At 34.2% G+C, this 68,143-nt stretch overlaps 1 protein-coding gene and 1 long non-coding RNA gene across 2 annotated transcripts; both read right to left on the reverse strand.

Moving 5' to 3' along the window:
• Positions 1-4,825: 4,825 nt before the first annotated feature.
• LOC128554874 (uncharacterized) lies at positions 4,826-12,088 on the reverse strand. Its single transcript, XR_008369719.1, has 3 exons — positions 11,999-12,088; positions 10,102-10,146; positions 4,826-5,183 (listed from the first exon to the last, which is right to left on the reverse strand). It is a non-coding gene; the product is annotated as an uncharacterized LOC128554874 (long non-coding RNA).
• Positions 12,089-20,623: 8,535 nt separating this feature from the next.
• LOC128554873 (uncharacterized) lies at positions 20,624-25,427 on the reverse strand. The gene is made up of 3 exons (XM_053536190.1): positions 24,730-25,427; positions 21,675-22,633; positions 20,624-20,918 (listed from the first exon to the last, which is right to left on the reverse strand). Exons 1-2 carry the CDS (start codon positions 25,268-25,270, stop codon positions 22,152-22,154), a joined length of 1,023 nt encoding a protein of 340 aa, XP_053392165.1. The 5' UTR covers positions 25,271-25,427; the 3' UTR covers positions 20,624-20,918; positions 21,675-22,151.
• Between the last annotated feature and the right edge of the window lie 42,716 nt (positions 25,428-68,143).

Below are 68,143 nucleotides of genomic sequence, written 5' to 3' on the forward strand. Positions count from 1 at the left end.
ACTCAGAGATAAGATTGCATTGTTGAATATTATGATATTAGGAGCCTCTTCCATGACCAAATGATTAAGATGGCTAACTTCCAATCATTTGCCCCTCGCCAATGTGGGCTCATAACCTCAGTTGAAGTGTATAATTCTTTCACCTGATGAAGCTATTCATCCCGCTTTCTTACCTTGAGCTGATAATTGACCCTGCCCCCCACCCCCCCCACCCAAGGGCGGATTTTCAACACCATTATTTTCCTAAACCGTATGGTAGTTGGCATTGACAGGCAAAAGTTTGCAAGTTCCTGTTGGGGCTTTTACGAGTTACGAAGATTTAAAATACGTTACTATGCAGATTTTCACTTAAATCACCATTTATGCTAATATAATATTATAAACATGTCAATTGTTCAATTAATCACAATAACATAATAAATAAGACATTTACACATGTTTATGGATTTACAATTGAAATTATCATTTGTACTTATCATTTTAGGGGAACAAATGTGATGTATCATCTTACGTTATTCTGTTTGAAAGTACTAGAACATTCAAAAATATATCAACATATATGATGTTTTTAAGTTATAAAATAATGGTAATGACCAATACACAGCTCAATAATTAGTAGAATTATAATACAACTACCCCCAGAGTTAGCTGATTCAAAATGTCACGAATAATACGTTACCTTTCCAAAAAACATCGTATGACTATTTTTGTTATTTTTTAATTTATATTTTTGATATAATTTACACATATGGTTAGAATTTTTATACATTGGACTAAATTCACATTTACAGACATAAACATTATAAAATAAATTTATACAGACTTTATAATTTATTAGACAATTGCCAATATTATTTATCTAAGTATATTCAAAATAAAGCTCTCTGCATGTACCAGTATGACTGCATATGATAATTATCACAATACAAATAAATAACAGCACCGCAATGCGGAGCAATATACGCCTGAAGGTATGACCTTTGACCCCTAAGTGTGACCTAGACCTTGAAGTAAAAATGCTATACACTATACCAGGGTCGACACTCATACTAGGGGCGGAAAAGCCTTGAATTGTGGTTGATGATGATAAATTCAACTGCATTTAATAGACTCTGGTCGAGAAGAGAAGCTCCTTGTCAACGATTTGTTCTCCAACATGATTATCCTGGCCATGTAATGTTGATCCTCCTCGCTGATAGGCTGTTCCTCCTATGACCTCTGACAGTGACTTCGGTAACCTTTGACTGTATTCCAACTACACTCCCTCTGTTCTATAAAATGGGTCACAAGGGTGGCAAGTATAACTGAATCACACAGTGGACAGACTAGATTCCCCCATGGGAGGTTAATTACTATATAGAAGCGGTTATCCAATACATCTCTTATAATAACAAGAAATAAGGTCATGGAATACCCTTACTGACCTAAGTTCATAAAGCAAGGACCATAATGCTGACACTACTGCATACCAGGGGATACACATACTGGCATCAGTTCATTAACTCATGGGTTTCCCGGAGAAGCATCCCAAATTAAGGTGGAAGGTCGCTGACTTCAAATCAATTGCCCCTAATCGATGTGGGTTCGAGACTCAGTCCGGGCGTTCAATTATTCATGTGCGGAAGCCATCCAGCTTGCTTACGAAAGGTCGGGGGTTCTACCCAGGTTGCCGCTCGTGATGAAATAATGCATGGAAGGGTACCTGGGGTCTTCCTCCACCAACAAAGCTGGAAAGTCGCCATATGACCTATAATTGTGTCGGTGCGCCGTTAAACCCAACAAAATAAATAAATAAATTTCTAAAACACAGCCAAGATACCTTGCTAAACATACACATCTGGGTTTTCCGGAAAGCTCGGGGGACACCAAACAGATGGACAAGATAAACCTGGGGTGCCCAGGAAGCTGGTGAAACTCCAAACAAACGGACGCAGTTTCTGCATCTATTGCCGGACTGCAGGGGTTTGCCTCTGCTGACCCATATCTGAAAGAGAATCCAAAGCAGGTGATCCGTGACCCGAGGTCCCTTTCCCCAGGTTTCTAGCCCAAGGATCTCTGTTGCTTAAACAGGACTGGTCCCGCGACAGGTCCCGAAACTCCAATTCCCATCTGGAAGGGGCTCGTGCTTCAACCCAAGTACAAAGAAGTCAAAGAATTTTGTGGTTAAATATAGGTTGTCTGCACAGCCATATCTACCGTCAGTTCTAGGGACTGCAGTCTCACACTGGAGATAAATCTATCTTGTCGCCACTTAACCAAATACACAATTCCAATTACTGAAATATTGTTAGCAAGCGACACCAAACCACAACCAGACCGAAAAGTGAGACTCTGGCACAACGTGCCTCTCCTGGTCTGTCCATCACAACAGGAGACCTGAACACATCCCAAAGACCCTGCACAAAAATCCTTCCCACTCGATGTTTCCATAATTGTGAAAAGCCATGACAGGAGCAAAGTCCATATTGTACTTGTTGTCATAACCCAACCCTGTTCCCCCATACTGTGCACAGAAAGGTTCTAATCTCTGAATGAAGGGATGAGTAAAACTGAGACACATATCCCCAAACAAGGACACTTCAGTTTGCGACGCAGGACAGGAATCGCTCGACATATATTTGTTCCACAGTTGCTGCCATGGAGAAGGACTTGAGGTACATTCACTTAGTTTAAATGCGGGATAATGGAACCCTGGTAGAGGTGGTGGTACTGAAAAAAATGACACAGTTTCTAGTGGCGGCAATCACCAGGCCTTGTGAGCCCTCATGGCTAGACAATCAAGGATAAATTCACTGTTGGTTCTCCAACATGATTTAAAGGCAATGCCCCAGTCTGATTGAAGAGCAATACCCTAGCGAGCCATTGATGTTTAATGGGGTTGCTAGTTTGAAGACCAGAAACCTTTGGAAGGAAGTGGCCTCCAAACGTCACAAGTGTCGTCTTTTAGTTATAATATTCCCCGATAGTATTACTTTAACTCCGACCTTAGGTTCCCTAGAAACGAGTTGAGTATCGAATGACTGAATATCAAACTGGGCTTAAGTCTAGCATAAACTTGTCAAGGACTTTAGTGGAAGACAATGGTCATGACCATCACCCGTAAAGTTTGAAGTCCGATATTTGCAATCAAAAGAGATACTTTTGTAGGAACCCGCCTTAAGATTGGACATCTAATGTACCATTTTGCACCTTATTTTTACCTACTAGAGTTACATCAATTTCACTTACAGGATATCTAATTATGAGGCAGTTCCTATAATTGTCTTTTTGAACAAACATTAATATTATACAGCCCTGTATTAAAGAAAGTCCCTGTATTCCGGTCATGACCATTATTCGATATCAGCTCCATAAATGCTATATCTAAAGGGTATATCTACTTGAGGATACAGTCGAGATTGAAAACACGTTGGATGGAGTCTTTGATGATGAATGAATCTACTGCACATTCATAACAATCACATTTACAACAAATAGCAGTCAACAAAATATACAATATGTGTGCATAAACATGAACTTCTAAATATAGTAATATGTCTGTTTCAAATTTAACATTATAGTGCACTTAGTTTCCGGAAATGTCTGTATTTACTGCAAGTATGTAACTACAATGTGCTAAAATAACTGACATATAAATATTTAAGTGTTTAAAAGAAGTTTGTGTGCGTAGTGTTCTCATGAAGATGTAATCATGGGCCATGAAAATTAGGTTCTAGTTTCATAGTTTGATTGTTAAATGTGTGTGTTTAAAACTGAATGCAAAATATTTTACAAAGATAAAGTATTTGTTAACATAACAGAATACATGTAAATGTAATTTAAAAGTTTGTATGTTAGGTAACGTAAATTGTAACGTAGATAGTTTTATTAAATACATTTGTTTAAAGTTAAAATACAAAGCTACTAGTATGTTAAAACATGTTTTGATTTGTAAATTTGCTTTTAAAATGATAAAGTAGATTTAAAGTAACAAAACACAAGTATTTGTGTTCGGAAATGTAATTTGTGAGTTAGTTTATATAAATGCATGTGTTTTAAGTTAAACCTACAGTTTGAAATGCAAAACTATACTGTTAAAAACAGAATTGAATTGTTATTTTCAAATGATAAAGTATGTTTTAAAGAAACTGAAGACACGAACTATAATTTGTATGTTTTGTAACGTAAAATGTAACGTAGAATTAAATTTAACATATCTTACAAGTTAGAGGCTTGTTGATAAATGTATAAATAGTTGTATACTAATTAACTAAAATGTGTTAATATAAAATTGATATTGACATTTAAAAAAAATCATTTATCATGAATTGTGTATGATTGAAAAATAACACATTTTGGAAGAATGACGTTACATTTTAAGAATCGTTAAAACTCGACTTTCTCTTAACTTATATTGGCAATCTATATATCATTGTTTTTGTTGAACATTTTAATGGTTACTTCATTTTTGGAGTATCTGGTCATCTAAATTTGCAGTAAAAACTATATGCCAAAAAATGTTTTCTTTTTAGGATAACGTATCTTTTTCAAATATATTTTTTCTTTAACATTACATTTTAGACATTGGAATTTAATCAAATTGCAGCTTCTAATATACACCTTGAAATAACATATGCAAACTTGAAATGATTTACTAACATAATGGTACAATTTGTCTTTAAAAATTAATAAAACATTATAGGTTTTGAGGGTAACGTATTTTAAAGCATGGTTGCGGAGAAACGCCCCGCTAGCCAGCGGCGAACTGTTTCTGCCACACATTAGGGTTTCAAAAAAATATAGTCCACACAATTTCCCTTGTTGGGGTGGGGGAAGCAAACCCCCTTTTGGCTCATGGTCTAGTAAATGTGGTTATTCCGGCCAGGTACCCATCTGAAATAATGTCTGGAAGGTCACTTGGGGTCTTTCTGCATTATGAAAAGCTGGAAAGTCGACTTATAATTGTATCGGCGTGACGTTGAACCCCATAAAAATAAAATAAATATCCGGGAGAAAATGTTATGGATCTTACGGAGTAATTGCATAAAACAGGTATGATTAGATATTTATGTTATGTCCACTTATTGAATTAAAGTATTTGAACATTGAAAAGAGTACTTCTCCATCCGGGCACGCTGTTATATTGAAGCAGGCTTCGTTGTTTTTCAAATCCGTACAGGAGTAACACAGTAGAGCATCGTTCCCTGTATATGCAAATCAAAACAATATGTAAATAGATTCACTCTACAAATGATATATATAAGATATATGACAGGCTCGCTCCGATCATGTCTCATGCTCATCAGATGTTATGCAATGTTCAACCCCACTTGCTTTTGTTTACGTCTGTTGATGAGTATTTATTAGATAAGGGATGTTTAGGTCGGATCTAGACATACTTGACAAAAACACTAAAGTATCAGTAAAGATACCCGTTTTTCGTGAAAATAAAAATCTCCAGTTTTCCATTTTTTGAGCATAATTCTAAATGAAAATTCTTAAGTGGCTACAGCATTTAAAAATCTATTCTGGCTGAAATCCTGTTTAGGCAATATAACGTTTGCTCTTTGTCCCTTTTGTGCCCAACCAAAAATTGTATCAGATTAGAAACACAAATATCGCATGTAGGACAATTTGTTATGCGTGTTGCATATTTACTTTAATTTATACAGTAGAAGTCTCCCATTTTTCTTTTATAGAAAACTCTCTTTGAAGTTTCCAATGCAAATGTGCTATTGCTTTTAGCATGTAATGTTCATGAAAAGCAATCTTCTTAGTGGCGGAAAGTGAGATTTAAATAATTTTTTTGATTGTCAATAACTTTGAATTTTTGAATGAATTTTCAAATTATGTGGTACAATCATTCGATGTGTCGCCTGCTAGATTCAACGATTGTCAGCTCGGAGGTTAGTGTCAAAATAAGTTGTCAACATTTAAATATTAATTTTCTCCTTATATGCAATTTTATTTTTCATGGATTGAAGCTCACATAACTCATCATAACAAGATGATATGTGTAATGTATGGCTCAAAGATCAATGCCATATATAGAAGCTCCTGATAAACTATATTTATGAAACCGACTTACTACGTCATTAAAAGCGTACTATTCAAATCGCGGTCATGTTAATGTATAATAAACTCTTTTTATGTCTCCGGTGACGAGAAACTCGACACCTATAGTTTCCATCCAATTCATATAATACTTGGTATACACCATCAAATCGCATACTTTTTGCCCTTTTTGGACTTCGAAGTATTACTTTGTTAGAACATTCTGTTCCCGGTTCATTGTGGATATGGCTGGACATGCGCAGTTTGTCGGGACTTTTCTGTCCAGTTATTGTTTAGGAGTTATTGCCCCTTTTAAGATTTTGAAGCAGCAGGAAGGTGTGAATTCAAGTCCTACAGTTTCCATCCAATTAAAATGAAACTTGGCATACATTGTACACTACCAACACGAATTGGACATGCGCATTTTCCGGACTTTCATGGTCGATTATTTGGTCTCAAGTACATTGTTGTTTAAGTACTCAACCCCTACTGTTTCTTTTCAATTCATAAACAACTTTTTAAGCTTCATAAACATCAAGTACACATGCTATGTTTGTGTTCAATTGTTTAAGTTATGTCGCTTTTAGCTCATCTGAACATTGCTCAGGTGAGTTATTGTGATCGCTCGATGTCCGTCGTCTGTCTGTCTGCCAACATTTAGCTTGTGTATTCTTTTGTTTGTTTGTTTTGGGTGTAACGCCGTTTTTCGACAGTATTTCAGTCATGTAACGGCGGGCAGTTAACCTAACTAGTGTTCCTGGATTCTGTACCAGTACAAACCTATTCTCCGCAAGTAACTGAGCTTGTGTATGCGATAGAGGCTGTATTTTTCAACTGATCTTCATGAAATTTTGTCAGAATGATAACCTTGATGAAATCTAGGCAAAGTTTGAGAATGTATTATCTGCGTGTCAAAAACTAGTTCACTAGGTCCAATCAAAGAAAAACATTGTGTATGCGATAGAGGCTGTATTTTTCAATTGATCTTCACAAATTTTGTTCAGAATGATAATCTTGATGAAGTCTAGGCCAAGTTTGAAAATGTGTCATCTTGGGTCAAAAACTAGGTCATTATGTCAAATCAAAGAAACACCTTGTGCATGCGATATAGGCTGTATTTTTCAACTGATCTTCATGAAATTTTGTCAGAATGATTACTTTGATAAAATGTAGAAGAAATTTAAAAATGTGTTATCTGGTGTCAAAAACTAGGTCACTAGGTCAAATCAAAGAAAATCCTTGTGCATGCGATAGAGACTGAATCTTTCAATTGATCTTCATGAATTCTAGGTCAGCTTTGAACATGGGTCATCTGGGGTAAAAAACTAGGCCACTAAGTCAAATAAAATAAAAACATTGGGTATGTAATAGGGGCTGCATTTTACACCGGATCTTGATGAAATTTAATCAGAATGTTTGTCTGGATGAAATCTATGGTCAAAAACTAGGTAACTAATTCAAATCAAAGAAAAAACTTATGTATGCGATAGAGACTGTATTTTTCAATTGATCTTCATGACATTTGGTCAGAATGATAGCCTTGATAACATTAAGGTCAAGTTTAAATATGGGTCATCTGGGGTCAAAAACTAGTTTGCTAGGATAAACCAAAGAAAAACGTTTTGTATGCGATAGAGGCTGTATTTTTCAATTCAGGTTTAGAAATTTGGTCAGAATGATTGCCTTGATCGAATCTAGTTCAAGTTTGAATGTAGATTATCTGGGCTCAAATACTAGGTAACTAGGTCAAATTGAAGAAAATACCTGTTTACACTTAAGAGACCACATTGGTCCAATCTTAATGGTAATTGGTCAGACGATATGTTTCCATGAAACCACTAGGTCAGACATGTTTATACTGTTATCGTGTGTTTCTCAGATGAGCGACCTAGGGCTATCTTGCCCTCTTGTTTACTTTATATCATTACTGAATCTGGCAATTTCAGGAGACTTGTGTCATACATTGTCAACACCATTATTGTTCCTTTCGTAGCACGATTATGCATAACTAAGTACTGGTAATAGATACTGTAATTTGTGTAGACATGCATGAATTTGTAACAGTGCAAAATAAAACGGTCAATTATAAGTTACTTAACGTTGATGTCCCTTATTATTTAAACAACCACTTACAGAAGAATTGTGCGTGTGCCTGCCTGTGTTCGTGCGTATGCGTGCGCGCGCGCGTGTGTGTGCGTTCAGGTTTAACGTCTTTTTCAACAATTTTTCAGTCATAGTAGTGACAGAATCTACTTGTAGCAGTGGGCACAATGCCCAATTTTATAGTGCTGCCTCAATAGAATATCACGCCGTAGATACGTGATATCACATTCAGTCACATTACACTGACAGCGGGTAGACCAGTCCTAGCATTATTCTTTTTATGCTGAGCGCCAAGCAAGGAAGCTACTAGTACCATTTTTACGTCTTTTGTATGGCAGCCACGGATTGAAACCATGACCTTCCGCACTCGAAGCGGGTGCTCTATGATGAAGAAACCAGGGGCGGTGTGCGGTAATTTTAAAATCAGTAAAAAGTGAACAGACTTTTTGGTATCAAAGAGTAATGTTTACGAAATAAGATACAAATATATGCTCTCCTCGGCGGTTTATAATGGTTACATGATAAATAGTATTACAGGCTACTGTCTTTTGACAACAATGTTATCAGGCTTGATGTATACTACGTTTCATTTCAACTGAGTGGAAATTGTAGGAGGAGTGGAGTACACACTGTTCTGATGTAGTTGTGATATTATGTATAAGTCAAAAAAAGGCCATAACTTTAAAAACAAATAGTCGGACATGAAAGTACCAAAAATATGTTTATATATTTTACCAGATTTATGTAGCGCCATTTTCACGATAAGCACGTCCAAAGGCGCGCTACATAGCTCAACGGCCGCCACTCGGGGCGCCAAATTCACAATCTACTAGTACAAACGCAGAACGCTCTGACTATAGGGACACAAAGAGAACGCCCAAGACTCACACAGAGAGAAAGAGAAATCATCTAGGTACAGACATGTACGGCTAACTTATCCTAGCTCTTTGCGAGTACTAGTAGACAGTCTGATTCTTTAACGTGCCCGGTGTACAGCGAGGCAATCTCACCTGGGAAGAATCAGTACTGGCCTCTAAGTAAGCCAGGTAGGAGATACTTCTGAGCATCTCTAGTGTCTGGACCAGGATTAGACCCGGACCTTTGGAGTCAAGCGTGTTACCGCTAGACCATCTGGGCCACATAAAAACCTATATGGCCAAGTTCAATTTAATGTTGTTGTAATAATTTTTAAAGCAGCATTTCCTTTGACCTGAATGGAATTTTATTTACACTAGAAAATGTGACGGACGAATGGAAAAACACTATTGCATTCCTCGCAGATCTTCAACACCGGGGGAATACAAAATAGCTTCACTGTAAAATAACAATATTCACTACCTTTAATTAATATTTATAGCACATATAAATTGCGCTATACTAATACAATTCTGATCCAGTTGTAATACTAGTAAATTAAATGCCAAAATAATGAACTTTTACCAATGTCTGTTTCTAATAAATGGGAAACTAAATAACCAAGTACGCCAAATCTTACATGAACTCTATGCGAAGTCACATGATAGTCAGAGGCTGCGTCAGCTTATCATTGATAGAACTTACATAATCTAAATGGGAGTTTGAGTTGAGACATGCTAAACTAGGACTGCTTTAATCATTGCTGATTCATCAGCGACACGCATAAATGAAACTAAATTTTCAGCGAATGAACATTTTATGCTTAGGAATAAAATAAGGCATCTATGATTTTCAGTAGTGTAATTTTAAATCTGGTTAACTTAAACCTGTCCTTACCCCATCCCACTCCTCCCCCTTCAACGAGAAAAAAACATAGATAGATATCTAAAGGGAAAAGCAAACCATGTTTCACGAAATAACAGAAACATATCCTCAGCCTTTGTAAGTACAATATGAGACAAGACAGACCTCAAACATTTATAGACTCACCATGAATGACCATCGTTAGATATTATTACATACATTATAGTAAAAATATGTAACACTTACACTTGAATATGGAAATCAGGATAATGTACGATAGCACTTGATGAACTGAAAAACGAACAGTTATAACGTTCAGCAAAGCTTGTATGTTTTGAAAAATACTATATGATACAAAATAATCCATTCACATTAAATAGAGTTTTTGTTATACGAGGGCCAGTCTAGAAATAATGAAAATTTCGCGCTTCCGTAGAAGTTTCTGATATACAACAATCTTGTGATTTATCTTATAATCCTGCAAAGTTTTATTGAAAACTATCAAGGTGTTTCGGTGATATTTAGTTTTGTATCACGTAACACCACATACACTATTAAGCAAACTACATGTAGGCTGTAGCTATGAAAAGTGAACAAAAGTCTGATATAAGAGCATACATTAAAGAACGTTCTTCTGTAGAAATACCTTCAGGGTACATACTCAATAACAGAGAAAACTGTTTACAGGTGGGTACGTAAATTTAAAAATGGTCCAGCAGTCATCGAAGACAGGGTTCCTCCTGCGTTTTTCACCAAGAACGTGGGTTTAAGAAAAGTTTGTGCCCGATGGGTGCCTCACATATTAACCAAGGAGCAAATGACCTATAGAGTCTAATGTGCTTAAGAAACACTGAAACGTTCTCAAATTCAAATGGTCACACAATTTCAAAATTGTTAACATTCAATTTATTTATTTATTTATTTATTTATTTGGGTTTTACGGCGCACCAACACCGTATAGGTCTTGTTTGGCGCCATATAACCTATACTGTGTTGGTGCACCGTAAAACCCAAATAAATAAATCGTTCACAGAAGTACAACGTGGAAGTAAAGCGTGAATACCTTGAGGGGATAAACTAGTTTTGAAATCTGCACACAGACTGTAACATATTCCAGCACAATTTTCAATATTTTTAGAAAGGCCAAGTAACACATGATTGCGATCCTTGAAGAATATTCAGGCTTTACCGTCTTCGTTTTTCAACATGATTTTCATATTAGGTTAAACCTTTCATCGACATTAGGTTATACTGTGATTTTTTAAGCTGTTCGTGGTAGTGGAAGAAAAACTCATGGGCATCTCCATGCACTATTTTTGGCATAGGCGTGAAAATGGGTAAAACCAACTACCATTCGAATGCCAATTGGGTGGTTTCATCACATGAAAGTTTTCTAAATTCCATGCAAGGTTTCGAACCCAGAGTGGCGAGTGACGCAAACTTTTAAACTCAACCACGGAGGCCCATGGCCAATACGATAAGGTATTTGAGCTTCAGATACAATATAAAATCCAACCACGATAGCAATAATGTTTCAACCTTGTATAAACCCTTAATACAATTGTGCATGACAGTGTCTTATACAATGATCATCAAACATTATCAACACTTTGTGTGCAAAATGAGACCTACACAAATGCTTAATCTGCTAGGTTATATCACTTTTCAAACATTCATATCTAAAATAATAGTCTCAACATGACCAAAATATAACTCGTTTTATGTAATATTCCGGGACTCGATGTAAAAATCAGCAATTCACGTTCGATAACGTACTCTCTGTCTGCAAATTTACCATTCTTCGGTTGCTATGCAAGTCATTTACTCGTATAGTTGAATTCTGCCTAAATAGCATACGGAGATATGTTGTTGTCTATTGTAGTTACAGGCAGAATATAACAAACCCTGGTCCCTTTGAACACAGTTTTAAAATAATTAAAATACTACTAACAGAATACTCTGTGGAATTAGCTGTCTATCTTATTATATTTCTGAAATTGTACTACGCACAATATTAATAAACCTAAAAGCGACATTGTACACTAATATGACAATGATAGACACACAATTATGTTGTATATGATAACGAAACTACTACATTAGGCAAGTTCCCTGCAGTATTTTATTTGACACACGCACTTACCGTTCATACTGATGCGTCTACTGTTGCTTAAATTGTAGTGAGTTTTCATTTTAATTTATACATTTCCTGCCTTATCTTTGTAATTAGGACGCCCTGTACTTACTGGCAGATAACAGATTAAACGTCGATTAAAGTCACTTTGTTACCTAGTACACTGACCGTTTGCCCTAAACGTTTACAATAAATTATACAAGAATATCGTTATATTGGACCATACGTCCATAACTATATTTTATCTTTAACCAGTAGTTACATGCTATGTGTTGACTTCCTAATGTATGAGGTATATACAATACAATACATGGTGCCCGTAAAATAATTGATGCATCTGAATACCCTATGAAGAGCACTACGCTTTGAACACGAACTAAAGGGGTAGAATATTAATAATCCCATCAGTAGATCAATTAGAACAATAAAGGATACTTTTTATTTCCAGGAGAGTAAACGTGTGTTAACGAGAAGATAAGAAATTTGGGCTGGCTTGGCAGAAGTGCGCCTGAATGTAACATATTCTTGATCAGTATATTATGTTACAACTGATGGTCATGTAATTGTGGTCATCATTTCTTTTAGATTCAGATTTATTGCTGATAAACATTTCCTTAAATGAATCTTCATCAACAACATTTTTTTTATATTCATTCTGTGATAATGTTATTTCTTTTATGATATCATAAAATATTTTTATGCCTTTTATCAGTGAAGTCATTGTGACGTTGGATAATTTAAGATAATCATACATGCTATTTTGATATGATGAAATCAGTTGAATATATCATAAAAAGAAATATTGTAAGTCCCAAGCAAGATTTCGACCCCAGAGCGGTGGGTGACGCAAACTTTAACACTCAACCACGGAATTATTTAAAGATGCCTAAATATCAGTGCTTTATTATAATTAATTAGTTTATGAGTGCAGAAGACATCGTTAAATCATTATATATACTTTGTAGCGCATTATGTCCACTTAAAAAAGTTTACTGTTACTCAAATTCCTTGCAACCTGGCGACAAAGCTACCTGGCAGTGACCTTAGATTAAGACTTATAACAGCAAGGCCTAATTGTGTGAATAACAATAATTATCCTACTTGAATGAATACTTGACATAAACAGATCATTATTAGCTGTAATAGGTTGAACTGAAGAAAGGTAGATCTCCAGGATTCAAGAGATGCAGAAACCTCTTTTATACAGACCTATGTTTTGAGGAGAAAAGGGGGCATGATTATATTAAATCTGAACAGACCCTCAGCAGTTATCTCCTACGAACAAAACATAGGGTCTGAATACAGTCTACTTATCATTCAGCTTTGATGTGTTATAACAATGAAGAGTGATTTAATCATTTTCTACGGTAGACATTTGTGAATAATGCTCACATGCGTTGTCATATTAATGCGCACATAAAGGTAAAACCACCAACCACCGGGATGCAGAATAGATGACTACAAAGGCAAAAATGACATCATTCAACAAAAACAAGATGGACGGACAGATCGTATGAATGATATTGGTGTAAATATATGATCTATGCTAAAAACTATTAAGCATTTTAAGTATCTAATCATGTTACAGTCTTAATGTTTTACCAGCGTTTTTGTCATTGCTGTTATGTCCCTACATATTGCATCTAAGGTTTCATAGTTTTCCCGACCACCTACAACCGAAACATGAAGAACAGAATGGTCTACTTAAATGAAACAATATTACAAAATTCATTTCTAGACGAAAAATATATTTCTTGTAAAAAGAGTTTTTGTTCTTGTGCGCTGGTGCCATGTTTAATGTTCAATGTATCTAATTAGATCATATATCATGCGCAAATGTCTTCAAATATATATAAACGTTATTTTGATTATTTAATATGAGCATATTGGTATCCATACACGTAATAGCTGAATAAATTAAGGGTGTTTTAAAGCTACACCTAAAATGTCTACGAGGTTTAGATCTAGTCGATGACCGTCTCTATTCCGTCTAAACAATACAAACAGGCACAAAATAACGAAATGATAAGACTCATATAGTTATAAAAGGTACAAAACGGATACATTACATGTATCAAAACGGCACTTTACTCGACATGCAATCAATCCTGGTGTTACCTAAAACATAAAATAGCTGACTTTAAAATTATATAAAAGCTGACTTTAAAATTATATATATATAGTAGCTTTTCATGCCACGTGTCTACGGCGTGATATTCCAGTGAGGCAGCACTATAAAGTTGGGCATTGTGCTCAATGCTACAAGTAGACACCGTCGTTTATATGACTGAAAAATTGTTGAAAAAGACGTTAAACCCAAACACACACATTTAAAACTATATAACTTTCGAAATTGCCATCATAAGTCATTTCTCGAATCGAATTTTAGGCTGATTTTGGAACTTGGACATTTTGCTTGCATGCTTTCAGGAGCGTCCCGAGTGACTTAAATCTAGCCGACTTTAAAATATCAATACCGAAACGTCAGGAAATGTACCCTGAAAACACCGTCATAGGGTCATGAAATTCGAGAGTTGGGCTGATTTTGGTACCGGATATATTGTTTACGAATCAGGCTAGGTTGATCGGACATGACTAAACAGTAGCCAACTGCGAAATGGTTAGAAACTGTGTCCCGATCACTTTCCTTTTCTCCTGAACGGGATCGTAAACATTCGAGTTTGGTATGACTTTCTGGCCGAATATTTTGTTTTCAATTTACGCGAGGCCTGCTTGTGCAAACGCCTGTCTGTAAGTACTTTGCGTAACCCAATATACAAGAAAAGATTTATGATTCTTGGTCTTCTCATATGCCCATTGATCAGAAAAACTGTATAAAGTGCCAAAGCTATAGTTTAAAAAAAATCTTAACAATAAAATAACCAAGAAATACCAATTTTCTAAGTTAGAAAGGGTATTAATTCTCATACAATGCAAGAGAGTTGTGGTGCTTGGCCGACACATTTATATAATGATGATAAAATGTGTATAAAGTCTCAAAGCTGTAAATCTTATAGTATTCGTGAACATTGGTCCTAAACAAAACCAAAGTTCGACAAAACGGGAAAATATACGTCCTTAGTGGGAGATCAGAGTTCAAGCCACGAAATATGAAAGGCAATTTTGTTCTTTGAATTTCATATGTGACTTTGACCTCTGACCAACCTGATTCATTCGCATTGCGCATTGTCTCCTTGCCACTAATCTATACGCCGATTTTCCTGTCGGTACATTGAATAGTTATTAAAATTTGCTCCGTACACGAAAAATGAGGGACAAATTTGACCTTGCTGTGATCTTGACCTTTGACCTACAGACAGGTTTCATGCGCTCTGCACATTTCCTTGTTGTCTACCACCTACATGCTAAACCTGAAGACAATACCTAAAATGGTTATTAAAAAAAACAAAGACAAATATCAAACAGGGAATGCCACGCACCAAAAACGCAGCCTCCTCAAAACGAAACCCACAGCACGCAGACGTGTGCACACACACACACACACACACACACACACACACACACACAGCCAACACATTAGGACAAAACGAACAAACAAAGGAACACACACACACACACACACACACACACACACACACACACAAAGCCAACAAATCAGGACAAAACGAACAAACAAAGGAACACAGTGGGGCACCGCCTTGGAACGGTCAGTGGCAAAAAACACCACTGGGGAGCTTAAACCGGTTTATGGTGCGCACCCAACCTCACTCTTACCCCCACCATGTTCCAAAGACACGGGACAGTGTAAATAGAAGTATTCCCCTCCAGGTGAATCTCTTACACACGTAATGGAAACAAAAAGGCATGGCATGTAAAACACAAAAATGCTCGTGTATAAATATATAAAAAGCAAACCTTAAGAACCAAAAACGTATGTACTCAATGCCTTTTCAGAAGACAGAGCAACAAAAGAAACACCCTTAAGGGCCCGACGAAACAGGCCAGAAGACAAATATCAAAACAGTTCAGTCCTGGTAGGATTTATAAACTGCTTATCATAGAGTCCTCCCCCTCTTCCGTCAAACACAATCAAAGAGGGAAGCGTAGTGTCCAACTGTAAACGGGTTGAACACTAAACATGCGGTATGTCTCAAAACAGTTGGGTCGTAACCTCTTTTAATAAAACGTTTTATAATTAAGCCATGCTCTAGCCAAAATATGAAGGATAAATTTGACCTTTGTGTTCCATTTCTGACCTTAACATTCACTTACCGATCTGATTAATGTGCTCTGAATATTTTTTATCGTCACCTACCTTCATCAATATCTTGAATTGTTATTAAGTTATGCTCCGGACAAGAACTATGAGTGAACACTTTGATCTTTGAGCTCCATATGTGGACCTGACGTTTGACTTACGGTCCTTAAATGGTTATTGAGTTATGGTCCGGACAGAAAATACAACGGAAATGCAAATCAGAGTTATGGTTCTTTGTCAACAGGTTATCAAGTTTGCAAAATTTTAAAGCTATTGTTCTTAAATTATTTAAGAAAAGCGAATATAAACAAATATTTTAACCGAGAAATTCAAATTTTCTAAGTAAAAGAAGGTACATGATTCTGACAAAATACAATCGAGAGTTATGGTTTTTCCCCTACTGACTCAACTAATGTGATGAAGATGTGTGAAATAAATCATAGGTATAGATCTAACAGTTATTGAGAAAAAGTGAACCGAAGCAAAAATCTTAAGCAACGCCAGCAGCGACGTCTACGATCAAATGACAATAATAGCTCCTAAGTGTTTTTAATCAGATCAGACGTGCCAAACAAAAGTCAAGAAATATACCTTTATCAAGATGGCCTTAAATCGTCCACCTGAGTCAGACTGTATATAAAGTTGTACATGATGTAACAGTAGATACGCTGCAATGGAAACACAAATACAAACAAAAATATCGCTTACCTCAAAATTAGCAATTAAACATGCGTATTAATTTTCGATACGGCCAAATTGAGAAAACTAGCTCCATCATATTTACCAAGTAAATACAAGTTGAAAGAATTTTGCAGATTCACCACAGGATCTTATCTGTGAAAATATATTACAGAGAAAAATATTGTTAATGTTTTGTTTATTTTGGTTGCTATGACAACTGAACTACAGCATGGATAACTTATAAGTGAATGCATCTGATAGAGGACCGCTCCGAAATTCTTTTCACAAGTTCTATGATGTGTAGTTAAGTAACCTACCAAAACATTCAATTTTGGTACCTCTGGAAACTGAATCAAAAAGACAAAACAAATGTTATGTAAATATAAATAAGTTACGGTATAATTCGTTAATGGTTGTGGACATCCAAATGTTTATGTTCGTATATAATGTTATATTTTCTGACAAGATCTATGAACATGATGAAAAACGAATGTAAAATGATAAAAATTCGTTAAGAGTTGATTCCTATCTACACAAAGATATGTACACCGCGATCAACATGATCATAACATTAGGAACACATTAGCAACTATTGCTTTATCATAGCTAACTTTCAAGAGTCTAAATGTTTTTGTCTCTATGTACTCAAGACCAACCATGCCTATCGATTTATTCAACTGAAGTTATATATGAAGTGCATTAGAGCATGCCCTTTTGTTTACGCTACCTCAACATATCAATGTATATTATGTTTCAATCTTTATATGTGTCAGAAAATCTGCAAAAAGAGACCATATTTTTTTAATTTGAAATGTATAAAGCAGCATTTCATTGTCTACCTATGTCGACTTAAAATAACTTATGAATTCTTGTAAGACGAAAAATCATTGCAAACTATCATTTATACAGGTATTAAATTAATTTGCTTCGAAAAATCAGATACGCCAGTCTCCCTTCATCCAGAAAATGAACTTATTAAACATAAACAAATAAACAAAGAGCTGTAAAAATAAATATATCGGCAACTTGAAAGGCATATAGAGCAAATCTCGCCAAAAAACAACGTGACAACTGAATGAGATCTCGTTTACCGGAAGTGACGCATTCTCCATACGCCATTTTGTATGCGAAAGCAATTATTCATCGGTAAATTGATTATCACCGTATGACCACGATTCTTTTGATGGTAAGAAACGTGTACTTTGCGTCTTAAGACTATTTCACATTAAACTAATGCTGTTTTAGAAGCTGAAATGTATTTTAAATGTAGTTTAAAAGGTACAAATTGTAACTCCATGCTCGCCGATGTTTGTTTTTACTACGATAACCAATTTTTTTTTCATGTTAAAACAAACAAATTCGCGAGAGATACTGTAACGTACTTTTCGGACAAGTATAGTGCAGTCTTCCTATTAGAAAATGTGTAAGCATGTGAGAAACCCGGTCCGCTGAGGTCCTGCACGTCATGTTTACTTCACGAAGTCAGAAGAACTATTTAGTACAACGCTATATTTTGTCGTTTCTCATTAACGTCATTACATGTAATAATTTTGTACACTTCTCGTCATAGCTCATGTTTGTTTGTTGCTGTAACGTTCAACACTTGTGAAAAACTAAACCGCTGTGGGAAACATATATCTCAATGTACTAAGCAGCGTTGTAAGTAACTTGCCGCTAAGGTTCATTTCTATTATAACAGGAAAAAGCATGTATCATGTTGCAGGTCAAGTCACAAGTTACAATGTGTCACTTTTTATCTTCAAGTCCTCTTTATATATAATATGAAAGTGATACAATAACACAGATATAAACACATTACAATGAAGAGAAAACAAAAGCATGCATAGGCAAAATTATGTAACAGACAGACAATTCAATTTGCTCATAATTAAAATGATTTTAGGAAACGTGAACTTACTTTAATACATGTATTAAGATTCACCACGGTAACCGTATGATGATTTGAGTTGCTTTATACTACATGTTTATTACGGTAGTATGAATTTTCCTCCATACATGTTAAGCTTAATAAGCACATTCCGCCATTAACAAACCAATAAATAAATTATACTTGTCAAGCTTTGATCATGGACAATATTGACTTTGTCAAATTGTGCTATGTGTACATTTGTATGAATATTGAATAAACTTCTTTATCTTTCAGGACTTTAAAACACAGCCCTCATCTTGCCTGAAGCAATTTTCGTGTTACCCATTTGATAACCTTCAAGTCAAGAAAGATGTTTTCATACTACAGTTCAACAATAATATCATTTGCCAATGTCGCTATAACCTTCCATACATAGCGTGGTGTAACTTATTTTGCATGGCGCGAAGTCCATGCAGCATGTTATATCTTGTATGTATCTACAACTTCAATCCAAATGCCAAAGTACTAGGAAACAAAATGATTAGTTCATCCTCTCGACATGCACTAGCGCAAAACAGGTTTAATGAAGACAAATTGAATTAAATCTTACCGTGAAGCATTAACAATACAACGCCATTATTGACCAGGCATTGTTACCACCGTCCAATCAAACGGAGCCTGCAACATTTTCATTTTGGCGCAAATATGTTTCAAACAAAGCTCTTGGTAGTTGTATTTTCAGTTACTTAAGACAATGCTAAGGAAAGACTATCCTGCAGCATTCACCGCTTAGATTTCTCGACTGCGGAAGTGTGTGGAAGGAAGTCAACAGCTAAAAGTTTGAAAGGATAAACTAAATTAAAAGTCTTACGCAGTCTGATTACAATATTCTTGAATAAATATAGCCCATACTCGTGCTTGCCGAAACTGCTGATAAGTAAAGATATTATATATCATTTTTAGCAATAAATAGCAAAGATTTATGACCAGAAATAAACAAGCAAAATGATCGTTTTTCTCCAAAAGCCACTATTCATCCATCTAGCACGTATGAAATGAATCAATACTGTTTGCTCTTTGAACGATAGGAACATGTCATCTGAACATAGCAAAATGAAGAAAACACGACATTAACGTCATTACTCGTGCGCCTCAACCGTGATTTGTCAATGCAAAATAAAAAAACATGAACAAGTTCAGACTTCTTTTCTTGCAAAAGTATATTTCCACGAAAAGGATTTTGGCACACCAACTTAGAATTATTTAATTGTATCATATTAAGAAACTCAAATTATATTCAGTCATATTCGTTTACTATAAGAGTAATATTTAAGAAATAATAAGTTCCTTACCGTTGTTTATCGTGGAATTTATGATGGTTTGGAGTTCAGATGCGTAGTAATTAAACCACGAGGGCAAAACCATCATAAATTCCACGATAAACAACGGTAAGGAATTTATTATTTCGATTCTAACATGGTTTATAGTGGTTTATTGCCTGAACATTGTCATACTACATTTCGTGGCGTAAGCCTGTTGTTAGGAAAGTCACGTGGTATAAACATGTCGGCTGTTAGAATAACCTCCCCATTGAAATATAACACTATTTCTTTTTTATTGCTATATGCAGTTTAATGTAGTTACTTCGACCTTCTCATCGTTCAAATAAGTCAAAAAATCTATTAACTCATCTGAAAGATTAAACATCACAAAAAATTTTAATGTTAAGAAAACTTATATAGAAAGTTTTAAAACTGAAACGAGGTCAGTAAACGGCAGCCATGATCTGATGATAAGGCACGACAGGAAGTGAACAGTTTTATTGGATTAATCAAAGTTTTAACGACAAAAACGGTAAGCAGAACTTTCTTATTAAATTATTTTGCATTGTAAACGTTAACTGTAATAGTGCTCGAGGCAATGTTGCCTGTGAACATGTGTAAGGTACGACTGTCGCTGGTAGAAGACATGTTTATGTCTATATCCCTGCTGCCAGTGCTGGTGCTGGTGTTGGTTGTGACACTTTAATTTGTTGAACAACCATGCTCAGATTCTGCTTGGAGATCAAATGATATAGCCATAGCTGCGGGTTCTGATGCAGCCGGTAAAGTCTCACTTCTGGTCTCTTGACTCTTGATAGAACTAGGAGAAATGTTTTCCTGAAAAAAAAATGAAAAACCTAATCAGCTGATCAGTACAATGTTTTCTTTTTTAATTTTATACAAAATTTTAAGTTTTATTTACTTTTAAAAAAACAAAATATTTTTAAATTTGTATGTAATTTGCGACTAGATTTGGCAACCATAAATTTACTGAGATTTTGCAGCTTCATTCGCTAGTAAAAATAATTTGACATTCAGATTGTTTTATAATTTTATTTGTGAAGGAAATCTGATAATATTTATAACCGTAAAAACTTCGATAGACCAAAATATTGAAGAATAAGTCACAGTACTCGGTAATGTAAAATTACTAGTTTTATCGCTTGCGCATATCGTGTGTAGACACAGTTATCGTAAATAATATACAGTAAAAATGCAAGCATATATTATAAATTTATACAAGAAAATTTTAAGATGATAGATACTGTACCCATCTTTTATTTTCTGCTGGAATTCTGAGACAATTAAATTCAAACCCTAGGGACATAAATATGATAGTAAACTTGATAAATTAGTGAAATAACTCATTTTATTGACAGATCAGTAATTATTTAGCATTTGTCTGACTTAAAGTATATCACAGAAGTAAAAAAAATACATTTATTTTTTATAGCTCTTTGGGTGTATCAGCAATACTAAAAAATGATGATGACTTTTTTTCCAGTCTTATATATAGCAGAAAATCTGTTATTGAAAATTCATTCACGGTTCAGATATATAATCGCTTTAGTAGTTAAATTTTGGAAAACTTACTTCATTATTCTGATATCCTGCATAATTTAGGGCTTTGCTGATGCTGTATCTCTCCTCATCGGATGGTTTCACATACGAATTAAGACTGGATACATTTCTATGGCCAGTTACAGACATTATTGCTCTGCTTGAATAGCCCTTCTTATGTTGATGGGAACCAACAAAGGCTCTTACACAGTGATTTGTGTACCTTTGACTGAGACATGCTTTTTCAGACAACCTAGACATGAAACTTTGCAAAGTGTTCACACCCACAGCTTTGTTTGCGTACCAGGTTTTATGAACAGGCTGGAATTTGTCAATAGGTCGCTGAAAGAGACTAGGGCACTCTGGACTTAGCTTTGATATATACTTCAAGTAAGATCTCATCGGGCAACGTGGACCTTCGTTTTCATACAAACGTGGCTCTTTTGGATCTTCTCTATGGTCTAAACCATGATTGGTTTTGTCTGCTTCGTTGTATGACATCCTGATATATTAACGGCCCTTTGAATCCATTTTTACAACAAAGGAGTCCTTCCTAAGGTCATGGAGGCCTTCCTGGCCACGGAGGCCGAACTGACTCAGGATATCATACAGAACTTTATTCTGCAGAGTTCTTGGATTATCCTCTGAAAACAGTCCACTCTCAAACAGTTTATTTACATCATCCTCAGTAATTGGCTCTTTGTGTTTACTGAGGTCCTTTCCTTCACGTTTAAGACCCTTAACTAATCCAGACAAAACCTGATTAGAAAACATGAAGTCCCTGTCTTTCATGATATTTATTTGCCGTGACACAGGTGGTGTAGTTAGATAACGATTTATTCCTGCTCTGAGGCCAATAAGACCTGCCTTGGAGTAGTCATCACCTTTTTTTGTCTGGACTGAGGCATAGAAATTCTGTAGGATTTTGTCCAACACAGATACCTCCAACCATTCAAACTCAGTACTTTTGTAACCGGTTTCTTTCATCCAATCTGTAGAAAATTTATATATTCAAGTAGAGGTGTAATGATACACTAGTCTCACAATACAATATATACCGAGATACAGATACACCGATACGGTACATATTATAACGATACATGTCAGCATTCATGGGACAAAAAAAAAAAAACATCAATTTTACTATATTTGAAAAGTATTTGAAATTTTTCTTCCAAGTTGAAGAAAGTTTTATTTATTATAATAAACTTGTTTAGTTACTATCTTTAACATTGATTGTATTATTGTTAGCTTTTTACTGTATCGTTTCTGTATCCTGAAACAGGCTTTTCATACCATATGTGTACCAACTGATATATGATAGGTATCGTGATACAGTGAATATCTATATGTCGTTGCAATCTCTCATTTAAGTTTGAAATGATGACAAGTCATGGAAAAATATGCCCCTTTTTTATTCAACAAAACTCATTTAAATCATTTAGTTTTTTATAATCGCTATTGCATTGTTTAAAATTACCAAGTACAAATAATTTTTAAAAGGCCTTTATAGTATACAGAATTAAGGTGCATAGGAACTGATTCCTGAACCATGGTAAATCAGACAGTAAACTATAAAACTGTCTTGTTTGTATTTTAATTGAATTCTTACAAGCTGACGGAATTATGTTTATAATATAATATGCTGAGGCCTAAAAAAAATTCTTTGTTTCCGGTAACATGCTAAAAAAAATTATGGTAGGTAGGACAGGATTTTCTTTTTTTAAGGGAGACTTTTTGAAAATTATTTTTGTGTCAAAAAGTGAATACAAATAGGGGGATTATGTCTTTAGAGCATGAGTAAATTGATTTCTAACATAACTGACCATGTTTAAAGCATAAAAAGTGCAGTTTTGCAAATTTTTGTCAAAAAGTTGAAAAAATTATTCTCGAAGACCATAAAAACATTTTAGGGTCAGGGCAAAAATTTAGGGTAGGTCGGGATACCGGAAACAAACATTTTTTTTTTTACGCCTGAACTTTGATTTATCAAAATAGTAGTCAACCGGATTTTATGCGGTATTTTGACATCAAAATGGATGTCAGAACATTCTCTCACAAGACTTAGTGCGCATGTAAACTGTTGTTTATTGCACAATGTATAGTGGACGCAACTTGACACCGATGGTTGACCTTTGTATTATAATACATAATGAGGCATAACCTATTATTGAAAAGGAGTGTACGTAAAACAAGAGCTGCACGAGAAAAGGGAAATATAAATTTGTGTAAATATAAATTAGTGTATTGGAAAGCTTTAACTGATCAAATGTAAGTATATGTATTTTGATAATGCTCTGTAAACAAACTAATACCATATAAATATAGACGGATACCCTAAGCACCCTTGATTTCTAAAATGAAATAATCGATATGAATAATCAGCCTAAGGTCAACCATCGCGGTCAAGTTGCGACTACTATACAATGGTTGATTTCATTTGTTGGGGTTTTTTTTGGACAAAAAATCAGGCTGCAATAAAATTTTCAATAACTGTGATGAATTTAGATTCATAATAATTGTTTTCAAATTATCAAAAATGATTAACTGAAATTAGTTTTAGGTTTTTTTTTTTTTTTTAGTAAATGTTTTTTTTTTCCCCAGTTGACATTATTTAGCTTCCCTCCTCTCTATAGTTTAATGGTAAGAATGCTTCCTGCTGTATGTAGGAAGAGGTCTGGGTTCAAGTCCCAGTGGAGAGTTTAGCTGAAATGATATAGACTGGTCAAATTTCGGAAGAAATAAATAATCGTGGCTCAAATTTTTGTCTGTCAAGTTTGCAGGAAGTTCACCATTGTATATTCAGTGATAAACAATGTTTGAGACACCTCCATGTATTATGACGTAAAATAAATCCCGGTTCCATCATCATGCTTAATGAGCAAGTTCTAGGATGAAAATGAACACTTACTGCCTGATTTAGTTATACAACGGTTCATTGTTCAGATTCGGATATATTTAAACATTCCGGTAATGCCCTTCTGGTTCAATTCCTATGCATCTGAATTCTACGCTTATTTTTTTTTTTTTGTCAAGCAAGTGAAATCGGAATGAAATGATAAAAAGTTATATTAATGATTGATGATACCTTTTAATAGTTTAACAGCCCACTTTGTCTGTCTGTCAGTTGTTTTTTCAGTGTTCTGTGCCCGCAATATGTTGACGGAAGTTTCTGTTGCTGCTTTAAATCGCTTTTTTGGTACTTCAGTTTCAGAAGTGATTTCAGAAGCCATTGTGTCAGCTAAAGGACCAGGGACTAGTTCAGGTACATCTACTAGGGAAGATGTAGTTGTTAGTGTTTCATAGAGGACTTCCCTTGTAGCATTGTCAATGTTACTTTTACCAGTCTCAACTTTGACATAGTCTGGGTCTGGCATTTCATCGTCAAGACAGCTCATATCCTCCAAACCAATACCAGTGACTTGAGTGAGAAAGTCATTTAATTCCTTGTAAGTTGAAGTATATTTTTCAAATATTTCAAAGGTAAAAACACATTTAGTGATCCCTGAATATAGTGACTGGACAACATACTTGTAGACTGAACCGTCATAACGATAATCAATAACTCTCCAGTCTTCTTTTGACCCTCTTAACTTACAAATAGCACCTATTCTTATAATGTCCGCCATGTTTACTTTTTTTTGCAGACGAAGTAGTAGCCTAGTAGTACAAATCTGGGTCAAAATACTACATGTTTACATCACGTGACCTAAATTTTCATTCATAGTTTCATTCATAAAATTTTTAATACACGTGGAGGTAAAAAGAACAGCGGGTACTGACTATATAACGTCATTGTGCGCTATTTTAGCAACCGTTGTTTATCGTAGATTTTATCGAGATTGTTTTTGTTCTTTGTTTTAACTGGCAATCAAATCCAACCATGTTAGAATAAATATTAAAGTATCAGATAAATAGTTTTGGAAAAATCACATTTGTTGGATATATATCATGGCTTGTTTATAAATTGTATGCCCCCCCCCCCCCCCGAAAAAAATAAAAAGATAAAAAATGAAAATAAAACAAGAAAAAGAAACCCAAAGAACACGACATATACAGCAATGTTTTAACTTAATACCAATTCAATGTAGTTCAACCTCATCAATATTGTCAGAATAATTTGTATATCTGATATATTGATAACGTAACACATAAGCACAGATAGTGTTTGACTCCCTTTTCATGTCGTCATTGCTAAAATTATTGTTGGATTGCTGTATATAATAGAATTTGGGTCATTTGTAGATGATTTGGGTTCATTATGTGGACTGGGTCCCAGCTTCGCACATTATGTCGTATACAAAAGTTAAAGGGAACCAGATATTTGATAGAGCAAGTACTCGTTGTAAAACGTTATGTTTAAATTTGGACCAATCAGAAACAAGTTCTAAAAATAGCACGTCTGCTGGGGTATAAATAGGAAGATGGATGACAGAGAGCTCATTCAGTATCCAGCTGTTGAAGAAGACACATCGAGGATTCAACTAATAATTTATCCCAGTACCTTGAGAAGGAGACTATTGCAGTTACCCTGTCAGGGCGGATAAATTATTAAAAAGAAGACTTTGGAAGTTCTTAGACTAAAGAAGAGTAGCAGAATTTCGATACGGTTTCGAGCTATAGGGCCAGCGCAAAGGAGTTTTACCTTAAGGGTAGTTGAATGCTATAGACGATAGCATATGTAGGCTGAGCATCGGGAAGCTGTGACAGAGACCCAGAGTTTGGTAATCTACTGAGATAGTAGGAGAGTTCCAGCTTATAGACGGTTCAGCGTTATTGGCGAAGTACAGCCAAGGCATCGGGGATATACCTATATGGTAGTTGAATGCTACATATGATAGCATATAGGAGCTGAGCATCCAGGAGTCAGGGCAATCATATAGAGTTTGAGAGGACAGGGGCCGAGCGATAGGACTCGTATGTTGTTGATTCAAAGACATTGTCTGACGGGAACTTCAACAAAAAGACCAGTCAAGTATAGAGTCTCCAGCCTAGAGGAGTTTGAGCTAATCATTTTTAATTGAAGATTGTTAGTTTGAAACATTTAGTGATTTGCCTGATCCATGAAATTGTCTAGCTGATAATAGAAATCTTTTACGAATCATTGGTACACGAATCATTTAGGCAAGGTAGCCAGAGGAAAATTCTATATATGAGATATTTGGTCTCACCAGCTCTACGTTTTAACAAAGGACATTCTACATTTGTTTGTCAGCTAGTCTAAGACATAGTCACCTTAGCGATTGGACCCAAACCATTGTTCAAGATACTAAAGGCGTAGGCACTTCCCTGGGTCATATAACCAGTATCCTGACAAATATGACAATGGTACGTACTGCTGTATGCATTTTCACCGAAATTCCCAAGACATTATTCTAACATTCAATGTTACACAAGTTAATAATGTAGAAAATTTCCTCGTTTTACAGACTGTATAGTCTGTTAATCTGTCAATATTAGACCCAAATTCGATAAACAAACAACGTAAAATACACCTTTTAATGTTATTCAGGAAATGAACAAAATGCAAACATATTTTAATGGATAGTTCCAGTAAGAATGTCTATTCTCTTACATCTTTCCTATCTCTTTGTCAGTCCTTTCTTATCGTGAAGATCACGGCCATTATTGGAATTCATATATCGAAGGACTAATTACTATTATACTCTAAGTAATAGTTACTCAAGATTATGTGTACATATATTGTGTATCATGTTTAATTCATCTGCATTTCTCTAGATTTATGTAATGTTAGATTTTCGCCAAAATATTCTTTGTTCTTTAAATATTGAATACTCCTGATCATGTGCATTTCATGATTATTAATCAATTATATAACAGTTGATTCTTTATGTTTGATCCATACATTATGTAAGCTCATGTTCTTTGTTATACTTAAGGTATATAAACTGTTTAATCATAATTGAAAGGTTTTGGATAAGTTTAAGATACACTAGACTTTTAGATAATTGGAGATATTTTGTGATACATTTAAATACTTTGGAATTTGGATTATGTGATACTTCGAATGAAATATATTAAAAGGTGGAAACTGCATGATTTAGTTCTCTCTGTTTATAAATTAACAAGAAATTTCCAATGTGGGAAAAATTCTTCATATTTCTTTGCAAAACAAAATCTTCCTTTTCAAGTCAAATAACATAACCACAGATGCCGGGCAGCATATCCTTTACTTTTTCTTTAGCCTTAAGACGGATAAAGCTGCTGGTCCTTGTCTCATTAAACTTCTTGTCTTAAGAGAACCTTGGAATGAAATTGCTGATCGTGTTTATCCTATCTTCCAAAAGTTTCTATCTACTTGTTTTCTGCCATCAGACTTGACCAAAGCCATGGTGGCACAACTGTTTAAAGAAGGGTGTCAGCAGCATCCTAGCAAATTATAGGCGAATTAACCTGTCTTGTATTCTTAACAGGCGTATTAAGCATATTTTCTCATCTAACGTATTTTATCATTTGCAGCATGGATTCCAGGACAGACGTTGTTGTTAAACTCCACTTCTTGAACACTCTGATAATGAGCCAGGGAAGACAAAGTGATCTTATAATTCTCTGATCTTGACTTCTCTTAAGCTTTTGACAAGGTTAACCATCTACATAGGCAATGTCGCCACATATGATTCTCCTATTGAATGGTTTCCAGATGAAATTCATATGATAATCATATCATTCTATGATCATATACTTTTTTAAACGCTGTCTTTCATATGATTTTCAAATAAGGCTTTCATATGATTGATACGCATATGACACAACATATGAAAATCATAAAAAGTATTGTTTATATAAGAACCATATGTTTTTTATATGAGGTTTTATTGCATATGAACACGAAATAAACGTCAAGTTTTGATTTTTATCACTCTTGATGGCAAAGTAAATAGCAAATTCTTATTGAATGTCCTCCTCTGACAGTAAAGAGACTTCTGGCACCACAAACGTTTGATAAATCGTTGTTTGTATGTTATTTTTTTTTCATAGACTGATGCAACAGTTTAGTTATTGAAATTATTTTGAGCATTTTTAAGAGATCTGAGGCTTATGTGGGTGCCGGTCTGTAACCAAAGTCATAATCCGACATAGGCTAGTGCGGTGTATTTTCAACCTATTTAAGATGCAATGTCCTATTATAATTATGTATTAGAATCATCAGACTGATTGACAATCAGTGTTCAAAGAGTATGCGATTGCAGCCTATCATGTGCGTAAAGAAAAGTTAGACAAAAAAAATACACTTAAACGTCTCCAAACTGGAATCTCTGATAACCGGTTATTCCTCCAAGTTGAGCGAATTTTGCGGTCACATTTTTTTTTTCAGGAAATCGTACAAGTATCAATTATGTGACTTTTTATTCTTGCCTTTTTTCCATGTTTGGCCTAATTTACTAGAAGTTCGCATAAATTCTATCCATAAAAAGTAGATGTTGTTTTTCAATGAGATCGGGACTTTAAGTACATCAGATTTTCATGTAAGTATATAAACTACTTTTCTATGTAGCATTGTAAAACTCCGTTAAACAGAAAACACCTCCGAAATGAAATTTAACTTTGATCTGGTAGCTGGTCGGTTTAGAGGGGTTCCTTTGTACAGGCGGTGGATGATTTGTCAAAGTAAGTGGGGAAATTGGTCGAGTGACTGTATTTCGCTGTCATCTGTTAGTTTTTAAATGATTTTATGTTCTTTTTTTCACAGTTTACTGGAAACAACAAGTAAGACAGGAATCTCCATGCGTACTCTTCAAGCCGCAAAACACATGTTCAGTGCATTTGTTTTGTCATTAATGTAAACACTTCTGTACAGTTTGATGAGGGACAAGTGAATTCGCAGAATTTTGATAAAACTATATTTTTATTCAGTTTTAATTTTAATATCCCGTTTCCTTAGATGGCAGTGGTCCATTTGATGCAAATTTACTAATTTAAACATATCTATTATGAAGTGAAAAAAAATAACCATCAGAGTAACAGAATACTATTTTAGAAAACACTGAGCGACATTGATACCAGATCAGAACTGTTTTGTATACTTAAATTGATTTAAAGCTAATTTTTTTCTTTCTTTTTTGCAGGCGGTTTGAAAGCAGTTATACGTTTAGTAAATCCTCACACTAACGTTACGGTAGCTTAAAACAACGTAGATGGTTAGTGAGTTATTCCTATTTCGAGCGCCTAATAACCGAGTAAGGCTATAAAAAATATTAGGTACAACTTCGTTCTAAAACTGCTTTAATATATATATATATTTAAAAAATTCTTTCTTAAATGACGATTAGATTAAAATAAAGATTAGAATAAATCCATTTGTAACGTCATGTATGGGTCAAAATATAAAATCCTACATACACACATGTATAGAGAGAGCAAATTTTATATCATATTTCACCGCATCCGTAAAGCGCCAAAATGTATGTAAAATTGTACAACACACACATATTTACAACAAATGAAATGTCAACATATATAATAATGCATTCACTTTCCTATATATGAAATAAATCCAGGCAAATTGAATAAACTTACAAGGACTTTGTGAAGGTTTTCAAAATGCCTTTAAGTTATTGTCTTTCTATGTTAATGCGTACTAAATGGTGCCTGCGGTACCGTCCGCGTCGATGTACCGCTGTTGATAAAATGAGGTTTTCATTTTTGTCATGTATTATTCTTTTAGAAATGACTAATGTAGCATGGTATAATTGTGTTCTACCTATAAATCCATAGTAAATTTTGGCAAATGATCAATGTCCTAGAAATGCAAGGAAAAATAAGTTTAGAAGGAACGTGTATGTTTCCACGTCAGCGATTGTTTGGACTCGTTTTTTCCCGCTAACCAAAAAGATACCGTCACTGCCGTGGTAAAGTAAATTATATATATGTCTGTCATTCAAAAACTTGTTATAAGATATGTCCAGGAAATTCCGATTTTGAAAGTTATGCCAATTTTTAAAAAGCATTTCAGGCGCAGCCCCTTCAACGTTCCACTGGTACTTCTAAAAGTATTGAGGCATTAACTCGGCCCAAAAGAAACCGAATTTCAAATAACTCGACAATATGCGATATTAGGGCCACAACAAAATGATATATATATATATATATAAACGATTATAAACGACGTGAGGTATTGGAGATTTGGATACTTTTTGGCCAAATTAATGCCTCAATATAAAAATATAAAAAATCACCGATCTCGATCATTTTGTCAACATTGTTGAAATACCTGCGGTACCGGAAGCGAAGAACCTTCATTCCACAGGCACAGTTTAGTACACGTGTATGTAGCTATAATCGGTATATTCCTTGTGTGAATACGTTTTACTGACAAATAGACAGACTAACTTCAAGAAAATATTTGCAGTTGAATATTTCTAGGAATGAATGAAATCTATCAAATCTCTTTATCGGGTAACTCGAATCTGAGACTGGGACCAACTGCTACCGAACACCAACACGTACCGGTTTTCCAGCTTAAATAAAACACTACCAATTGATGACAATAAAAACTTGACGCACCATTCTGAAATATAGCCGTGAGTTGCAAACGACACAACTAAACAATAGGAGGGAATGACAAGGAACGCTTTGATACGAAACATCTTATTTAGCTAGCGCAAGGTTTTTTGAAACAAATAGATGTTCTACGGACATGACGGAAAGACAAATAATTTGATTCTACAGCAATCGAACTGAAACGAGACGTAAACATCAAGGTTCACGAAGCACAGTTCTCGCAAATTTTACTCTGGTTTATTATAGCCATCGGGTAGACAATCACTATCTAATCACAAAATAATCAAACAAAGATAGGACAGTAGAGGGTTACTTAGGTTTACATAGGAGAAGAAATTGAGTACAAAAGCAATAGTGTATCACACTATCTGCTTCCGATGTTGCTCCAGTGGCATTAGGAATAGATGCTTAAAATTCAGACTACGTACAGAAACACTCCTGCGTTCACATACTTGCGGGCTATTTTCTTAACATTTGCGAGTACCAAGCTATGGGTTTCGAGCATATTAGTTTACATATTGCAGTCATGCAAAATTAACAATAAGATGTCTCGCATCTTCTGTTGCCTGTGTTCGCTACATTGACGTTTTAAAATCTCTCGAGCTTGTACAGAAAAGCTTTTGTGTTCGCTTACTTTCACTGGTGGTAGGTGCAGGTTGAAATATTCGGCTCAAGGGCAACTGTTTTGGCGGTAACGAGGCTCTGCCGTGTTACCGCGTAAAACAGTTACGCGAGAGCCGGATATTTCCATCTGCACTTACCACCAGTGACTGAATCTTTTTCTAGCATGCCATATACAACAAATAAGAGTTGAATGAATAGTAAACTCAAACAAATGGGAAGTTTACGTCATAACTTGTCAAAAACAGACAAAACGTAATAGTTCCGGTGTTGTTTTTCTGCAGTGAAACGTTATTTGTTCCGTAAAATATTTGGTAAGGAACGAAGAGGAACTATCGAGGTATTTAATTTTTATCTTTTAAACTCATTATACTACACAAATTTGCTACAAAGATGTAGTTCGTTATACGTCATTTAGAGCACGAGAATAATCTTACATGGAGTTTTGCAGCACCTTTGAAATCACCAAAAAATCCAAGTCTGGTATGCCAGATTATAAGATTCTTTCACTGGTTGTAGATGCAGATGGGAATATCCGGCTCTCGGGTAACTGTTTACGCGGTGACTCGGCTCCGAGTTACCGCGTGAACAGTAACTCGAGAGCCGGAATTTCCCATCTACATATACAATTATTGATAGAATATTTTTCTTGCATCCCATATTCAATAAACAATAGTAAAGATAAAGTAAACAAACGACATTCTTCATAGCAATTTTTCTTACAGAAGCGTATTTTAACAAAGCGCGGGAAATCAACGTTCGTAAACAGGAAAGGCGTCATGACGTTTAAAATAAAAATAACAATTTTTAGTTTCGGTTGCAATGTAACGTTATGTATATTTCATCAAGTTTTTTGAATCGAGAAAAATATTATAACGAACTATCCAGGTATTTGAATTTTATGTCGTTTTATGTAATAAATATAAATTACTGCATAAATTTTCTTCATGCGAATGTAGATGTAGTTCTTTATACGTCATTTAAAGCATGAGAGGCATCTCAGACCCAGGGGTGTATGACTGAGTTTTCCAGAACCGGTAAAATCACTGGAAACCCCAGTTTGGTATGCAAGAATTCATTATCTTAATGTTTGCTCATATTAAACCTCATTAGTTCAAGCAAGTATAACCATAAACAATATTAATGTTTTTCTTATTATTAAGTCAGTGATTTTCTGAAATGTGTGTTAATTTCATTTCAATTGCATTTGTATATTCTGAGTTAAAATAGAAAATATATTTTCATTGGTATGGAACAACAAAATGAGAAAATTTATTAAAATCATAGAAAATACATTAAATAAAATGAAGTTCTTTTAGTTTACATGACATGACACGATATGAAAAACAAAACATGACATGACATGACCTTACATGATAAATCATTAGTTAGTCTTAAGCATATTACAGCTCATCGACATAGACTATTAATTATAGGTAATTAATCAGAGACAAAAAAACAACCAGAAAGCAAGAAACAAGTTGCGAGAAAAGACACACATCTTACAATTAAGATCAAAACCTACATATTCAAAATATGGTGCTCTTGTGGTGAAAGATATATTCATATCTGAAGTACTGAAGCTATCACATATTCCCGATGTAACAACATTTGTATCCAAACAATTCATGATTATTGTCCCAATATTTCTAAATGGATATTCCGGCGTGTAAATCATCCCCTTTGATTAAAATCAAACTGACGAATAAGTAGTAATCGAACAGCTGCTGAAATCACTTGAAGCCCAAATAAGATATGTTTAAAACATAAAATATCTAGCTGGAATATTTACTCATTATGTAGATGTCAAAACACAAAACCGCAGCTGCTTTGAAACCATGAAATAGTCTTAATGAATTAAGAAAACTTTCCGAAACATAGTATGCACAGCAGTTATAAATATACACAACAAGTTATATTACTCACATTGTGACTGATATGGAATAAATCTAACCGGTAAGTTTCAGTAATTGACTGGATATCCTGTATAAAACTGAATCAATGCATTCATCTGATATATTTTATTCATGACACATTATACGACTTATGACTGCTGGAAATTAAAATGGATATATAGATAAAATTTCAATTCAATTAATTATAAACGGAAGTAACTTAAAACAGATTTACTGATAAAAATCTTACATATGACCGACTGACTTAAAGAATTTACATATGCGCCTTCCTCGGAATTTAGAAGGATATGACGTAAACGAGCACTCCCTCGCATTTATCAAAGCTGGTGAGACTGATCGACATGATGTTAAACATAACGAAATGTCCTAAATCTAAATGTCCTAAATAATCCACTACTATGAATTTATCACACACATATTGTGAGTAAAAATTACAAGTATAAGCCCTATGTCCACACCATTTCATAGTATACTTGATTTAAAAACACATAAAATGCTAGAAACGAACGAATTCTCAATATAAACTGTTCATAACATTTTCCAATTTGTATTACGCTCTTTCCATGGTTTATTTCGTAGAACTATTGCACGGCAAGCGCTTTTTCCGCACGACTGACAGTTAAAGTTATAGAGGGAAAGGTGATAATAGCAGAACGTTCCGAAACCTAGTTCACACAGGTCATGTGTCAGACACCTCATGAATTCTCCTTGTACTTCGTCTTTATAACATGCTACATTTTTTATGTTTATATCTATGTCAGTAGGTGAAGATCTATTCTTATGTAAATATATCTCCCCATTACTTTCTTTGTAATATTAACATTTTTTGTACATGTATATGTAAATGCAAAATATTTGTCTTCCAAAGGGTTAAAGTATTTGTTTAGATATGTTATAGCGTATTGTTTCAGCTTTCTGAACTGTTCTCTGTCTAGTTTCCCTTTCAAATCTGAGATCGTTTTCCGGTAGAGAACATTCTGATACATCTTCATATTTTCTCCCATAGAATCTATACAAAAATATGTTGCACAATCGAAGACCTCTAACGCCTTTTCTTTAGGTGGAATTGAGCCATGCCGTAGATAATTCAAAATGTTCTCAAAGACATTACCGTCATAGTCGATGAAATATCGCCCATCTCTGTCCCTTGAAATCTGATGACATCCACTAAACATGGCGGCCAACATACTGTTTTCTTCTTTTCTCAATGTACTAAGCAGTGTTGTAAGTAACTTGCCACCAACATTCAGTTCTACTACCTCTGGAAATTAATGGAAAACAGAAAAAATGTCATATAACTATTATCAAGTCACAAAGCTTTCATTTCTTATCTTTCCGTCGGCTGTAAATACAGTAATGACATATATATATATGAATACGTACGGTTATAGTTATGAATCTGGACACGGATTATCTTGTACTCGACAGTAAATCTGGCTTTAAAAATTGAGATTATTCCAGTTTTCGTAGTCTGAAACGACTTGTTTATATGCTGGAAAAGGTTATTACCGCAACAAATTTCAACAGTTAAGACATTCGACTGCTAAACAGGTTAACATTATGCTGTAGTACTCTACTCAAATCTATTTAAAGGGCTGAAAGGTTCTATGTAAGTGCGTTTAACGTCTTTTTCAACAATTTTTCAGTCATAAACGACGGTGTCTACTTGTAGCAGTGAGCACAATGCGCAACTTTATAGTACTGCCTCACTGGAATATCACACCGTAGACACGTGACATGATATCCCATCTATTCACATTATACTGACATCGGGCTGACCAGTCCTAGCACTATACTCTTAAGGCTAAGCGTCAATCGAGGAAGTTACTAGTGCATTTTTTACGTCTTTGGTATGACACGGGCGGGGATCCATGGAAACCACAACCTTCCGCACTCGAAGCGGGCGCTCTACCGCTAGGCTACCGAGGCGGAACTAGTTTAGTAAACTGATGCTCTTGTTGTGCTAGTATCCATAACAAGAGGACAATTGTTGTCCTATATCGCTAATCAGAGTTGATCTGACCTTCTGATCCAGTTTTGACCCCACATGACCCAGTTTCAAACTTGACCTAGATATCATCAAATCAAAAATCCTGACCAAATTTAATAAAGAATGGGTCGCAATAACTCTAGAGTGTTAACAAATTGTTCCTTTGATTTGACTGGGTGACCTGGTTTTTGACCTACACAAGCCAGATTCAAACTTGACCTAGAGGTCATCAAGATAAACATTTTTATAGTACTGCCTCAAGATAAACATTTTTATAGTACTGCCTCACTGGAATATCACGCCGTAGACACGTGACATGATATCCCATCTATTCACATTATACTGACATCGGGCTGACCAGTCCTAGCATTAAAACTTAAACTTTGGACTCTAGAGTGGTAACAATATTTTCATTTGATATGGCCTACTGACCGCGTTTTTAACCCCAAAGGACCTACATTCAAATTAGACCTAGAGATCATCAAGACAAACATTTAGAACAAGTTTTATAAAGATTGGGTAACAAATGTGGCCTGTAGAGTGTTAACAAGGCAAATGTTGACGCACGACGGACGACGCCGGACAATGACCGGTCACAATAGCTCAATTTGAGCACTTCGTGTTCTAGTGAGCTAAAAATTGTATATTAAGCTAGTCTGGTTAATAAAAGGTAAACCGTAGGTACATGTGGCATGCTGTATGGATGTCATAAATGCTTCGAGCTCTGGTAAAAAAAGACTTTCGCTGAATCATCACTCAAAGGCATCACTTTGCACTCTTGTATTGTAAAAATAAGATATATGAGTATCTTATTTCTAAAATCTCTTGTTAGCCGTCATTATACACACGCTAAACGGTGTTCTATTTTTTAAAAATATAACGGGGGTATCATATAACAAAACACGGCTGTGTTGGGCTGTAATATCGATCGTTTATTTATATACTGTACAAATGTTTATGGCGAGTCAGACAAATGAAGAATTGAACAAGCGGTACGGAAGAACATTTAAAAATTAATTATAGATAACTAGTTTTAAGGATTATTAGAGAAACAAGGTTTCTAAAATCAATTTTACTGTGTAAAATACATTGGTTTCTTGTCGATTTTGATAATAAATTGTTTGTGTTTTTCTTTTCATAATCTATACATAGCTTATTTTTGGTAATGTTATATGGCTATTACTAACACTAGTCGAGACCGATGATATTTTATGCACTTTCTTGATAGATAAATCTTCATTTGTCCGCCGTGGAGAAACAAATGACATTCGCAGATTTCGCGTATGTCGAACGTGTTCAAATCAATTTAATAATCTTTTGACGCAATATTCAATATTGTTTTCATTTCGCTGACATATTTACATATAAATCAAATGAAAAGATATACCATTACGGGATAAGTCTTTATAAAAAGGTGCAGTATTGTCTAAAATGAAAAGGAAAGTAGTTGAATGAAATCTGCAAATAAGGCAAATAAATGGAGCTATGTTTTAACTGAAAATCTAGGCGTAAAACGTGATTATGCCTGAATGCGGTTTAAACTTGATCATTTAAACGTGTTTCGTAAAATATACAGATCAGCTCACGCGGAAACCCCATTCTACTCGATCCTCGGAGGATGGACAAAACGAGTACCAAGGCTCCGACTAGAAGATTCTTCGAGTCAGTTAGTTTCCGTCAAGGAATTTCGCTGTCTGACTCAGAGTCTTTATGCGAAGTCACTCGAACGAAATCCTAAAAGTGACTCAAGATAAAACCCAATTAGCGGGATACACACCTGTATTGGTTTCTTTTGTTCCCGAGTCGCTTGACGGAATTTCTCCGAGTGACTCCGAGACGAAAGAAAAAATACCTATACAGATTTGGGTCTTTGAATACCTTCGATCTCAGATTACATGGAGCAAGATAATTATATTTTACGTAGTGATAAGCGAAAAAAACAACAACAACAAAGTTTGGTTTGCTTTGGGTTTAACGCCATTTTCCATCAGTATTTCAGTCATATAACGGCGGTCAGATAACCTAACAAGTGTTCCTGGATTCTGTACCAGTACAAACCTGTTTTCCGCAAGTATCTGCCAACTTCCCCACATGAATCAGAGGTGGAGGACTAATGATTTCAGACACAATGTCGTTTATCAAATAGTCACGGAGAACTTACGCCCCGCCCGAGGATCGAACTAGTGACCCCGCGATATGTAGACCAACGCTCTACCTACTGAGCTAAGCGGGCGGGTACAACAACAAAGTAATTGATGAATAATTATAACAGTATCTGTCTATTTTACATTAAATGTTTTATCTGAGTTATAACATTTTAATACTTTTTCAGTGGAAACGGCAGCTTGAAAGTTTGTTTAGTTTTATATAATTCTTAAATATAGTCCATTTCGCATATTTTTTGTCTTATTTAAAGAGCATAGTCAGAAAGTATTAACTTTTTAGCGGGTGTTATTTTAAAGTTTATTTAGTTATAATGAATAATGCCTAATTTTGTGGGTTTTCTGCGTGAGCTGATCTGTATCTGTATAGAATAACTGGCTTTGAAACAAAGATGAAAATTAGTCTAAAATGATTTTCCTCTCTTATATTTGCTTAGCAGACGTTGAATATATACATCAAAACGGCGAAATTTGTATTCCGTCAACATTTTTGTGCTGGGTGTAATCTGTATCTTTGCAGGAAACCTCACTGTACTAAGGTAATCTCGACATGAACTTGTGCGTAGTTCAGGGCGTAAGAACGCAAGAAACATTCCTTGTATGCTCTAGTTTACAACGAGATGGACTAGGCTAATTCACAGAGGTTTAAATAACTCATATAATGACTCACCAAGCGGTATAACCCCTATAAAGATATCCACACAGCAAATACATGTTACGTACATGTACCTACCCTTGTATATTATAAAAATATATTGTGATAAACAGTCCAATGCATAGGATGCACCGCTCCCAACACATGTAATATATTATGGACATGAGTTCGATTGCGCAATAATAATCAAAACACGAGTGTGTAGCACGAATGATTTATTTATTCTCATCTGAAAAGCTGTCAGCATTTCAATCAGATAAGATATCGGAACACAGTTATTGTTCACACTTACTATTGAACTAGCCCGCCACTTAGCTCAGTAGGGAGAGCGTTGGTCTACGGATCGCGGGGTCGCGAGTTCGATCCCCGGGCGGGGCGTATGTTCTCCGTGACGATTTGATAAAAGATATTGTGTCTGAAATCATTCGTCCTCCACCTCTGATAATATGGGGAAGTTGGCAGTTAATTGCGGAGAACAGGTTAGTACTGGTACAGAATCCAGGAACACTGGTTAGGTTACTATTAACTGCCCGCCATTACATGACTGAAATACTGTTGAAAAACGGCGTTAAACCCAAAAGAAACAAACAAATACTATTGAACTATACATTCGCATTTGGTCCAAAGGCTAATAAAATTTACACCACAATTTGGAAAGCATATAATTTGTGAATAGAATAGATGTAATCAAATAAAAAATGCAGATATTTTGTCATTTGACCTCACTTATGCATGACGTTACATTGCTAAGACGCCTTATTTTCATGACGTCAATGCTGAATCGTACCTGTGTAGGATAATAACAGTCACTTATTCAAATCTTTATAGAGCACCATCTTTCCATTCATCTACTTTTTATGGAAGTTCTATCATAAATTAACGAAAAATTGAAAGAAATTACTAGTAGGGATTTGAATTAGAGGTCTGCAACCCTAAAATGACACATTTATACTCTTGACCTCACATAAAACCCCTGCTTTCGGTTTCGATTAGCAGAACTTGGTCTGCTGTATTGACAGCTGTAAAAGCGGTTCATTTTGTCTTACTACTCTTGTTTGCTTTTCATTGAGTAAGGTTTTATCGTTTGATAATCATAATAACTGTACAATATATTCGACCTTGTATGTTTGTTATTACTAAATCAGTCGAGCAATAGCTATATTCATACAATGTTGTTATGTTTGTACTGCTTATAATAACCCATTTAGTTGTTTTAATGTTTTGACAGTCAATAACACGGTTTAAATATTTGATCAAACAATGAAATATGTCGTTTTTACCGGTAACATAAAATTTCCAAGTGTTGGCTATTTGTTTCAAATTCGAAATATCATAATATTATCTTACATAAATCATCTTAAAGTGTATTTTTTTGTGGATTGTCTTTGAACAGGATAAAATATCAAGACAAGGGAGATTATGCATATCAAAATGCAATAATAATTTTATAAAGGTTATTGTCCTTGATAATGATAACATGCATAATTAATTTTGATCATCCAACCAATTTCATTCAAACCATAAATGTACTTACGGATTGCTAATTATTATTTTACAATACAAATGAACATGAGCTAATTGTATAGTTACTTAAAGCTTCCAAACGTATCAGTTACATGTTTTATTACACATGAGATATTCTATTTATATCAACACATGAACATAACAAGCATAAAACGCGTTTAAACCAAGTAAACCTCTACGTCATTGAATTTCCATGTCTACGTTCAACTTGTTTCTTTCACGTTGACGTCAATTCCTTTTGAATTATCCGTTTTGGGGCCCTATTAGACATGTTTATGCTTTGGCACGGAACGCGCATTCATTAATAGGAGTTATAACAACACGTGAGCGAGAGAATCTCTTTACTCTCCTGTTAAAACACCCCCGAAAAGTGACAAGAACAGCAATTTTATGCTAGAATGTGTGATAAACAGTGACGTAAAAATTATACTACGTCATGCTGGTGTGAGAAGGATGACAGGTGTTTTTAAAATCTCTGTTGGCAAATATTTCCCACGAGGTACACTATTGAAGAGTGATTGCAGTTTGTTGAAAAACAGAACGATTTTGGCTGTAGCTATTGCTTTATTTCCAAGACAGTGTTGAAAATATAACCAATTTTATGTTTAAAAAGTGGCCGAATATTTACAACCTCTAGAAAGTAAAATGTAGAGGCTAAACCTGTCCGTTATTTTAAGCGCGGATTTGTTGTTTACCATACTGTAAACGGCCGTTAATGATAGCAATCAATGTTGGTTGTATTAAAGCACATATGGTAGGAATTGTGTACAAATCAATTGTATGAAGAAAGAAAATATTCATGAAAGACCGCAAAAAGTGTCCCAAACCAGTACCTTATTACATTCCTGTTTCGTACAAATGATTTTGCCAATAAAGTAGTAAATTGTGTTTTAGTTAATCTAACTTACAGTACATGTCAAAAACTTTTCGCTTATGTAACTAGAATATCCGCGTAATTCATATAATGTACAGAAGCACACATTTTCTCACGGTAAATGACACAGGTGTCAACTCAGTTTTTGAGGCCCGTATACATTTGCATGTTTCTCGACTTAAAAATATATTTCAGTTAAAAAGAATTTGTCTTTAGAAATGTATAACAGAAGTGATATGACTATATACAGCTTTTAAAACAAAATGTTAATATCCAGGGCACGCTTGTGACAATCGTTACTGATTTTTATGCATAATAATGCCTTAATAATGGCTTGCGTGGCTTCCGTGGACGAGCGGCAGTCTTCGAATTACTTGACCCTGACCGATATGGGTTCGGGCTTCAATACAATACAATACAATAAGTTTTATTTCAAGTCGGCAAGACACAAACATATGAAACATAAGCTCTGATGAGCTTTTTTAACAGACGTTAACAAATATATATGAGGTCAACAAGAATTATAAATACATGTTAGCTGTAAAAGAAAAATATTTATTTCCTTTTTCTCTCTCTCTCTCTCTCTCTATTATATATTTATCTATAAAGCAACAAAGTAAGTCACATCTTATGTTTGGAAAGTGCTGATCTGACTATAGGCCTAAAAACTTCTATATGAACTTATGTAAATAAAAATTATGAATTAAGCAATTTTGTTCAAATAAAGTTTAGTGTATACACATCTGAGATTTACAATTATCTGTAAAGTATCGAAACTGTTCACGGTGTGACTTGCTCCATGTCACACACGCGAAAACAAGTAAGCAATACAAATAAAATTAAGGACGTTACCCTAATTTTATGTTTTTGAACTTGTGGCCGGAAATAACATCTTTTTCTTTAGGTTACATCTTGAAGTCGTGCTTTCACCCAGCTTGAAAGTAGATGTGCAAGTTTTGTCATATCGGAGTGTGCAGGACTTTCCTGAAACATTCCACAATTCATTATTTATCAATACTAATCGCTTTTATAGTTTGTTTTCGATTCATTAAATCGGTAATTACTTATAAAATGTACGCAAAAAAAATGATCTTACAGATGTATGGAATTTGTATCTACAAACAGTCTGTCTAATCGTTTCATCATTTCATTTCTACACTTCTGACACACTATTAATCAGCAAGATAATTACTGAAACTGAAACGTACGGCAACATCAGAAAGAGATGTGTTAACTAATGTAACACAGATGATGTATAAATGCATTGCGTTGTTACAGAACGTTAAGAGCAGGCATTTTCGAGAACGGAGCTTTGCGGTTTAAACGCACATGGTGATGGATTTGAAAATTCAGCCGGATAGTATCAAGGCAAAACTATTCGGCGGAACTTTTTTTCTGCACAGTCGGAAGTTGAGGACGTTCATTCTTTGCTCTATTTTTTCACTCAAGTATCTTAATGATACATATTCTTCCGTTAGATTAACTTTAGATTGATTCTGGTAATTCTGGCATTAATATCAAAAGTCAGTATAAAGTGGCGAATAGGAAATAGAGTTTTAACTTCACCATGACATCGGTTCTTTGGTAAATTTACAAATATTGTTTTTTATGGGGACATTTGGCTGAAAACACGCATTGCCACAAGTCTGCATTGATACAAGTGCGGAAAAATCGTCAATTAAGGAGAATACTAGGGTAAGTCTTGAGCGGTAAAGTAGTGCATATAATTAGTACGTAATCTGACGTACACTTTTTGAAAACGTGCATGGATGTACCACGTTGTATATTGGTCGGTAAAAGGTGTCTGCTTCTGATTTACTTTTTTTTTTAAAAGGGCTTCGTATTCATAAGTTCTAAACTCAAAAAAATTCTAGTCTCTATCGGTTATGACGATTTATATTGGTGCTCTGGAGCATTTCACATCTGATCAATAAATGGGGTCTAAACCATAAACAAAATTTTATTTAAAAGCCATCTATAACTTAATTCCCTTTATAGTCTCGTGTTAGCTTCTTAGGTTGCAGTTGGAGCGGGTGGGACCTTTTTTTTTGTCGGGCTTGAAGATTTTAGCATGCACATAGTAGTTCTGAATGTTTTTGAAGATAAATAAAACAGTATGGTTTCGTTTTGGTAGATTTGCTATAATATGGGTCTGTTCAGGTTGCATTTTATATAAATATTACGTTACCTGGTATTTGTTACTCAGGTCATTCTTACTGTTTTTCAAGTAGAGTAGCAGCGATAGTTTCTGTTTTGATTTTGTCTCTAATTTTGAACCGCTACATAATGTCATTTGAATTTTTTTCAGAAAGTTTTACTAATAGCGAGCTCAAAGAACGAGCTTTACGGTTTTTACGCAAGTATAATTCTTTGTACAGAGAGCTAGTGCCCTAGCAACGGGAGACAATTTTCGCGCATGCGCAATCTATGTAGGGCAAAAAAGACGTGACCGCACAATATAAATGTGCGTATAGATAGAGTTACATTTGTAATTTCAGTCTATTCGGAATCAGTAATGACTGGATTTTATAGTATATATCCAACACAAGATAAAGAAAAAATTTTCTTTGGCAAAAACCTCACCTGTTTATTTAATGCGTATTACCATTGATGATGTTTGGATTAATAAACTTTTTTTTGCATAGTAATTTTGATCTCGACAAATTTAGGTTACGAAAAAATAAAAAAAAAAAGTAATTCTGAGGTTTTTATTTCATTGCTTTAACAAACATGATCGCACAGAACCTATGGTAATAAGCTTACATGATACATGCATATAATTTAAAGAATGTGAGCTATTATTGAATTGTTCAATTAACAAAGTCCAGTTTTGATTTGGTTTCCAATTGATACTCAATTCGAGATCAATTCTTTCCGTATTCTATAAAAATATTAATCTCTTCTTATTGTTAGTTTTTTTATTTATACTGATTCTTTGAATTCGAAGTTTATTTAGGGACTTGCTCAAAGTAGTTCGGATGGTGAATGAACGGTTAGATTTAAATGGAGAGGGGGCGGGTAGCGGGGGGAGATGGTGTTCTACACTTACATTCTTTATATGTTGTTTACCCTTGCACTGCTAAATTTCTATAATGATCTTCTCCATCTTTCAATTTGGGACAGTACCATTAACTATTAAAAGTGGTGCTTACAAAAAGATAATGATGAAATGGCGAATTTTGCCGATCTGATCAGGACGGCACGGGATGTGATAAAAGTAAATATCCATAAAGTTCCAATGTACAAAAGTACATGTATATAAATTCTGATTAGATTTTAAAATACTAGTTATCGCGTGAAATGTTTATTACAGCTCCGCCAGTGATATGTAAGCCGTACATTAAAAAAATAACAACCATAGTGCTTTCCGACCAGCTTGGCTCCAGTCCACGCCGGATGCGCCAGGCCGGTTCTGGGATGTGGTTTTCCATGGCGCGGTTTAATATTATTAATCGATGTGCCGTTTTTATGACAATGTCAATCAATGTAATCTTATATGCTTCAGTAAATTTATGATTGCTTAATTCAGGGGACATTCTCGAAATAAAGTTTGGGGTTTCTTGGATTACGATAGTGACCTAGCGTTATCATGTCTATTGAATATTGTTACGGAATGATTTCCGGATATTACTTAAAACAGTAACTTCTCAGTGACATGAAGCGGCATCCCTATGTCTATGCAGTTGGTCATTCAATTAGTCGGAGATATAATATATACAACCATCTATTGAAGTTGGTTGTGTTAAATTAGATAAAAGAAAGAAATATGTGAATACGGAAAGTTCTCGCGAATTCTTTTGAGTAGTGTATAGTTTTGTGTTTCTTATAAATGTCAGTGTATATTATTTTTTTAGCTAAATCTATTTCTTTGAGCTCGATTTGAGGACTTCGTCTTATTTAATATTATTCTCTCTAGACCTTTCCGTACACAACGTTTATGGTACTTACCATTATATAAGATTTTGACCCTTGCAAGTCGCATCTGTGTCCGGAAATTACGTTTACCTTCTGTTTACCCTCCATTATTTGTAGACGTGCCTTCTCGTCCCGACCTTCAGGCGTCTTTATGAACCGACATACCAGAAAATCATCACATTTTATCATGAACTTAAAATCATTTACTCACTGTTCGAATGCATAAAGTGATTCTTTTTGTCAAAAAGAAAGACAAAAAAAAAAAATAATTAAACAAACACATACACACCACACAGTCTAGTAAGTCGTTATTAAAGTATGAATGTGCGCATGTCAACCAGAAGCAAAACGTAATAATTTACGATAACCAAAATGGTTTGTTTATTTATTTTTGGTGGATTCTCTTAAAATGATACGCACGAAATAATGAATAAATGACCTCAGAACCGACACAAGAACATTGTTGCGGTACAATGCCGCCACAGACGCACAACGTTTTTATGTTTATCAAACATAAACAAAATTTCCTGCATGAATTTATAGATTTCATCTTGAAAATCATGTGATTTTGATCATTGACTATTTTTAATTCATTAAAGCTAACTTTTAACAGTTTTTTAACGGCTATTACTTCATTTATATTATAAAGGAGAATGACATTGAAGCCGTCGAAAACCACGTTACCATAATTATATAAAAATGTAGGTGTTTAAAAGTGAATAGATAATGCGTTACACTGGAAACACCTAGCCACGATCATGTAATAGAATTTATCAAATTCGCCAGACTTCGGAGTGTCAAACATAAGGAATGATGAAAAGTGTTACGCATGTGTGAGTTGCGTTAATCTTTATTTTTTTCTCATACTTCATTAAGAAATATCCTTAGAGGGTTTAGTACTTCAACTGGAGAGAAGATTTTTACTTGAAGAGGCAAATAAAAAAAAGAAGGAAAAAAAAAACTTGCATTTTTAATCAAGTTTATACTTGTATTTACACGTTAGTACACATGAATTGTATGATATATTATTATGAATCTACCATTTTGACAAGATTTCATTTATCTTTTATAAATCATATACATGTAATATTCATGTATATTCAGTGTGTATTTTTAAATTCTTTCTTTCAAAGCTAAGTTAACGGAATCAATAAACATGTGCGGCGCAGAAAAAACTGGAAGCTTTAATTGTATAATTTAAAAGCAACCCCCTAACATTTGGTGAATGTTTTACATTTTGTTCTTTTCTAACACAGGCACGTGTCCTGGTGGGAGGCCAGGGGGCCGTGCCCCCCCCCCCCCCCCCCCCCCCCTCACCCCCCCCCCACCCCAGCTGGCTGGTTGTTTATCGATTTTTTTACTATGGGCCTTCAATTAACATAAATTTATACACCATCGCAATCTGGCTTGATTTGACAGCATTACACTGGCTTAAAGAGCATTAAAACAAGTTTGTCGGTAGTGGAAATTAGCCCCGGATATCACAGATAAAAGTGTATCTGTGCATGCTTCATTGAATCGCTTGATCGGTACTTGATTGGGTAGTGGAGAAACTATTATGTTTTTTTACTCTTTGGATAGGGTTATAAAATGCTCATTACATTGTTGGTTTTGTTATAGTATATTCATATAATCAATATGAAAATTGTATAACTTTATGTTGGTTGTTTTTTGTTTTTTACATTAAGGCTCATTCCACCAATATGTATTACTAGTATAGATATTTATACTCTTTCTTTTAGTTTTACAACATTTATGAATTTGTAAATACTCTATCAATTTTAAGCTTTTGGGGTACTATTACCTTTCTTAAAATAAAAACTCTCATAGTTTTAAAGTTGGTTTCTCAGTAAAATTCTTTATAACGAATCTTTATCTCACGTTACTTATGTGGGATTTCATACATAACAAATATCTTTTAATATGTGTGTTGGATGTTATTGTTTTGTACAGTCAAGATGTATAAATTAAATCTTATCATTTATTTTTATAGATCATTGGTATAGGTATAGAGTTACATTGTCTTTTGAAATCTGATGCTGATGTTAATTGGTAATTGTCTAATACATTCGTTTGTTTTGATGGACTATCTAAAAACATTTGGCCTATTTTGCAATTAGGTTAACACCTTAATAATTTAGTATAGCTCTAGTATAGTTTATTTCGTTAGTTCTATGATTTTTTTCTTTTTTCTTTTTTATGTTATTGAGACACAAAAGCCAGTCATAGTATAGAGATTTTCTAAGATGGACTGATGTTAAAAATGTATTTTTGACTAGTATTTAGACTGGCCCTACAGGTATCTTAATTGAATTCATTAAAAAGGGGGGAAATATTAATCATAGCTAGAGGAGCTAGGTCTTCTATATATTCAATCTTTTTTACTTCTTCATTTTTTTTTTCATTCTGAGCTGAGGGATAATACAGAAACATAAGTCCTGAACTCTGTGACTCGTTACTAATCATTCATTTACTTTGATAAGCTTGATGAAATTTTAAAAAGCATAGGTCTTTTCCTTAAATTTATAATACACTCAGGCTTCCTTAAAGGTGTTTCGGGTAGCAGAAAATGCATCTATTCGGTGCCTTTATTATATAATTTTCTCTTTCGGGAGGGGTTAGCACATCCCGAACCCACCCAGCTTGCCCCCCACCCCACCCCCCCCAGCAAACAAATCCGGCACCGGGCCGGCTAAAGGTTTGTTGAAAATTTTTGATGATTTATTTGTAAATTGTTCTGAAGTATTTACAAGAGACATGAAACGGGTAAAATACAGTCTTAACAATTTTATTTTTGGTGATTGGTATGTTTGCAGATTCTGGTGCTCATTTTTACTGGTTTTAGAGAATATTATTTTAGCATAAAAATTTGTTGGTAGTAATTTTGCTACAAGCACTATTGTTTATGTTCTATTACTTTTTTCCATTTAGAATATACTAAATGATATTGCATAAAATCGTCGATGTTTGTTTGTGTTATTGACCGGTATTTGTTCAACATTACCAAAATTTGAATCTTTCTTTTGATCTAATGGTGCTCGGGCATTAGTTTTCGAATACTTACTTGATTTAGTTTATTCTTATTTTATTCCAAATCAAGCTATTTTTTCATGATTCAGTTTCGTTCGTTAAATTTTTAGTTACGAAATCCAGTTATAGTGAAGACAGCGGATTTCAATGTCTAATTTAAACATAAATCAAATAAATGCTAAATAAATGAAATTAAAAATATTTTCGCTAATGGGATTTAAGGGCTCGAACAGCATTTCCCGCATATTAAGCCACTGAGCACAAAATCGAACGACGAGTACATGGGTTTCACACTTGCAATACTTATTTATGATATGTTAGACATTTACTAAAATTTATTTTCCGTAAAAAAATACGGACAGCCACCGAAGTTGGCCGAATATTAAGATAATCGTTCGCAATCCACATTTGAAGGGCTGAGTTAAAAAATTGCACAACAGACGATAAACGGTAAATGTGAAAGTTAAATATAATACAATGTCTGTTCTGTACTTTTTTTTACACTGTTTACTCCGTTCTGCTTAGTTTATTAAAGTTTCTCCAAATACATGTATAATATATATGCAACATACGGTTTTTAAAAAAACTACTAAACTGATTTTAGAGCCGGTATGTTCTATAGCACTAATCCAAATATTTAGGTCACTACGTCGTGTAAAGAGGGTGATTTATGACCTGATGCGCTTAATTGGACGGATCCAGTGCACTTAGGACTGGGTGTTAGATGAGCTATATATGCATTTTTTATTACATTGTTTATGTCACATGGATAGATAAGGTTTTAAAGTCTCTTTAGACTCTTATATAATTAGTGTGATGTTGTTTGTTTCTATTCATCTTTAAATGGGTAATATTTCTCATTGTGTTGACATCAGTTGCTATATTTCAGATAACACGCTTGTTAAATATGAAATGAAGTAAAACTTGTTTGAAATTCGATTCGTACTTATTTCTTTTCATGTGGTTTAATGTGTATTGTGTTTTTTTTTTTTTTTTTTTTTTTTTTGTATTTTTTTTATCTTGTTTACTCTGAGTGATACGCTGTTAGTTTTTAAATTTATTTTGAGTTCAATTGTAAAGCAACGTTGTACAACTTACTTTAATCCACTCTCGAACCTCGTTTCCTGTTTGAATCCACAGCCATGAGGGAAGGTTATTGATGATGGCAGTTCCCTTTATGTCGGTGCGCCAAGACACGGGAAATATGGGGCCTTTTCACGTCTTTGGTATGTCCGTGGCCGGGGATCGAACCCTTACAGTACATACAGATATATACCGAATGTGATATTCTATGGAAGGAAATTTAAGGAAAATGTTTTTTCCGACACCGTGCAAAGAGCGTCTGAATTCGGTTTTTTGGAAGAATACGCCTTTTCCTTGTGCGTAATAAGCGTCCACATAACTTGTCGAACGCAATGTCTTGACATCAGTACAATGCTTGGGTGTTTTTTTGTTTTACAAATTTAACCTTATGTCCGATTGAGGTCAAGTGCCTTGTTTCTATTATTTTTTTTATTTTCTTTATGATATTTTGTATTCCATGGAGCGAAATTAAAATTTATTTGCTTTTGATCAATTTACTGATTATTTTTTTCGGGAATTTCCACATTCTTTTTTATTTTCATCTATTCAGAATTCATGTTTGGTCCTGTGGCAGTAAAGGCGAAACTCATTCTGTCTAGAAACAGTGTACCGTGATCTGCCTGATATTAACGTCACGTGTATATCAGTAAATTCTAAATAAAAATAATACAATAATTTATGTAATTATTTGATTCACTATTCTTGCCACCGATCAGACACTTCTATACCGCTCTTGTTCTTTTATTATATTTATGTCTGTATATTTCTTTGTCTTATTATAGCTAGATTTTTGAAGAATGTTAATTATGTGAGAGTTTCAGGAAGTTATCTCATTCGAAACGAAATACCTGGGACAAGCTTCTAGAGAGTGAATATAACTTGCATAGTAAATCGCGAGTTTGTACGTTGGTCTTGTAGGAATTGGACTGAGAATATATTAATTAATATTAATAATAATTATTAATAATTAAAAGCCACCCAACGCACGTTTCGGCAGATATTAACGGTCCCTCTTATGCAATGTTATTCACGAAACAAATTTTAGTCACTGTATATTATGGTGGGCTTTGTAAAAATAAACGGGAAAAATTTTATATATTTTTAACAACGAATAGATTTGACTTCTTGATAGTTTCGTTATAAATGCCATTTAATTTATGTTTTTTTTTTTAATTCAAGGAACGAAATGAAGGATCGACACCGAAAACACCTGTTATATTTACATTTTGCGGAAATTAAATAACAGGACCCTCCCTTCTTAAGGTATGTTCGCAATAAGCACTTCTATAACAGACGGACTTTAGAAAAATTTGCAAGGATCAAACAAATTTAATAGCAATAAAAACTTCTGTCAAAATTGTATATATCTTTTAAAAATTATCTGACCGCTGTAATTTGTATAGTTAAAACGTATAACTGTTTCTTTTCTTTCTTATTTTTCCTTAAGGAAAGCTGGTGGATATAATAATACCTACATAAATGAGCAACTTTTTTTACTCCGGGTTTTGGATATAATAATTTATTTTTTTATCATTTTCCCATTTTTGGCATAATCTGATCCTTTCTAATATGACAATTTCGTCTTGGTACTACCAAAAAAAACACATTTCGCTCAATTATTTCAATATTCTCTGGATAATATTTCCTAATTATTTGATGTTTATTGTATTTTTATAATTGCCGCATTTATCTATATATTTTTACTTACCGACAACATAACCTAGACTATAAACAAGATCATTTCGAAACATTTATGTCAAAAAGAATAGTCTTTTATTGTTGAAACTACGCACAAGTAATTAGAGGGTCTATTTGACATATTACGTCTTGCCTGTAGGTGTGACTTATCTTTCTCCCTTGTTCTGTTTGGCTGAAATTGAGGACCCTTTTAAAGTTGTGCAAATGAATGGAGTGGTAATATATATCGGATCAAGCTGTGTTTTTATTGGCGCTTTGAACCAATTCGTTTAATTATGTTTTCTACAATCTAAATGTTGATGAGACAGCCTGTAAATATTACTTTTTAAGGATTCTAGTATTCATTTTCGGAGTTCAAACGCTTGGAGTTGTTTGATCTTTAGTAAATAGTGAGTATAATAGTAATGTTGCGTTTTTATGATTTATTTACTCACTGTGTATCTTGATTTATTTAGAATAATGTCCATATTTCATGGGAACTGTTAGAAGAATGAAACACATATCACTAAAATACTTTAAAAACATAGCTGACCGGAAAATAGTCTTTTTCTGTTTGTAATTGTGTATGCATGAAATGCAAAGCAAACATTCTGTAGGCATTGTTTTCAGGTATATCGATGTATCTGACTGTTTCTTCTCTGCCTACCTTCGACTCTTACTCTCCCGTCCCGATGTCTCACGTGATACTTTATTTTATCATAAAAGTGTTAACAATATTCAATAAGGAGGTTCAACTCCAATCTTTAAGACTCTCAAAATGTTGAAATATACAGTATGACACACTTACTTTGACTAATTTGCTATCATTTATAATATCTGTCCTATTTCATTTTGACGGTACTATGCACTGTTACATAGGGAACGCTGACCTGATTTCGAAACAGTGCAGATCTTGATTCAAACGCGCTCTGGTGTGCAGGCTGATATTGTTCTACACTGGTAAAAAAGGCAGAATCTGCCGTGTCAGCATTTCTTAGTTAGATATTGTTTTTATTTTATTTTTTGTTATCGGAGGAGGTAATGAAAGGAACTTTAGTTTTTTGTGTTTTAAAATTATGAATACGTTTTGAAAACATATTAGTATGGTTTGTGTAAATAAGAAGGTTTTTGAATGACAGATTGTTTCTTTTTGCCGTGATGTTATTTGTGATTTGTCGTATTTTGGTCGGTGCTTCACAGTCGGCTCTGGTTGTCGTTTATGATCTCGACTAAGGTAAGGAAACGCTCAATTACGTAATTATTCCCACAGTCACGAGCAGTGAAAGTTAATGAGCTAAAGGTGAATTAAAGATTTTGATTCGTATTTTTTAAAGGTTCGGCTCCATATTCTTTCAAGAAACTAGTTAAGACGGTGATTGAATGGGTAATATAAAATTATGTTGAAATGAAATCAGATTTATATAAATCTATAGTAAATAATTATATGATCTTCTGATAACCGGTACAAATTTTAACTTGTGATAAATAATATTGTTGTAAATGTGATAATTAAATAAATAGTTGTGCGCGGGTTGAATTGTCTCGTTTTTTTTTGGCTGCACAAAGATTCTGTTTTGATGATGAGAGCAGTAAATAGAACATGGAGATATGAAATTTTTCAATCTTCTTCAACGAACTTGGATTTCTTCTTTCTCTCGGCTTTACCATTACATTTTGCACATTCAAAAGTACATATTCAAAAATTATTTAAATATAGACATAATATTCGATAGATTTTGGGGAGTTAAATCAAATACTAGTACAATAAGCGATTTATATGTATCATATCATATTATCTAAATACTTTTTTTTTTTTTTTTTTTACTTTATTTTAAAAAATAAGGACACAACAATGAGCCGGCACACATGCCATTGCGTGTGTTTTGTGAAAAAAAAAACACACGCTTTCGAACACAATACTCTTACATAGCGTAAAAAGCGACATTAAATCGCTTAAATGTACGGAATCGTTATGGCCTCGCCTTTGATTGTGTTCGTCTGAAAACGCGATACTCGATGGTCGAAGACGAAAAAAGCGAAATCACCAAATACGATAAACGAAAACACGAATCTTAGCGTTAGTTCGATCGTACAGTCGCCGTTTTAACCAATCGTATATAGTTATGATAGAGCTTTTCGTTACGTAGTATCGTGATTTCGCAAATTTATTACCGGTTTATCACGTTTACATGTACTGTGACAGTTTCACTATATTTGGTCGCAAGTTTATCATCATGTTACTATGCATTATCACCATGGCCCTCATACTGTCAGTATCACCATCGCAATGTTTTGCGTTATATATGTCATAGTCGCGTCATCATCACCGTATGTCGCGTTATCAATCGTCTCTATGTATCCTCGTCGCTTTATCTCATCGTATATTCGTTCATCACCTTCATATTGTTTCGGACGCTATTACATTCGCACTGTCGCGTTATCATAATCGAATTTGGATATCTTCCTCGTAACTGTCGCGTTCCTTACATCGTACTTCAGTCATCATTCATCATATCGCTTCCGTGGCCTATGTGCATAGGAGAATTCCCCAGCAGAGTTCAGGGTATATTTTTTCATGCTAATTAGTACTGTTAAAATTCCGGAAATGATTTAGTTGCTTGTTCACGGGTTGTTATCAACGTTTTTCAGGTTAAAACCAAATATGTTATTGTGGCAAAACATCAGCGGTAGTCGCTATGAGTTTTCTTGTTGTAAAATGATTAATAACAACAAAAGAGAATGTCATAGTGTAACATGATCAGAGTTTTTTTTGTGTCTAACAAGGTTATTTTCACAATATGTCGCTGATAGTCTTTCGGCCCAAATATGATGGCTTTTATTTTACACTGTGAAAATAAAATACAAGCGAATGCTGTTATGTAAAATCAGTTATCGATGTTTGCATAAAAGACGCATAACTCTTGAAAATCGGAACATCGCAAAGATATAATAATAATATATTTACTATTCATGGACATATTTTCATTTTATGCGCTCAAACGTTATGGTATTTTCTTCAGAATACATAGGCATTTCATTATTCAGTTTTCATGTCCAAAATAAAAAGTAAGCGCGTCTTCACATCCGAAAGTGTATATAGTAAAAACCTTATAAAACTAACATATCTACCTGATATTATACATTAAATATCCATCATACACAAAAAATATAAACCTCAAAATAATTATATTCCCTCAAAACAATACCAACACATAAACATTACTAATATATTCCATCCAAATACACTAATTCTTAAATTTCGCTTAATTCTAACTTTCACCAGAATCAATAGTCTAACAACAAACAACCACAATCATTTCATCCATGAGGATTTTTTCTAAACTGCCATATCTCCCCACACCTCAATCTGTTCTTTGCACTTTATTTCTAAAATCCTACTACAAATCTAGTAATTATGAGCATCACCTTGCGCCACGGGAGGCTATATTCCAACCATAATACCTTCTACAGTCCTATTTGTTAAATAAACATTACGAATGTTTATACCTCTACACATATTTGATTATAAATCTAAATAACATACTATATATAACGTGAAACACGGACAGTGCAATGGTTAAAAACGGAACGAAATTATATACATTTACATCAACGAACTATCTTTTTAAAAAAACTATTATCTTAACTTATAACTCTTATATTTAACATCTTTTTTTCGTCGCCTAATCTATATCTTCATAATTCGTACAAACTCTAAATACCACACTAACTATCTATATATCTCTTTACAGAATTTAAAAACACATTCAAAATCTAAATAACCCTACCGGAATTCCGTATAACTGCGATCTTAGAATAATTTCCCGTGAATATGCTATATTCTTATAATTATCTTCTCACCCTCTCATATTTAGCCGCTCTATACTCAACTTTTTTGGATTTTTGAGTCAGTAATTCGATTCAGGGGTTCGCGCTTTGCTTCCTGCCGTTAAAGTGTCACAGTGCACCCATCACGCAGCGTATGCGCACTGACCTCCTCTGACAATCTTTTGCCAGTCGTTGCTTATATTCCAAAATACAGAAAGAAAAAACTCGGGATTAAACCGCAAAACCTCCCCCCCAATAACAAAGCAAACTAGCAATCCGTTAATGCGACAATCTATACCTCTCCGTTGACCTCAGGAAAACTGAAACGCCCAACCCCCTATTAATTTTGAAAAAAATGGACTTTTATATTTATGTCATTGGTTTTTATTTATCGTGTGTTAAGGTCACCGAAGTATAAGAAATATCAAAGAAAAACTCTTTTTCGAAACAATTATCTTTTATATATTCAGTTACAGTATTTGGTCACTTGCTCTGATTTTTATATTGATTAAAATTCAAGGATGTGTCAAGGACATTGCCTGATCGTTTAAAAGTGCAATATCATGTAATTGCGAATAATAAAAATGGTGAGAATAAATAGCACAATAAGCTAATCTATCAGCTGCATATTTGTACGAAATCAAAATTAAGCCAGCAAGAATAATAATACCGTAAAATAACTTTTTTGCTCATTGAAAATCATTTAATGATCTTATGTTTATGGTACAGTATTATGGTTTTATACCAATTGTTAATGTTAGGTCTGTTTAATTAGTTTTTTTGGAAATGATCATGTAAAGCTAAAACTAAACAATAAATACAAAGTATTTTTCAATTCACAGTACATTATACTGATTGTAAAATAGAATATTAATATATAATAATAGAAATCAAAGCTAATCTATTTAAAAAAGGAAAAGCAAAGAAAAAATAGCAGGCCTGAATGAAACAACGATTCAAGCTTGAAAAAGAGGACTGAAATTAAGAGCTGACTGCCAAAATACCCGCTAAATTCAGTTAGATAAACCGATGCGCTGACACAAAGTTTTCAGCAAAAGAGTAGAAACAATCTGAATAAAGGACACTAATGCAAACTTAATTTTGACCATACAGGTAACAGAGAAAAACCCGTCCAGGGGCGTGAAATTCCTGCAGAAGCCGTTAAAAACTCGCCGCAGCTATCGGTGCGCGTTAACATATTTATTACTCTAATAGGAAGATAGCTAGCATACATTTAATTGAGATGAGATCTCTTCTTTACACGAAAATAAAATTAGAGTTCATGTTTTATTATTATCATTGCTAGTTGTTATATTCTTTGTTTATTTTTTTATTATTATATTATTATGCGGATTACTTGTTGTGGTTTAGTATTATGATATTTTAAGAAAAATCCAGTTTCAAGTACAAATTGTTGCGTATAAACTACCATGAACTGATTTTTTCATTTGAAAGTAAGAATAAATGGGGGAATAAACCCCTTTTTCAAAAACAGGAGATTAACTCCATTCAAAACAGGGAGAATTCTCCGCAGGTGAACTCTCCCGCTGGAGTTTCGCCAGTTATCACATTGTGGGAGGAAACCTCCAGTGGGAGATTTTCAGAACGCTTAATTTTCAGGTCCTATATAGAAACAACACAACATTAAATACTAAGAATACTTACCAGCGATAAAATAATGAATTTCAGAAATTTATTAAAACCCAATGGGGTATTTCTCCCGCAATTCTTAATGTGGGAGAAATCCAATTGGACCTCCATGGATAGCGAAAATACCCGCGGGAGAAAAAATACTCCATGGGAGGACAACTTTTGACGCCGTCCAAGAGTTTCGGTTGTTTGAGATATTTGAAAGAAATGGCCAATTATTTTCTATGAGACCGAAATTATTGTTAGGTGTCAAAAGATCACAAAAAAGTCAAAGAATAAAAGGTAAGCGGAGGTTTGCGAAAAAATTCCGGATTTGCAAACTAAATCCGGAGACTGTTAAAAAACAGCACAAAAGTGCGGACAGAAAGAAAATTGATTTTAAGAAATCAAATATACTCAATCAGATTTGAAAGGAACTGATCAGGCAATTTACCTAGGCAGCCAACACATTAATTTTAATATTAAGGAGGAACAACGTAAAAAACAATGAGTGAATTCATATAAACAATTGCGAACATATAAAAAACAGAAAGGATATTTATGTAGGATGCAATAAGTTACCATGCATAGATGTGTACAAAAAGAATGGATTAATAAGTGTGCTGACTGCAATGTTGCACAATTATTACAAGCAAGCAACAACACAAAAAATAATAAGCACAAAATGATATGCAAAACTATTACAAAAGGCAAACACTAGCACAGGAGTAATAAACACAACTCATCTGCCCCCCCCACTGCCACAAGCAATAAGGAGAAGCAACTGAAAAATAAGGCATACTAGGGCACAGGGCAACTAATATAATAAATATTTATATTATTTAGGTATTCGCACCTGTGCTGTGATTATTTAGAAAGGAGAACAAAATAATTTCAGTTTGAGAGAGTTTCAGGCAATACATCTGTACAGTTTTGACCATTCCAACAAGACTAAGAGATTGTAAAATTGATAAAGTTTGAACTAAGTTCTGTAGCTTCGGTAGTGAGTTCTCACAGCACAGGGGCAGCTTACCTAAAAGAATTCTTACAAATAGTTGTTTTTACCTTAGGGATTTCGAAAATGTTGGTGTATCTGAAATTAATTTGTTTTTCTTTTTTATTATACTAATTCTGATAATAACAGGAGGTGCATTGTTACTTTAATATTTGAGAAAGCCCAAAAACCAACTTTCAATATTGCCATGGTCTTCATTCTTTGTGTGGTAAGCTTGCGTAATTAATCATTGAAGTAGGTCATTATATGAAGGGCGTAGTCATTATAGACAAACCTTAGCGCTCTTTCCTGAATTTTTTCCATTTTTGGGATTATTTTCAGATCAATAAATGCCATGGGACATTGGATAATAATTAAAATTTGAAAGTATTACGGTTGGAAGATCGTAAGCTTATTTAATTACTTAAGTACAGCCAATTCTTTTTAGAACATTTTAGTTGTTCTTGTCTGTTTTTACAGATGTTGCTTATATGAAAATCAAAGTTTTAACTGGTTTTCTATATCTACATAACCAGCAGTTCTAACAACGCATCACAGAGGTATATCAGCTGGACCTATGATTTTTTTTTTTGTTTTTTTTTTCGAAAGTTCTTTTGCAACGGTATAGCCTGAAATTTATCCGGTTTGCTTGCATGCAATTAAAATTAATACATTCAATAAGTTTTGAAATTTGACTTTTGGTCTATTACATTTTTAATTTCAGTAAAATCAGGTGAACTAAAAGATAATGTATTATCATCTGCATAATTATAGCGTTCAAATATTAAAAGTTGAATTGATTGTGTTGGTGCGACGCGAAACGCCACAACAACAAAAAAATAGTGATTTATAACAAAAAATATTTGTGTGTAAAAATGGTCATGCAGAGTCGCAAAAATGCACTAGTTCCATCGCTTAGTTAATTAATGAATCCCTTAGAATCATGATAAAAGCATGTATAGCTAGGGGAGTTGGTATGATTTAAGTAGGCTCATAAGTTATATGGGTAAACTTCAGAGGACATTTTGCGAACATTTTTATGGAATTTGCATGTTGGTCCGATAATATACTTTTCTAATACATTTTTGTACATTATTTTGAAAGTTTCCAGATGTTGTTGAGCTGAATGTTGGTGGGAAGTTGATGACGACATTGTTGAGCACCCTAACCAAGGATCCTGACAGCATGTTAGCTGCAATGTTTAGTGGACGTCACGTGATAAGTAAGGACAAAGAAGGTCGCTACTTCATCTATTCCAATGGACACCTCTTTGAACACATATTGAATCACCTAAAATTTAGAAGTTTACCACTAAAGAAAAGTATTTTGGACGTACATTACTTTGTGGTATATTTTAACATACAGTCACTTGTAGAATCATTGGAAAAGTCAATATAATATTACAATTTCAAGGGTCAAATTGGTATTATTAAATGAACAATTTGAAATTTAAAGCAAGAAGCGATTGAAAAGATTTATTCATGCAACGAAGCCAAAACCTTGCGTATCATTCCTGATTAAAACATTTGCGTACATGGACATGACATGATTAATTATAAAAACAGATGTGGTGTTCCTGTTCGTAACAAAATTAACATATATTTGACAAATGCCTGTGTCATCACAGAAGAACTGAAAACCAGTTTAGCACATGATTTCACGTGGTTGGGATTTGGAATGTATAGTTATAAGATTGACACCTCATATCCATTGAGTCATATTTGGTGTGGCACTGAATGTCACCATATTGCACTTCTCCCGCACAGACAGTTTTTGACGAAAACTTCTCTGTTGCGTAAATTTATACGTAATGCAAATGATCTGAAGCAGTACATGTTCACGATTTAAAAATTTAAAAAAAATCATACCTATTTTACGAATAATACTGTTATCCTAGACGAGGTAATGCTTTTAACATTTTCGAAAGAAAATGATAAAGTTTGCTACTATGCACGAACATTATCAAGCCGCGATGTCCCGCTGGTGGCAGACGTCATGAAGTTGTGTTGTTGGCATAAGGTAACGCATGATGTCATGAGGGCGAATGTGTAATTTAAAACAAATATTTATAAGACATACTTATTGGACAGAAGATAGTCAAACATCGGTTTAGTCCTGGTGAATTGGTAACTTTAGAAGCGGTTCTTTGTTTTTTTTAACAATTAATTTGTTTTTCATAGAGTTAGGTGTTATCGTTTGATACTCATACTTTGATGAAGTCATAACTGTGTACGTATGTCTATGTATGCTTGTTTTTGTTTAGGCGGTCTATATCTAACATACTCAATGAAAACAAGACATGGCATGTAAAACACAAAATTGCTCCTGTATATTATATCAAAAAGCAAACCTTAAGAACCAAAACGTGTTTTCAATGATTCATGAACACTTTATATCTCGGTAATTGTATCATACAACAGGACATTCGAAAATTATCTAACACATTTGTATAAATCTTGGAAGCGGACACATTAATCTAAACAGACCCCTCCATACTTAGGTGCTGGACAATCACACGTTGTCTTATGCCTGTAATAGCTGCAATCATAACCGTGAAGTAGTAGATAGGTATGATCGGTTCTGCAGTCAGCAAATGATCCATTGTAACACCATTTACCATTTTCTGTAAACCAAGATTGAAAAATAAAGAATTATATGTGTACATGCAAAATAGCAGGTCTGTTCGTTCATTAAAGCGTCACAAAAGTGTATTTATTAATTATAGTCATCACCAAAATTATATTTGAATAATTTTATGTCACGGGAATCTGTGGCGCAGTGGTTTGCATGTTGGAACCAGGTCAGATTCCAGGTCATGACTTATATCACGACTAGTGAATACATACAGTTCGCAGTGATTTACTTAAACTTGTTTGCCGGCTTACACTAGATACTGTGGAGGTAAATATGTCTCGTGCCGTAGGCTCGGCTGGAAATAAGTTGTTCTATCTATTCCAGGTGGGGCCTTTCGTCGACTACCTATGCTAAATAAAACATTTTTAAGATTCAAAATGACTGACGACGATACAGTTACTGTTTTATTAAAAGAATTTCATATTGATATAATAAGTAAATACACATAGCTGAACTCGTTTCATTCTACAAAGATTTTAGCTAGTATAAACAAAAGAGTTACCTGGACAGTGTTCTACAGAACAGTCAATGGTTTCAACAGATGATCCAACACAGGTCTGATTACCGACAAAGCTGAAACGCCGATTACAAACTCTTGATCTAGTCATTGTTCCAGTGTTACATTTTTTAGAGCAGCTACTCCAAGGTTGCCACGAATTCCATCCAACATGACCTGAATGGTTTACAGTTAGTGAATATAAATTGAAACAGATCACTTTTGGTTGATTACCACATGGTGACATATAAACTAATTTTTGTGATCTATGTGATATTAACAAAGCATATAGCCATTTATATGGCAAACGTGAAGCGTCTGTTTATCTATCGATACCCGACAATCCTGATTTATATAAAGACTACGATGCTCGTCCAATTCCGCACACAGCGAGTTTCATTCATTGTATAATATGTGAATATTTTATATACAAGTACATAGTACATAATCCAAAAGCGACAAGACATCGTCTATCTAATACTAATATAGAATGAGAACAAAGCACATAATTCCTTCAGGGGTATTAAAATGGCTTTATAAATTTTAGATACACTACAGAGAATAAGGACATAAAATAGTCCCTGAATAAGTAAAGTTAGCGAGAGCTTGTATGAGTAAAGTATAACGATTCAGGGAAAGTTTTCGAAGTATGGTCCTATACTCAGCTATGGTTACATTGCTTTGTCTTATTTCAACATCGGACATAAAATGTACGTGAAATGTAAAAATAGGTTAAGCTTACCTTGATAAAATTTAAAGTGTAATTCGTAAAAAAATGTCTTACCACAAGTCACACATGACTTTGGACATGCTTTTATCACAGACGGCTCTTTGCATACATCAGCGTTAAATCGACCAAGAGTAGTACACAACGAAGGGTCTGTATCGGTACATGGAGCTCCAGGAGACATCGATTTGAGATGGAACGTTTGTCCTGTAGAGGAGAAAATAGTAAACAAACGTCCAACAAAAACGATTCTGGTGATTAAAAGTAAGTAAATAAATAAATGATAAATTCACGGCACTAATACGTACATAAATGTGTTGTTTCATTTACTTGTTTCGAAAAAAATATACCTTACACATATAAAGAAAAAAAAGGGCCATCAGGTGGACGAGATTTATACATAAGTCATATACGTCAAAACACACTGTTGCTAATATATGTCACCGCGTCGATGAATTCATTCCATTTCATAGCCAGCTGAATCACTGTTTGTTTACTGATTTCATTTTTGCTTTGTTTTGTCGCTCTTTTATATATAAAAGCGAATAACCTGATGAATTATGACTACATGCATTCAAATTACAATGGTCCGTCTTACAACTCACGGAACAAATATTTCCTTCTGTACTCCTCCCTATTAATGTCGGTGAGCTAATTGGATGTATTTCGCATTCCTGAAAAGATAGTTATAATAACATAATCATAAATACACATAGAATGAACGTCAGTTGTATTAATGATCTTCAAGTCTTGTCACAGATCGCAAAATAGGAGAGATTGTGATTGCACTCATACTTTCAATAACATGAACTCATTTTGCATAATTTTGTATCAGTAACCAAGGAAGTAAATATACCAAAGACATAAAACATAATAGACTGATTGTAACAAAATCAGTCATGTAAGTCCCTAGCTTTTGTTTTGTACAATCAAGGATTTCATTAAATAGATCTGTTTTGGACAAATATATTTTTAAACCAACAAATCCAACTGCCAAGAATTATTGCGTTGATTTTCATACTTTTATACTCAGATGATCACTTTAGTTGTAAATGACGTGGTGTCTATTATAATTTATTACATATGTTGTAAATACAATGCAATGGCAATTTTTGTCAAAATTTACGCCAAAAACTTTATTATAAAGATTCCTCTTGTATCAATTAATACCGTACGTGTATTAAGGAAATGTTAAAGACGGCCCAACTAGCCGGATTTGGAGAATCCATGACTGACGGTCGGGTTACCCGCAATTTACCTTTTCACTAACACAGCCGAATCTGTATTTTGTTTTCTGAAATGTTGTTATCTTTTCTGAGAAGCATACCTGGAATGCGAGAAATAACTTTGATTAATTACCAAATTCGTTTTTGAAAGCATTGTTTAGTAACATTTTTAATCTCTCATCCATTTTGTCTAAGATACTTACTTATACTTAAGAAAAGTGCATTACACAAATTCATATTAAGAGAAATCGTTATAAGTTTTAGAAATGTAACAGTCATATCTATGTAAACAATGGAATGGTATATGTTAAGCTGTCAATAGTGACATAAATGTTGAAATACCCTATAGTTAAGAATTTGAGGCAGGACTGCGCGATTTTTGCTATGTCATGCAGTCCTGGCGCTAGCTTTACAGACTACGGAAGTATCTGCAGAAGTGTTACAAAAATGCCTACCAACTATTTAAAACAAGTTTACGAAGGGACCAACTTCAACTACCTTAACATGACACGAAACAATATGAATATTTTACTATTAATGCTTTTAGTCAACATCACTTTTCCTAGGTATCGACCGAAATGCAACGTTTGTTTTATTATAAAATTCAACATCTCCAAGGTTGTTTTTATGTTTTAGTCATCGGAGTCTCACATTTGTAGATATTAGATTAGTTTAAACTGCTGTACGCCGTCACATTATTATTACGTCAACAGGTATACACGTCTTTTTACCCCGCCCCGAGTCAATGCCACATTTTATCAATGATTACCTATTGGCCTGGCTCCTTTGTTTGGAAGATGTCTTTAAATAACTTCTAGGTCACTTAGGTCTATAATAATTACTAGACCTGCCCTACTTCTATCGTATTGTTTACAATACAGCAGAAGCATGAGAAGTCCGTGCATATCATTAAAAAGCAATACCTTATGTAAATGTGTGCTCGTGGGTCATTACGTAAACAAGACTATCACCTGTTTCAAAAAAGTATGTTTTAGGTATAAATTTTCGATCAGTTTTACATAGAAAATATTTTGAAAACCGACTTTGCGGTAAAGTTTTAACATTTAAATTTATTTTCGCGACATGTCCTTTGATCTATCTGAGTGTTGAAACGATCCTACTCAGTATAAGTTTCACGAGGTATCTGCGAATGCTTCGTGAAACAGGACCATTAATATAACAGAAATACTAATGACAAACGATAGATTCGCAAAATGTACAAACACCACAAACTTCCCCCAAGTTCCTTACATTTTTGTATAAATCCAATAATGATAGTCGCAACGATTTTGCATGAAACTTGTATTTTAGAAAATATCCAATTTTACTTTACTGGATATAATTTATAACGTTTCCAGGGTTCTCTGAAAAAAAAAAAAGATGAACCTACAGTTGAAACATGTTTTAAAGATTGAAAGTTTTTAAGTAGTGGAGATGGGTGGGAGATCTTGAGAAAATCATCCCTCAAAATATGTCAATGGTTTTCCTTAATATCGTTAATTCATATCAAATTAATGTTGCCATTTTTATACTTATAGACATTATTATATATGCTGCATTGTACAAAGGTTTGTCGGTCCTGTACGCTTAACAGACTTTCATTGTGTAAATCAGTCAGTTTCCTGGATTTTATACTAGAATTAACTTTACCACGAGTAAACGACTACTTCTCTGATAAGTCCAGAATTTTCTAGGCAAAGCCATTTTAAGTGAAACTTATAATAATCAGGACCTGTATCAAAGGTGACTGTAACACAATTTAAAAACGTAGCATATGCTCAATATTTGATATTTTGACAAGTGAAAGGGGCTTATCAGCTCATATAAACTGTCATAAAACGTGTCATCATAGTGAACATAAAAATATGAACGCAAGCTTTTCTAAAAGATATTGTTCTTTTCTAATGTTACACCTATATCCCAGTCAAGTTAAAGTACCCCGTTCCAGTTCCAGCTGAATTAAAATGGTCAAGAGGTATGACTACTTAAATACAGACTGGGAACATCTCCCGATCGGGGTATATTACAACGAACGGATTATCTTACGCCGATCAGCGTAATACATTATCCAAGAACAACTGATAAACAAAATGTTTAGTATCTCTAAAAAAGGGCTGACATTTTATATAGTTTATATTTTCGATATATCTAAGTTGTTCAGTGCAAAATGTGGTACGTTACTCCCGTTACCCCGATCAGTTTATATAACATATCCCGATCCAAATATCCAAAGGAGATGATCCCATTCTTCTACAATTATTTTAACAAAAATAAACAAGTACACCCAGTTGCGCGAGCTAAGCACGTGCTGTCTGGGCCATACAGCTTACTTGGATACGGATGTCTAGTGATAAATCTATAAAGATATAAATGTACACGGCAATGTATATTTAAGTAACAAATAAAAAAAAATAATATTTTCTTGACATACATTGCTAACCTCGGAAAGAGACTATATTTTGTTCAATGAATTAAAAAAGTGCACGGGATTTTCATATAATTCAAATGTCGTGTCCTAATTGCGGATAAACATATTTACGGGTGCGTAGCAAGTTGGGCATTTTGCCCGATAAATTTAAGCAGACAGTGTTCTTCCTTCTTTTATTTATTTGTTTTTTTATTATACGTGCACAATGTTTTTGCAAACCCTAAACCTACCTTGACTGTAAAAAAGGAGCATGTAGGTAAGTCAGTTATCATTCTTGGAATATGTCTGCATGGTATTTATAGATCAGTGAGGAGATTTGAGAACCTAGCACGCTCCGCTCGCTTTATTCACAAATCCCTCACAGGTCCATAGACACCGTGCAGACCTATTCCTCGAACAATAATTATAACTTACGTGACTGTATTTATTGTCAATATAATAGACAAATGGACATTTCTATAAAGTATTAGGATTTAAAAATAATATGTCTTATTATATGTATCAATGAAATTTAACATTCACATTGTCCTCGTTCCGATGTTAAATACTTTTCGTTTCATATGATTCAAACTTCAATAATGCTATTGCAAGTATAATGAGTAACAAGTGTGTATATGTCCGCATGACGACTATGAGATTTTGAACACTTCTATGGAACTTTTATCAAAATAGTCTAAGTGAAAAGGTAGTGGGCAAGTTTTGAAAGTTTATGCCTTGGTAAATGATATTCTCAGAGAGCTATCTGCTCATGATTTTGTTACTTTACAGTTTGACTTCCCTCTTTAATTACGTTTTATCTTGAATCACTACCTTATTGTTTAATATGCATGTCAGAACATGGTTTTCAGTGATTTAGGCAGCTAGGGGTTTGGGTCTTGGAAGACGCATAACGTTCTCTAATGATGATTGTTTGTGTCAAGTTACTTGAATATCCAATCAATGCTTAACAAACAAAAAATTTGACCGGACTAGAAAAATATCCTGTAAATTCTTGACCTTCAAAAATGACCGTGACTTTTGTGCTAGGTGTCTGGATCTTGCATGGAACAAAATAATATGTTTCAATGACTTTTTACAAGTTACTTGCATATCCGTCAAAGCTAAGCAGTCAAATTTTTTGGACGCACAAGAAAAAATAACTTAAATGCTTTTACTTCTGTGACATTGACCTTTGAGAAAGGTGTCTGCGCGCACCACGTCGTCTTATTGAAATCATTTGTGCCAATTAATTTTGAAATCACCTGATAAATGGCATGGAGTTATGGACAACACGAAACACACCCTGTTAATGTTCATCTTCTAAATATGACCTTCACTTTTAGGCTACGTGTTAAGGTTTGGCACACCGTCTCATTATGGGGAATATTTATGCGAAGTAATATTAAAATACCACCACGGATGGCAGAGTTATTGCCCGAAAACAAAGTGTTGCGGATGGACTTAAAGTTTGACGCAGACCAATTCTTTGTACCCGTTTTGTCTTCGAAAAAAGATGGGTTAAAACAATCTGGAATATTTTCATACTTCAATGTTTTAGCTAAATCTGGCAGATAAGGAAGTTTGAAAGAAACGTTATGTATACATTATCTAGTAGTTAAGTTTTACAAACTGTTCACTTTCTTACATGCTTACATTTTTCAGGGTTTATAATTTATAAAATCAAAACAAATTAGTTCTGTAATCGTGATATGTCAGTTTTACCTCGTTGGTCCTGCATTTAACTAAGTTTTGACACTCTCTTGGTGAGTCTACAAAATCACAAGAAAGGCAGCGTGGCGGCAGTCTCGTAGTGTTTCCTAAAATGAAATTTAAAGATACAAAAGATACAAGTACGCATGAATATGGAATCTTCATTAACAATTTCAACCAGCTCACAGTTTCCCGTATTACGGTATATTTTAAAATAAAAAGTTTAAAACAAATTATAAAGAGAAAAAATGAATCAAAGATAATAAAACAGATGTCGTGAGAGAAAAAAAATCAATACCTAGTTGACAGCTGTGCAAGTTACACAAATCACCTTGACATGCTTTAGCACAGAATGTATATCCTAATGTATCGGCTCGTTTGGGTGGTTTCTGCAAGAAATTTCAAAAACTGATACTAGCACGTGATGTCATTTTTCATCTTTGTAGTGCTTTGCCAGTAAACTGGTTTTTTTTTATCAATATTTGTATGAAGGAAACGACAGTCAATATATGTAAACTATAGGTATTGATATCGCACTATTGTTGTTCAGTCGTATTAAAAATAAAAAAAATTGTTAATGATAGGATAATACAATTTTATCAAATTGATATCGCATGAGAAATTAACTGGTGAATACAATTGTTATACAGTCATGCTGAAGATAAATATTCTATGTCATAAAGGTTGTTAATGATAAAACAATACAATTTTATTTCCCTCATAAAACATATGTTTTTCCATTGGTTAAAAGTAATTTGGATTTGTTACATTTTTGTAAAGTAATTAATTGGTTATCATGTGGGAATTACTCTTAGTAACACTGATAAACAGTAAACTCTGCGAAGTCAAAACAGTATTTGTTGTTCTGATATATAAGATGAGCAATTGGCTAAACATTAATTATTTGAATGAAAAGTGTGGTAAATTAAATAAAAGCTTTAATTGGTTTTCTACTGATCCACTGCGAAAATATGTAGGATCGGTCGGAAGTAGAAGGCGATGTCAGAAACTAACCAATTTAGTAGTTACGAAAGCTTACAAGTCCGTTAGTGCAACCTGTAGTATGTTTCACTTCCGCTGATTGAAACCCGTCAGCTCTTCCATAGCATGCCTGATGTAAACGAAACAAAGATCCTTTAAATGTAAAAATGTGAACCTTACATTTTATAAATAAGTAGTTTTGAAATATAATAACCATAGACATGGCGGTGAACATCAAACTTTAAAATGTGTATACCATAGGTTATATTCCTCTACCTATTAGTTACCTATGGCAGTAATTTTATCCAACGAAGGACAGTCAAGTGTTTTTACATCGACACCATCAATGATTTCCATTCAAAGTCACAAATAAGTTAATTATTTCTGGAATTTATTAAGATAAGTTAAGATTGCATTGTTGAATATTGTTATATAAGGAGTCTCCGTGACCAAATGATTAAGGTTGCCGACTTCCAATCACTTGTCCCTCGCCAATGTGGGCTCATATCCTCGGTTGGTGTGTAGAATTATTTTATTTGACGAAGCCATAAGGTTAGTTATATGGAAATAATGTCCGGAAGGTCACTTGGGGTCTTTCTCCACCATGAAAAGCTGGAAAGTGGACTTATAATTGTATCGGCGTGACGTTAAACCTCATAAAAATAAAATAAATATCCGGGTGAAATGGTTATGGATCTTATGGAGTAATTGCATAAAACATGTATAATTAGATATTTATGTTATTTGTCCTGATTAAAATACTTAAACATTGAAAAGATTACTTCTCCATCCGGGCACGCTGTTACATTGAAGCAGGCTTCGTTGTTTTTCAAATCCGTACAGGAGTAACACAATAAAGCATCGTTCCCTGTATATACAAATTAAAATAATATATAAATAG

The sequence above is a fragment of the Mercenaria mercenaria genome, unplaced genomic scaffold, assembly GCF_021730395.1.
Source record: "Mercenaria mercenaria strain notata unplaced genomic scaffold, MADL_Memer_1 contig_822, whole genome shotgun sequence".
Lineage (NCBI taxonomy): Eukaryota > Metazoa > Mollusca > Bivalvia > Venerida > Veneridae > Mercenaria > Mercenaria mercenaria.

Coding starts and splice junctions, on each gene's coding strand:
- LOC128554873 (XM_053536190.1), bottom strand. CDS start 25,270: ATGGCGGACATTATAAGAATAGGTGCTATTTGTAAGTTAAGAGGGTCA. Junction 22,634..24,729: donor GGCTGTTAAACTATTAAAAG/GTATCATCAATC, acceptor AATTTTCTACAG/ATTGGATGAAAGAAACCGGT.